This window comes from Carya illinoinensis, chromosome 5 (genome assembly GCF_018687715.1).
Source record: "Carya illinoinensis cultivar Pawnee chromosome 5, C.illinoinensisPawnee_v1, whole genome shotgun sequence".
Lineage (NCBI taxonomy): Eukaryota > Viridiplantae > Streptophyta > Magnoliopsida > Fagales > Juglandaceae > Carya > Carya illinoinensis.
This window is the reverse complement of record NC_056756.1, coordinates 15306356-15378444: the sequence shown is the minus strand read 5'-3', so window position 1 is coordinate 15378444 and position 72089 is coordinate 15306356. Positions and strand designations below refer to the sequence as shown.

The window sequence follows — 72089 nt, the reverse complement described above, 5'->3', positions numbered from 1 at the left end:
CTTTCTTGTTATTTATTATTGTTTTGTATTTAAATTATTCTTTATTTTAAATTAATTTACTTTTGGGCTTTAAAATTATTGTGTTTTTTAATTTTATTATTTTATTTTATTTAATCACTGTGTTTAAATTATTTTATTTAACTTACTATTTTTGAAAATAATTTTCGTTGGATCAGTTTCATAACCCAGGTTGTGAGGGTTGGACCTCACTTCTTTCCTTCCCTTTTTCTTTTTCCCTTTTTCTTTTTTCTCTTCTTTTTCTTCTCTTTTTCTTCTTTCTTTTTTTCTTTTCTTGTTTCTTCCTCCTTATTTCTCCCCAGCAACCGACATCTCTCTCTCCTCTCTTCCCATTCAAATTTTCATCCCGCCGTAGCACCGTCGTCTGCCGGCCATGCTTCTCACCGCCCCTCCCATTCTCTTCCCCTCCAGCCGATAAACAACCACCTCCATTTTCAAACCACCTAGTGCCACTGTTAGCCACCACAAGCTCCTCCAAGCCGTAGCCTCCATTTGCTCTAGCACCCTCATCGCTCCACCTCTAGCCACCATTTCTTCACCACTTCATCACCAGCCTCTTGCTGACCTAACCCACCTATTTCCAACTCCGATCCGTCGCTGAAGCAACCACCACGAGCTAAACTCCGTTTTGGCTTTTTTTGACTTCTACCATCGTTTGTGCTGCCACCCATGGCCAACCACCACTTCCACTAACTTCACCACCACCTCTAAGCCATTTCCTATCAATTTCAAGTCTTAGTTTGTTCCCATTCAAAAGTAGGTATTTTGTGACCCATGGCCACAATGTATTTTGCACCGTTACATTGCTTTTCCGCCACCTTTTGCGGCTCATTGATCCTCCAAAAATTGTTTTATTGCGATGTAAGTATTTTTCAAACTTTCTTTAAGATTTAAAGTAATTACTTTAACAATAATTTGTGATTGGTTATTTGTGCCTAACTGAGTTCAAAGAGTCGAAGGTCGGTTGGATTGGAGAATGAAGTTGTGTATATAATTGTTTGATGTTGAAAATTATTGTTGGTTATTTTTGGTATCTTTTCGTAAGCATTGCATAGTGCATGCATGTTCATGTTTGAAAATGAAAACTAGGTTTTCGTGTAATTGCATGCATGTACATGTGTTGGAAATTGAAAACTAGGTTTTCAAGCGAGAAATGATTTTGGGTATATTTGAACAATTGGATTGATTGGTTTGAGTCAGAAGTACTGTAGAGATGGTGGTAAGCAAGGACGGTGGTAGAGTCCTGACTGTAATTCCCGCCTACGGTGCATGCATAGAGATGGTGGTAAGCAGGGATTGTGGTAGAGTCTCGCCTGCGATTCCAGCCTATAGACAGACTTGTAGGGATGGTGGTAAACAGGGACTGTAGTAGAGTCTTGCCTGTGATTCCCACCTACGATGCACGCATAGGGATGGTGGTAAGCAGGGATGGTGGTAGAATCCCACCTATGATTCCCACCTATAGTGCTCTGATGGTTTGGTTAATGAGCTATTTTCTGGAAAAATTACAAGATTGGATTTTTGGACCAAAATGGAATTTTCGCGTGCATGGAAAATGTAGATTTTTGAACCTCATGCATATGGCATCATGTCCATGCATATTATTGTTGCTTAATGTATTTTTATCTTGAGATTTGTTTGGTTTATTACTTACCTATGGTACCTTCTTTGGTGTAATGTCTATCCTTATGGTGGGTCCTTTTCATAACGATTTTGATAAAAATCGACGAGAATTACAATTCTTTTAAAATTTCTTTTCTATTCATGCCAAGTTACAAAAGACACCATGTCATAAATAAAATTCATTTTCTTAATTAAAAGATTACAGCAGAAAACATTAAATTTCATAATTAAAGTTTCTCGTATAAAACATCTTACTTAGGTCTTCGTGCTCTTTCCCTTAGATTGTGCACGTCCTAACTTGTCATGCTCATCTTGTGCCTGGGAGGATACACATAAAAACTAAAATGAGTCGATGACTCGTAAGCATTACTTCTTACAGTCGAAATATAATAACATAGATTTTCAATCATGCACTTATCATTCCATACATACATATCGTACTTAACATGCATACGTCTTTCTTCTGTTTGAAAACGTTGCGAGGTAGGGTTTTTCTTTTCTTTAGAACATGCTTTCTTCTTTAAAACAGTTCCTCCCGCATTGCTGCCTTTATTTCTTAAAGAGTCTTTTCATGCATTTATTCTTTTACATACATTCATGCATTCATCTTTCCTTACGTTCATGCATTCAGTCCATACATACATACATGCATCTATTCTTAACATGCATCCATTCCTTCTTATCATTTTCATTGGCCATTCCTTCTTATCATTTTCATTGGCCATTGTACACTATTACGCCCCGTGTGCTGTGGTTAGCGGTCTTTTGGACCTCATTCCGCCCATGGCCACGAGTTGGGAATCCATTCTGTCAGGGTGCACCACCAGTACTACTTACCCGGCATTGCAATCTGCCCCATCCAATCCATTCATTTGATACCATTTCCATTCCAGTCTATGTGACCCTTACATATTTTCATACATCATACATTCAATCCATTCATTCCTTTACAGTCCATTCTTTTATTTTAGCCCTTACGGGTTCTTACATTTCTAACAGTTCTTACGGTTCTTCATTTCCTTCGGTTCATAAAAGTTTTATTTAAGAAAAATGGTTTTCTTTCTTTTATTTTGTAAAATTCATTTTAAAAGAAATTTCTTTAAGAGAAAATGGTTTTCTTTCCTTTATTTTAAGAAAAGTTGTTCAGAAAGAATCTATAAAAGTTATTTTAAAAAGAATCATTTTTAGGAAAGAGAGTTATTTTAAAATTTTGTTTTCTTTCTTTTTTTTTTTTTTTGTTCATTTCAGTTTTAGTCCTTACAGTCCTTAACGGTTCTTACTTGTCTTTTAAAGCTTCTTTTCATTTCTTTTTGTAAACATACATACAATACGTACTACTTATAGCATCCATTCATATGCACACACGTACATATTTTGGGTGCGTAAAAAGGGGCTGCCAAGGAGAGCCGTTACGTACTTATACTTGAAAACTTACGTTTCATTTCTTATTCTTTCGTAAAACATGTGTTTGTGAAGAAAAGTTTCATTTTCCTTTTAGAGAAAAGATTTCATTTTCTTCTTTGTTTATATATGGAAAAACTCTAGAAGAGTATGAACGTAATACTTACCTAGACTTCATGCCATACTCAATCCATGCAATCATTTGTGTGCATATCAGATGACAACCTACATGCATACACATAACCTTACGTCATCATCTATCTAATGCATAAGGAACTATTCTAGAAATAGGATTATGTCTCACTTGAAACACTCTCCGTCCATCCCGAGGTACTTACATGCCATTTATTATACTAAAACCTTCTAGGTCTTATTCCTTAAAGTGAACCTTCATGATTCACCTTAGGGTTAAGACATTAAGACCTCTGTCTCGTTCTTCTATTTCCACAATATGACGCATAATTCTGACTATCAGAGTCATGCATCCCAACCTTAGACTACTTACCCATTACTACCTTCATGTATCCTAGTCCATACTAAATCCTCATTTCCATCCAGACAGGCTACATGAATTCAAGCCAATTCTGGGGCTAAAACACCATGTAACCATGCTCAGGACAGATTACCCATTACATATGGTAAACCTGTTTGGTACACGTGTCTCGCCAGAGACACCTGTATCTTACCCCCCTTTTATCACCTAAGAGCAACTTATAATTTCAATGAACGTCCGCTTGTATAAACAAGCTTCATACTCTAATACCAACTTGCTCAGACCCAGTTGATAGGACTCTTCCTACTTCCCAGCACTGTACAAGTTCATCCCAACACTTGATAGGAGAGGACTGCATCCACAAATGCACCTCTGTCACATCACATAGCTCGAGACTAATCCCAAGTCACGTCACTACGCCCATCATTCTTCCGCTGCATGCTCAAATACTTTTCCACTACTTCCTTATACTCTTAGTCATAGTCAACCACAAGGTGACACCCGTCACCCCGAACTACAAGCCATATCACCACTATTTCAGGATACTGTTACACAATTCTCACCACTTAACAAGAGGATTGCATCTAGAAATTCACCTCTGTCACATTATGCAACTCGAGACCATTTCCCGAGTTGCAGCACGATGCCCATCATGCTTCCGCTACAATCTCTGATACCTTTTCACCTCTTCACACATACCTTTAGCCACAAGTCAGTCTCAAGGCAACAACCGTTACCTTGGACTACAGCCACATCACCATTGCTTCGAGACACTATTACACAGTTTCCCAACACTACACCATACACTCCACGTTTCTCCATTATGCCATCTAACCCCTTCGTGACACGCTCTCTAGTGTATCACGACATAGTATAGAGTACACTCATGTGAACTCTCTTCCATCCACACTCCGACTCACATCACTACGATATACGCCTCACGGTGCGTCGTTACACGACATGCAGTATGTGCCATGCGTACCCCCTTTGCTACAACATTTATTATCATGACGCACACCACACGGTGCATCGCCATACAACACAGAGTACACTTCACGCGCACTCCCTTCATTCTACGCCACACGTCACTACAGTGCAAGTCACACGAAGCGTCACTGCACTACCCAGAGTACACTTCAAGCATACTCTCTTCACACGTCATGCCGTATCACAACTACTGCATCCATCTCGCACCTATACTCACAACACAGTTCACACTACTACACAATCAAGCCCAACACTTTACAACTACACTTCACTTCACAACTACGAAGCGAACTCCACAAATACTAACTACACAGTCTACAATCCAACCAATCAACTAATATAAACGTAAATAACTAGAGATAGAGGGTTATACCATCGACGGGATAACCCGTGCGTTCCTCGCTGCTCATCACGATCATGAGTCGGAGGAGTCATACGTGGCGGTAACACCGCATACGGTGGTTGTCCACCACGTAAGGTGGCAGTTTGGGTTTGAGAATAGCTAGGCGTGGTCTTGGAGAGGCTCAAGATGGCCTCGTGGTGGTCAAAGGTGGCGTAGCACTGCGACATCATGCCATGAACAGTGAATCTGAAATGGTAGGAGTTTGCTTGAGGTAGATGAAGGTCATAGAACTTCATGGGAAGCTAGGGAAAGGTAAAGAAAGATGTGGTGGCAAGGTGATGGCCAGGTGGTAGCTCATAGCGGCAGATCGGCCACTAGAAGTGAAATACGTGCCTTGGAGAGTGAGAGCTATGTACAGCTCCGTTGGCCATGAAATTTGTTGGGAAAGGTCATGGTGATAAGAGGAATAAGGTGGTGGTGGTGCACAGTGGTGCAACCGTACGTGTCTGAGTAGAGACCCATCGGAGAAAGAGAGAGAGTTAGGGAGAAAAGAGGACATGGGGAGGAAGCCCATGATGTGAATCCATTGGTGGTGCTTGGTGGCTGTTTCAGCCGTGTATGATGGCTCAAGGAGGAAAAAATTAGTGTAAAACCTACTTGCTTGGAGGGAGAAAGAGAGAGAAGAGGTTGTCAATAAAGCTCACCACCGGTGACATACTGGTCGCAGGTGGCACGAGGATCATGCCAGAGGTGGAGGTGGGGCACCGGCTGGTAGCTTGAACCAAACGGTGGAGGGAAACCAACACACGGGTTGGACGTGCATGAGAGAGAGAGAGAGAGAGAGAGAGAGAGAGAGAGAGAAGGAAAAGAGAGGGGTCTGGGTATTCAATCCCAGTCCTACGCTTCGAGATCCTCAAAATGATTTAACGATGAATTTAAACACTGATTTGAAAACGTGTAAGTATTTTATTAAAATAAAACACTTACATAAAATACTGAGAGGAATTAAGATAGAATATTATTTTATAAACTAAAGTTTATAAAATAATATTCCTTCATCATTATTTAAAATGATAAAATATCGTTAATTTCTCATAAAATAAAATCATTTAAATTAATTTAGAGTTTTCAACGTAAAGTTAAATATCTTAATATTTTAAAACAACTAAAATCTTTAATATAAATAATTATCCACAATTATAATATTTTCAGAACTCATTAAACTATTATAATTGTGTTACTTTAAAAACAAGCATATCTAATAATACTGGAAATATCTCTTATAGATATTTCCATAATATTTAAAATATCCGTAAGTTTTAAAATATCTATCGTATTTTGAAATTCGCTGGATAATTTTCGGAACACGCCATCGAGGTATAGCATAGGATAAGGCTCAGCACGTAGGTCAAAGTTCGACACGTAGATTGGGGCTCATAAATAAAGAAGAAAGAAGGAGCAAATATCACATTTGGTATCGTAGATTTTGGTGCAGTAGAGAAGGTTGAGCCTGAAGATGCAGTTCCGTCGGAGAAGTGATCGGGAGTCACTCTCTTGTGGGTTGTGATTTATTTCTCGATTTTAGTAATTACTTTTAGTTTCTAATATATTTTTACTGGTTATTTATAATATTTTTAGTACGCTTATTTTTAAGCGAGTTTGTACACTTAGCACTTAGCGATGGGATGTGTGACCCATCTTGTCATCATCCCGGAAGCCTCGATTCCAAATGTCCATACTTGGGAGTTAGGGGCGTCACAATAATTTCCTCCCGTGAGTAAGCCATTCAGATTTGGTATGTTTGTTACAAGTTAGACATGCCATTTTCCTCTTAGTACTTTAACCTAACAAGTTTTCGTAAGTGAAAAAATCATTTGTTGTCCATAACACGGCAGCATCCATCTTGAACGACTTGACTGTTGATGAATCAAATGTGACAACCTCATTCTCTCACAAATCTTTCAATTCTGCAATCAATGGCTGTAAGTGTGTGTCTATATTATTTCATGGTGATCTTGGACCTGGAATGAGCAAACTCATCATGAAATATAGATCTTTCATACACTTTCATGATAGTAGATTATACAGCATAAGTACAACTGGCCAAGTACTATGACTAGTACTCATGTTTCCAAATGGATTAAATCCATCTGTTGCCAACCCAAGTTGCACATTATGCAGTTTTTCAGCAAACCATAGGTATTCCTGATCAAATTTCTTCCACACCTGAGAGTCAGCAGGATGTGACAAAATTTCCTCGTTCCTTACTCTGGCTGATGAGTGATATGTCATGTCTATAGCCATTCCACGTGACATATATAATCGTTGTAATCTAAGTATCAATAGAAAGTGGAGTACAACCTTTTGTGGCACATTTTGCTTGTCAGATGTTCATCTTAATTCGTGGCATATAGGACACTCATTCAATTGCTCATTCTCTTGCCAAAATAATATGCAGTCATTCTCACATGCGTGTATTACGTTGTAATCAAATCTGAATCCTCATTTCAACTTTTTTGTTTTATAGAAGTTACAAGGTAAAGTATTGTCTTATGGCAGTACCTTTTTAAACAGCTCGAGTAACATATTGACAGCCTTAATAGATAATTGGCACATTGATTTTATGTGAGGCGGTCTTACAATAAATGACAACTTACTGTGTCTTCTGCATCCTGGATATAGCTTACGCTGTGAATCATTCCATAATCATGCAAAAGTGTTATGGCCCCCATCGTTTAAACTTGATGTGTCCATGTCACCTTCATCCATAAACATTCCCACATCGATGTCACCTAACATTTGCTCCATATCCTCATCGTATTCATTTCCAACAACCTCTGGTTGTACATCTTCGTCGATTTCTTTTTCTTCATGTGGAGTTTCAAATGAAGTTGGATATGGTTTGCCATGCAAGACCCAAGTAGTACAACCCTTGTCAATACCTTTGACAAACAGATGATCTCTCATCGAGTCTATCTTATGAGAACGCAAATTCTTACATTCTCTTCATGGGCATCTAATACGCCCATCACTATCACATGTACCCAATGCGAACTACAAGAATTTCTTAACACCTTCAGTATATACATTGTAATTCTAACCCAATCGATCGCTAACTCGCATTTAACTCTTATCCATGTCAACTATCTTCATTACAAACAGTCACATATGCATCAACAAACAAGCATGTATTATGTATCAATTAAGGAGTATGCCACCTTTCACCGAGTAGTTGGTCTTATGCTGCTTGGTATTGTAAGATCATAGTTGCAAACCTATGATCTATTATCTGTCACGTCCAATAAAATCTCGGCAACATCTCCCCATAGTTCTCCAAATATGCTCGTTTGGTTGTGTGCACCGATGATTAACATGTTGATGCACCATTACCGAAACTGCATATTCGGAGAAGAGGCGATGAAACTACCAAAACCATAATGTTGGACAGTAACAGATATAGTTCGATAGTTTGCGAGAATTAACTTACAATCCCAAACTGTCTGCTCTGAACAATTCAATAGTTATCAATCAAGCATTCATTTGGATTGATAACTCTCGAACGGGTCTAAGGTTTATTTTGATGAACCAACAATGCAAGATATGCTAACTATATCAAACAATAACAACATATGAGTAATACAACAATACAACAAAAACATAATTATTAAGTATAATTTAAATACTTTATATTATTTATTGAAATATTAAGTATTTAAGTATTATTAAGTCTTAACTATTTGTATTTTAATTTAAAGATTTAGTAGTTTTTTAATTTAATTACTTCATTTTATTTATTGAAATATTAAATATTTAAGTATTATTAATTCTTAACTATTTGTATTTTAATTTAAATACTTAGTGGCATTTTAATTTAAATACTTCATTTTACTAATTTAAATATTAACTAGTTAAGTATTATTAAATCTTAACTGTTTGTATTTTAATTTAAACATTTAGTAGTATTTTAATTTAAATACTTCATATTATTTATTGAAATATTAAGTATTTAAGTATTATTAAGTCTTAACTATTTGTATTTTAATTTAAAGATTTAGGGGAATTTTAATTTAAATACTTTATTTTATTAATTTAAATATTAACTATTTAAGTATTATTAATCTTACTGTTTTTATTTTAATTTAAATATTAAGTATTAAGTATTTGTATTTTTATTTAGTTGAAGTATTTTTAAACTATTTTTGAATTATCATTATGGATAGCTATCCTTATATATTCTAATTTCTAATTGTAAATACATTAATGTATAAAGTATAAGTTCAATAACAAATCTGTCTTATGTATTATGCAAGTTTACGTTCAAATGGTGTTAAAGTATGTTCAAACAGAACATAACCGTTTGAACGGCACAATTGACTCGTTCGAACGGGTTTAGTCTAGATTCTAGTCTTCTCCAACAATAGAGAACACCATTAATTATGAACTCAAAGTTGGAAAAACAATATCAAGAACAAACATATTTCCAACATTGCAAAATATCATATTCAAATGAAAATGAGAATATAAAAAGCATACCTGGGTTTTGGGAGATGAAAAGGCAATGAGAGAAAATGAGTTTGCCATGAAGGAGCAAAGGAGCTCCCCAAAAATCAGTAAAAATAACCAATAAATCTAAGAATAATTGAGTAAGATGAAACGTGAAAGATTTGGGGGCTGGATTGAGGGAGAATGGCACTGGACTGATTTTGCCACGAATGAGTGAAGTATTTGCTTCCTTCGTGAGAGACTGAGAGTGGTGTCATGAGAGTGGCATTGTGAGGTTCTGAAGTATTTGCTAAACATTTACCATTCAAACGGTTATTTACTAACCGTTCGAACGTGAAATTCTAAAGCGCCAAACATTTCCCTTCTAAAGTTTCCCATTCGAGCAGTTACATATTCGTATTCGAACGGTAATGCATGGCACATTGATTGGCGAGATGATTTCCGCTCTAGTTCCAGAGGCACCAAAATTATCTATAACTGTTTGAACTCATTAAACCCGTCGTTCAAACTACTAAATGGAGTTCGAACGATTATTATTAACAATTCGAATGTGTTTGGTAAATGTTTAATAATATATTTTTTACACTATACCTTTAAGTAAAAGAACAACATTAATATATATAGACATATATTAGATGATACTATAGTTTAGTAACATAGTCTAATTAGACTATAACTAAAATCTAATATGTTAATACATTATACTATATATAACATATATACATAGTATCATATATAGTGTCATGTATACTATCATATATAGTATCATCTAATTAGACTATAACTAATATACATAGTATCATCTATATTAGACTATAGTATCATATTTATTATAGTATAGTAAAGTAAAATGGAATATATACTATTAACTATATATATCATATAAATAGTACTAAAATATATAGTACTATATAGATATTAATATACCGTTAATATATACTAATTATAGATATTAAATTAGTAATTATATATGAGTTTTGCAACGTACAAATGAATTCGCATATCGATCTACGTACCAATGATGCTGCTTTCATATTTAAAATTCAAATTGACACTATTTTCATTAAAGTTTGACTTTCTGATCAATCGCATTGGATGAGTGCGCAAATTAGTGCACATAATCACTTACAATTAGAATTTTCCATTATGTATATTAATTATAGATATTAATTATTTTAGACTATATTAAATATCACATTTAATATTTACCATATAATAAATAATTATGATATATTAACATATATTAAATAATATAGTATAGTATTTAAATGTTTTGAAATAAATCATTCAAACAGTTATTAATACAGTTCGAACGGTCTTAAACTCACCGTTCGAATGGTTAGTTATAACGTTCGGATAGTATTGCACATAAAAGTTTTTGCAGATAGTCAATTTAACGGACGTCGCCGCGCTTCTACATTTCATTCTCTATTTTCACCATGCATCTTAGCCTTTTAAAGCCTTGGCGCATGAGCAGTACCACATTGAAGCCTCTTCCTCTAAGTACCGGTACGCTCTTTTTCTAACAATTTTACCATTTATATTTTGGTTTTTGTTGGATTATTTGTTTGAATATGGATAGAATGATTTATCCATCAATAGTCACCGTAGATTCACTTTAATTCATTGTAGGAAGGTTTATTTATGAATTTATGTTTTATTTTGTTGAAAAACTTAGATTCTATGGATTTCAATAGCTGAGTCGACTCAGTCTCATCACTAAGTTCGATTCGCATACCTTTCGAACGCTGATGAGTTCATTCGAACAATATGAGCCAAACAGCTTTGCTATCCATTCGAACATTGTTTCATACATTCGAATGGTACAAGGCAAACATGTTTGCATACCGTTCGAACATTGTGTTAGACGTTCGAACGAAAAGAGCCAAATAGGTTTGTATACTGTTCGAACACTTTTTAAGCATTTGAACAGTATAATTAAATTTAGTAATATTAGTGAAGGTTTATTTTTATCCCATATTGTAGTTCTATCAATCTTGATGAGAATGCACATTATATTATAATTAAACTAATATAGAAATTTATCACATTTTGTGAAAAATTAAATTACTGTTAATATTAATCTAATTAATATTAAATAATGTGATATTATTTTTATAAAATTATGTTGTTCACAATGTCTCACTTTATTAAATTGCTATTTATATATAATTTAGTGAATAGTTATTTATTATATTTTATCATTAATGTTGCATATATAATTTTTAATTGTAAATTTCAGGTTGATTATAATGTCTTCTTCTAAGTTGGGACATAAACGATGTAATCCAAGTGAAACTAGTATCACTTCAAGCAAGGAGAGGACTGTTTCACTAGAGCGACAAGTGAATATTTTTGACTTCCAAAGTCTTGTCTAGGAGGGTTATTCCCTACCATCAATATTCAGAGATCGTGGTTAAGGACCTATCATAGATGAGCGGGAGAAAGCATGGCAAACCATCTCTTATATTGACATTGATGCTAAGTTCTATAAAGAGCTCGGAGTTGCCAGCCCAGATGACGAAGGGGCATACAGGATCTCTGTCTGAGGAGTTCCAGTTGTATTTTCACCAGACGAACTCGCTGAACATCTCGATATTCCTATGATGTCAGATGCATATCCGAACCGAACGTGGTGTTTAGAGAGTCTGGTTCTTCAGTTGACGCGAAGACAGTTGAGGACGAGGCATTAGTTTATACAGATGAGCTCGATGCCCTTGCTTATCATGAGGTGAGGGATTTGGTGGTTGGTTCAGATGCTCCTCTGTATGACGGGACGAAGAGCATCAAGCAGACAGATCTATCTTCTTTCTTCAAGATCCTAAATTTGATAATTGCCAGAAATATTGATCATTGGCAGCACAAGACATAGGTTGGCATTCATCGGATAAAATTTATGATATGGGTCGCTCGTAGTATTCCTATCGACCTGGTGGGGGTATATATTTGATAAGATTCGATCAGAGTCCCAGTACATTTTAACGGATATACTACAATTCGGGATCCTAATCACCCTATTTCTGCTATATGCCGATATCGTGCCTGATGCTCCGAAGCATAAACGGGAGCTGATGGAACTAATCAACAGCACCACTCACTCACGCAGCACAGGACACTCAAGATTGTGTCTTCATGGACATGTTCTAGACCCGGTTGATCTTCAAAGAGATGCACAGTTAGGAGATCATGGAGTATCAGCTGGTGAGACATCCACACAGGCTGAGGCATTAGTACACAAAGCTACTTGTGAGGACATGGTCGAGATTGTGCGTACAACGATCAATGGATAGACATCAATGGTGATCAATGCAGTGCATATGGAGGTTCGTACTGCCATGTCTGAGTTACGTATAGAGATTAATGCTAGCATCTCTAAGTTACGTATGGAGTTTAATGCCATGTCTGCGACTCAAGTTACCATCAGTACTCGATTGACACAAATAGAGGAACGCATAGCTGCAGTCGAGGAAGTGTGCAAAGAGTTGGGGTCTTAGTACTTTCTATTATTTATTTATTTATTTATTTATTGGAATGGGCAATATCTCATGTTTTGTCAATTAAGTATTTAATTATGAATTAGTATTATTTCATATTTTCTAAACTAATTATTGATTTATATTATTTCTATTATTTAATTGATAAATTTCTTATAATTACTAGTTAATCTAAATATAATTGTGTAAAAAAATATATATATGATCACCGTTCGAACCCTAAAAAGTACATTCAAACAGTGATTACATAGCATTCGAACAGTGAAATTGTTACGTTCAAATATTAGATCAATATCCCGCTATAATAATTTTACTTAACAAACCAAAATGTACGTTTGAACAATTAAATTTAACCGTTTGAACATTAAAATATTATATTCCAATGATTTTATTATTAGTAACAAAATATTTTGTCACTAGCTATACCATTCGAACGCATTCAAACAATATACATATTCCATCTTTTTTTTTACAAAAATTATAAAATTCATCCCTAAATCTCACTTTGTAAAAAGATTTTCATTTCATTCAAACAAAATAATCATCTCAAAAGCTCTTTTTGGTTGTAGTGCAAAGTTCTAATATATTTTTATTATTATGAGACCTATTTTAACAGTGACGGTTGGATTTTCTGTCGAAAAAGGCACGTGTGCCTTTAGCATTTCTTTTATCAGAAAAATAGTCTGCCGCCTATTCCTTCCCACTCAAATAAACTTTTACGATAAATTTATAATAATAAAAAAAAATATTTTCTTGTAATGTAGATTATTTTTACAACTAAAATAATCAATTATTTATTAGAATAAAAATTTATTCTCATTACAAATGATTATTTTTGTCGCATATGTTATAAGTAAGTATTTTGATATGACAACCAATTGATCTGCTACGTACGTATCCGTACCTCTTGATCGCCATTTTTTTTTTTATTATTTGAAATTTTCAAAACAAGGGAGAACCAGTCGACGACGAAGGATTATTCACTAGATTAAGTATGCTGTTCCAGTAATGATTATTATTCTCCTCAATGTTGCCGCTGCAGGTTTTATCTCCATTTCCATAATCTTGTCTCTGGCCAACAATGAGTTCTTGTCGTCACCGTTGTAGGCCAAGATATCAGTGAACCAGCTTCCACGATATTTAAGGGAGGCGTGTTTTCACCCATAGCCCTAAAGGAATCCGCAAACCATGCACTTTCCGTGGTATACGTCATTTCCTGCGATGACATTGTGTTATCCAATCTTTCTTTGAGTTCTTCTGGCATTTGACAGGCTTCTTTGATAATCCGAACCCCGCATGTAACCGAGCTATTGGCGGCGAAATCAAGTGCTGCGGCCACTTGGTTTTCAGTGAGTGCAACAGTACTTTGGATGGGGAATGCGTTCACCATGAATGTCGGAGATTCGAGGTCGTGATCTCCGGCGACTGGGAATATGCCGGCTCCGGTTGACTTTGACCATAACCCTTGCAGTTGCCATGCTTTGAGCACGTCAAGGCATGGCGGCAGTGCGGATTGAGTGATGTTCTGAGCAGGAGCAGAGGAGATCATGACCTGCTGTTGAATACTAGGGTTGGACACAAGCAGCTTGGACTCCCTTACCAGTCTGGCCTCGGCTTCGAGCCGTGCGTTCTCCCACTGAGCCATGTGTCTTAAATTTGCTGCGTCTTTGGAGTCCCCAATTCCGGTGCCGAGGGCATCCGTTTTGGGCTTGTGCGTCATGGGATCGATGCCCATTTTAGTCAGTCTTTTCTTAAGATGTGTGTTCCAGTAGTTCTTAATCTCGTTGTCGGTTCTCTTGGGCAAGTGAGTTGCAATTGCTGACCATCTGAAAACAAAAATCCTTTAAATTATAGAGAAGAGGTATTTCTTCGTTTTCATGGCAGGTTCAAGAATGATAACGACAAGACAATGATCGTGATAAAGTTGATACTAATCTTGTGCGTTGGGGTGGAATCTTGCACGTATTACAGCAGTTTCCATTTTCGTGTCCTATCTGATTCTCCACTTAATTTATTGGTGAAAAGGTACAGTCAACAATGTGAATGGCGCGGGGTCTTCATGTTCTATGTTCAAATGGCACTCTCATGAACTCGATTAGGAAAAGGCCAGAAAAATGAAACTCTCATGTGTATGTGTATATTTATATGTAAAAATTTTTTGTAAAATTATTTTTACATACTCTTTTACATATTTAATTAATGTAATTGATTATATATTGAAAAAACTTAATACAATCAATCATATTAATATACATAAAATATTTAAAAATAACTGTAACTAAAATTATTCATATAGGGTTTTGCTACGCAACCTCCCAACACTCCAATATCCTACCTTTTTTTTATTTTTTTAATATTTTTTTAATATTTTTTTTTAATTTATTCTTTTTAAATTAATTTAATTATTTTATTTATTATTTATATATTAAATATTTGATAAAAGATAAAATAATAAAAATTAAAAAAAATGTAGAGTATTAGAATATTGAGAGATTGTGAAGATTGTTTCATTCATATATATATATATATATATAGTGTTCAGTATGATCACCCAGAAAAGTTGACATTAGCGAGCCAATCGGAGTTGCGCGCATGTATATTACTTGCGTGCAGTCAATGAGTCTTACTGCAAGAGGACGTGATTAAATAGAAAGAACCGTTGATTGATGTATGTACCTGTTCCCAAGAAGAGCATGAAGCTGAATGATGGTCTTTTCTTCCTGCAAGCTGAACTTTCCTCTTTTGATATCAGGCCTGAGATAATTGGTCCATCTCAGCCTACAGCTCTTCCCACATCTCTGAAGCCCTAAAACCCACCCAAAACGAAGGAACCCAAAAAAAGAAACCATCAATTAGTGGTGTCATATAAATAGGCTATAATCCATGATACATAAATATTCAACAAAAAGCTAGCTTATCGCAAGTATACCAGCCCTTGCGGGCAAAGCTCGCCAGCTTCCATGGCCGTGTTCTTCGATGTAAGCCAAAAGCTTCTGGTCATCCTCAGGGGTCCAGGGCCCTTTCTTCAGCCCCTCCTTCTCGCAGCATCGAGACCTGCCCATTCTTTTATACTCCCCAAGTAAAACAACTTTAGGGCCGTACGTGGGCCTCTGATCCGAGAGAGAGAGAGAGAGAGAGAGAGAGAGAGAGAGAGAACCCGAAGAACCACCGACGGCACGAAGTGTTGGGTATAGGTTGCGGTAATGTAGGAGATAACTAGGTCGATCAGCGACACAATATATAGATGATAAAAAATAAAAAATAAAAAATAAAAAATAAAAAAAAATAAAAATTATAAATTATAATTAAATAAAAGACGACGGTACGGTAGTACGTACCACTTTGCCCAATCTCTCTCTATCATTCACTTTCTTTCTCTCACTCTCTCTCCGAAAACCCTAGCATCCCTCAACGAAACCCATCATGACTCGCTCCCTCACAGTGGACTGATAACTCTTAGGATAGTGCTAGGGCCGGTTAGGAGCTCCCGTTAGGTAAATTTTTTTTTTTATTTTTTTTTTTCATATTATTTTTTTAAAAATTTTGCTAGATACAGTCGGTAAATATAGTTAGTATGCAGTCGGCTGTACAAAATGAATAAAAAAAATTATAAAATTTTTTTTATATTCAGAAGGACCTACATAAATAAAAAAAAGTTAAAAAAATAATTTTTTTTCATGTAGGTCCCGTATTAATTTACTTTTTTCTCCACGACTGCACGCCGACTGTATTTACATACTGCAAAAAGTATTTCTCTTTTTTTAATATTTTTAAATATTTAAAAAAATATAAAAAATTCATAATAATATTAAATAATTTTTATTTAATCACTAAAAAAAATAAAATTGGGAACGGTAGCTTTCAATGGGATCTCCCAACGGGGGATTTAACATTTCTCTAACTCTTATATTTATTTAATTTTAAAAAAAATTATATAATATTTATACATTTCGTAACTATAAATACCATTCTCCAAAATTATATATTCTACCTCAAAAATGTACAAACCATGGTTAAATACGGCCTCAAGACGAACTCCTTTTTTGCCATAATTCCTTCCGCTACAAAAACCCATAATAATTTAATACGACTGTTGAGCTTGCAAATATTTATTTGAACTCACTTTTATTACCGCAAATAACTATCTGCGGAGATTTTTGTTGCCGCAAATATGGATTTGTGGCCAAAAAAATTATTTGGAATCAAAACAGTTGGTTGGAGGTTATAATATGTTACAAAATAAAATAAAAAAATAGTTTTAAAATATAATATATAAAAAAAATACACATCATATATTATATTATAATTCATAAAAAAAATCACATAATTTTCTATAAGGCTTCTAAAAGTCCCTAATATTGCAACATGAGTTTAGTCCAATAGTGATGTTAGGCTGCCATCCAGCAATGACCACTGGCATGCCGCCTGGCACAAATTTTACTTTATATTTTTTTCTTTTTTTTTTCTTTTTTTTAATATATTTATTTTTTTAAAAAATACATTAATATCCTAAAAGTCACTTCATTAATTATCAAGTAAAAAGAATTTAAAAAAATTAAATACATGCAAGTTCAAAATGAAAAGACAAACTCAGACCACGTACTAACATTTTCCTTACTCCAAATAACATTTTCCTTAATCCAAATAGCAATATTACTGATATGCATATGGGAATAATTTAATCCAAAAAGGCAATAATAGCCAAAGCGCGGAAAGATATATATTATATCTTTTGGATATTTTCATTTTTTAGAAGTGACGTCGTTATCGATGACCTACAGCGTATACATTGTGTGGTGGATGTGTAGCTTTCACTAATAATTACTTCTTTAATTATTAAGTAAATAAAAAATTAAAAATATAAAAAAAAAAAAAAAGAAGTAAAAATGTAGTAAAAGGATAGTAAACCTATTATTATTCTTTTCTAATTACAAATAATTTGTATTATGGTATAAAGTTATAAACCATTTGTATATTATAAGACCTATTACAATTATAAAAATAAAACTTATAAACACGGCTTCTTTAGAATGACAAATTGCTAGGGTCATGTATTTTGACATGCATGTTAATAAATTAGCTTATAAACACTTTTTAATACTTGGAAATGCATTTAGCAGCGAACTAATGTCCCCGTAAAGGACTAAAGATGCATCATAATTAAGGACCAGTTTGGGATTGAGGTAAGAATCTTAAAAAGTGCTTAACTAGCTTTAAAAATTCTTTTATAGAAAATTAGCTTGTTTGTGTGTTATATATTAAAACACTTTTTAATATCAATAATTAATATGTTTGAAAGTATTTTAAACATATAGTTACAGAATAATTAATAATTTTTTAATAGTAAAATTTATTAATTAAGCTATAAGATATAAGCCCTAAACCTAGAAGACTTTTTGCAATCAAAATTGCACTATTATAATATTTTAATAGTATTTTATTTAATCTTTAATTTTTATTTAAACTCATCTCATTTTATTTCACTATTCAAACAAAAAAAGAAAGTGACACTTTTCGACAAAAAGGACAAAAATTTGTTTGCTTATTTCTTTTTCTTTTTTTAATAAAAGCATACTGCATTCATTAATAATGAACAATATAAACTGGACCTAAAACATATATTACAAGTCAACTACAACATTAATAGCTTCACAGTATACAACCGTGACTGATATGGTCTAGTCCTTGCTACAAACCTCTATAGACCCATAGTTTGAGAAGCAGCACAATTTTGTCTAAGACAAAGTTAAACAAACCCTATACTCCATCTAAAATGGAGCAAAGGACATACTCTATAAACAAAGTCCAAGAGACAATGTGTTTTTTTAATTTTTTATTTTTCTAAAATAAAAGACAGTACAGACATTAAAAATATATGAAAAAATAAAGAATTACATCTTGAAAAGATATAGATCCGCATTTTCAACCTTGTAAAAAAAAATTACAAACACAGTAACTATGATGGCGCATGAAGAATACGCGCCACCCTAGGAGTATGGTAGTCAATTAGGTCTAAAGTAACCGGTGGCTTGGATCCAAAAAGACCACATGTGGGAGCAAAATAGCACCCCAAGCAGAGGCGCGTGGGATTCACGCGCCAACTTTGAATCGCGTGTGTGGCTCATGCGCCTCTCATTTGATGAAATTTTTTGCCCGTTTGAAGGGTCAATGCCTTGGGAGCCTACGGTAGGGAGCGTGGTGATCACTAAATGCCAAAAAAAGCAAATCGGCCTTCCTCCATATATACTTAGCCTTGAAAATATCAAAAAAGAAAAAGACAAAAAGAAAACTAAAGAGAGGAGGGAGGAGGAAGAGAGGAGCCGAAACTTCTCCTCCCTCTACGCAGTGTCTCTTTTGTATTGGTTTCTAGAAAGAATGAGGAGTCTCTCTATCTAAACCAGGAGGATCAGACATGAAAATGTTTTGCACCAACATAGTTTCCCCGCAAAAATAAGTTTAAGTGCAAAACAAATTGGTCTCGAAAAGTCATATTTTTTGTAGTAGAATGATGTTATCAATAATAATGGTACTGAAGACGTGGGCCCATTTGTTTTCTAGATGCCCAAAAAGATCCTTTGTACTTTGCTTATATCCAAGAGAAAACTTTCGAATCAGATTCGGGGTAAAGTTATAATTTACACCATCCAATAGACAACGGATACGAAAGAGATTCACGTAATTTATCGTGGGTATGAGTTGAGAACACATTTCCCCTTGTTTTTGTCTCTCATCCTTCTAAAGGCTTCAATTGCTCTATCTCATCTCGTGAACTCAACAGGTCTAATCTCTCTCTCTCTCTCTCTCTCTCTCTCACACACACACACACACTTAATAGATCCACTCTCCTCTCCCTTGTGAACTCGTCAATTTCCCTTTTCTCAAAGGTCACGAACTCAATCCTGATTGCCTAAGTTAGTGGTATAGCTTGCCTTTCACCCGAAGGTCTTAAGGTCTATTTTCTATTCTCATTCCTATGATTCTTTACTAAAAAAAACAAATGCAATATTTTTCATCATAAATCCTATTATTTTTGTTCAACAAATTATTTCATTTTCACATTCCTCTTCTTTAGCTGGCCAGATAAAATTATGAAATACTTATATAACAAGATACACTAATTTTATACTGTTGGCAGGCAATGCATGAGGTGATCAATTTCTACAAAGAAAATACTGACATAATAGTAGATATTTAATTTGATTGGTTTTAATATGTATGAAGGAAAGAATGCACCACATATGTGGGTCCATTTCCCTAACCAAAGTTCATGGGATGTATTTAGTGAGATTCTGGAGAAAACTCATCATGTTGTTACCACCCTCGGCAATGGTTTCAAAACCATTGGCGGAGGGCTTGTTAGGGTTAGTGCATTTGGTCACAGGAGAAATATTTTGGAAACTTGTAAAGATCCAAGAAGAGGGGGGCTGAGAATTAGACTGGAGAAGAGAGAGAGTGGGTGGGACGAGAAGTCCAGTGGCGGAGTCAGAAATTTATTATAGGGGGGCCAAATAAAATTAGAACAATATATATAAAATATTTTTTATTTTACTATTATACAATTTTTTTACGATATATAATAATCTGATATGAAGATTTATAATAAAAAAAATATGTTTAATACAACTTATATATTAAAAAAATATTTGATATGTCAAGAACAATATATTATTGAAATAATATAAAGACATTCATACAAATATATTAAATAAAAAAATACAGAATGTCTAAAATTATAACTTACATTTTTTTAAACAAACAAAATCATCAATTATTGAATCTAAATTAAAATTCTTAACTATTTCTCTTTTAATATAGACAATGGAAAGATATTAGAAATACTACTAGTTATAGTTAAATTTTTTTTTATTTATAATAAAAATTATATATTTTATTTTATATGAAATGTGTTTTATTTATTTCATTTTTATATCAGATTAAATTTCATAGAGGGGACAAAATAATCTTTAAATGAAGGATCAATATATGATAAATTAATATTATTTTATTAAATCAAAAAAATTAACATTTATAAATTTTTTTTTTTCAAATTTGTAGGGGGCCATGGCCACTCCCTGCCCCCAACGTGGCTCCGCCACTGGCGAGAACAAGACCTTTGGATTCACAGAGAGAGAGAGAGAGAGAGAGAGGCAAAAGAGAGATTCACGGGTGAGGAAAGATGGGAGAAACTCAGATTTCAAAGGGGAAATGACGTCGATTTGTTCCCTACAACAAATTTTATTTTACATTTGCTAAAGACCATACGTGTCACAAATTAATTGGGTGGTGTAAATATTCTATTGTCACCGCATTAGTCTCCTAGGCGCTCCCTATATCCAAACAAAATTCATGGCTCAGTCATCCAAAATGACTATTTTATCCCTTTTGTTCCATATACCACATGGCGCCAAAAATGTAAAGTACGATTCATACATGTTTTTTTGGTGCTTTGTATACCGAGTTACTAGGCAAAGAGAAGCGTCATGTGTATAACCGTAAAGAACTCTTAAATTGAGATGAATTTATATGATAGATATGTTAGATTTACTTAATTTATAATAAAAATAATTTTATAATTTAACGTATTGCATTAATCTAAATTTGTTTATAAACTTACTTTTATACTCAAATCCTTTTTAGAGCTAAAATATTTTTCCCTATTAAAACTAATTTGACTTCCATTCTATTCGACTTTAAATAACCCGTAAATAGTTTTGGATTCATTTAAAAAATTAAAAAAATTATTTATGAATATAAAATAAAACTCGATAATAAGTCTCAGCTCAATCGACTCTTTTCAAATTAAAATTAAACCAATAGAAATTGATCGGCATACTTCTCGTTCAGACTCTGACTTGTTTACACCTCATGTTTGTTTAGAGTGATATTAATGCCGGTGTTGCATATGACCTTTGGTTAATTTGCATGCTCTATTTGTTTTCCCTGGCTTGTACATTATTATATGTTCATGAGATAATTACACAAAATAAGAAAAGGCTGCTTATTTTATTATATATATATATATATTTAAGAGGCTAAATCTGTTATTAGATCAGAGAATTGTTATATACATAAAAAGATTATATAAAATAAACTTATAAACTTATGTGATTTCATAGAATCCGTTAGATCTACTTTACTATAAAAACTTTATATTAATCTAATGTATTACATTAAACCGTGTCCATTTATATATTTATTTTTATGCATTAATTCCTTTATGTCTAAATATTTATCTGCCTACTCATATATTTTAATTTTTTTATCTATTATTTTTTTATTTTTTTCTAATGTTTAATGAAGTGACTATTAGTGAGTTTTTTTCCTTAATAGTTAAGGATGCTTAAAAAATGCTTAAATAAAAATAGAAGGGAAAAAAAAAACTCATTTATATTAGTGTGCATATTTGATAGACACATTTAGGAACCGTTTGGTTTCAGAGATATCTCAGTTTGTAATGAGAAATACTCCCTTGGGCAAACACTTATTTTAAAATCATTTCTTAATTTAAAACTATGCCATCTCATCTTACTTCCTAATCCAAACACACAATTTTAAAAAACCAACTCATCTCATCTCAACTCAATAATTCACTACTATTTACAAACAATTTTAACTCATCTTACTTCTGAATCCAAACACACAAATCTTTTAAAAATCATCTCATCTTAAATTAATAATTTTATTACTATTTATAAATCATTTCAATTATTTTATCTCAACTTATCTTAGTGTATAACCAAGCTCTTAATAACCCTAGTCGTTCCTTGGACCATGACCTAGAACCGAATCGAGTCGAATTGGAATAGGGTACTCGAGCTCGATTAACATGTTTACTCGCTCAAACTTGGCTCAAACCCAAATAAAACTCGAATATCCTTACTCGAACTCGGTTCGTTAACCATTAATGTTGTTCGAATTCGACTCCAACTCAACTAAATATAAACAAACGACTCCCTCAATTTTTTATTTTGAAATTTCTAAACTTATCTTTTAATTAATAAAAAAATTAAATTTTACAAAAAAAAATTCAAACCATTTAACTATTCAACCAAATAATATTGATTCAAAATTCTTATAGTATAACTTTTTGTATAAAAATAACTTTTATTTATTAATTAAAATAATAATACACAAGATATAAACTAAACTATTTAATACATATAGATAATATAATAAATTAATAGTTGTAGTTGTATGATATATTATTATACAAATTATCCTATACATATTTTAAGAACATATTTGTATTAAATAAGGTAAACTATAAATAAATTAACAATATATGATTAAGTATATAAAATATAATTAACTTATAGTATATATAATACATACATATATAAAAGATATTATGAATTTCAAAACAAGTTCAAATGAATCAAATCAAATTTATACAAATTTTGTTTATAAATTTAAATTGAATCGAAATGAATTTATACAAATTTTACTTATTCAATATTTAAATTTATATTAATATTTATAAATATCTCATTTATTAAATAAATTGAATTCAAATTAAATATATACCAATAAAATTTAAACTGTTACCTACCTGGCCCGTATCGTTCGCTTCGCGCTCCAGACAAGTCACTATTGCGCATTTCATCACAACCAAAGCACCATAAAACTGCAAAAAAACAGAGAAAATTTATTACCTATTAAATTCCTTTAAATATAGTCTAAACCTTTTTGTTCTGCCATTTTCTTTCATCTTTTTTCTGACAAGAAGCTGTCACCGAGTCACATCCTATATCTCCGTCGCTTCAAACTTTAAATAGAAGGTCACGAAAAGATTGAGGAAGAAATTTTTTTCATCCTCATTCGAAAGTATTTTATATATTGTCGCATCATTTTGTTATTATAATTTTTTTATATTTTTATATAAAATATAATAAATAATTTAATTTTTAATAAATTTTAAAATAATAATAATATTAATAATATCTTATTTAATTTTTAATTTTTATTTAAAATCATTCTCTTCTATTTCTCTACTCAAATCTGGTTGAAAAAGAAAATGATACTTTCTGACAAAAAGGACGAAAATTTAGTTGCTTACTGAGCGTACTGATCGGTGAGCATCTTAGACAGAAGCAAATTTTCAATTCTATACAGTATACTGTTCATTTAGCATGATGGAGACTGGATGGATGGGATCACCTATTTCATTAAAGCCCGGCTGCCCCCACCTCTTTAATCCTCCAAGTTCATTCCTGTCAGTCTTTTGTCTCTGCCGTACCCCAGTCCCCCCCCCCCCCCCCCCCCCCCTCTTCCGAGTCTTTATTTCCAATTTCGCTTCTCCTCGGAGATTTCTTAATAAGAATTTTGAATTTTAAAATTAAATATTAAAATATTATATTTTATTATTATTATTATTTTAAAATTTAAAAAAATTAAAAAAAAATTAAATTATTTATTATATTTTATATAAAAATTTAAAAAATTATAATAATAAAATAAAAATTTTATATTTAAAATAAAAAATCTCAATAACCAAACCGATACTAAGATCTGAGAAATTTTTGATGAGAATTTTTACCTTCTAAATACGTGTGAAACACTTCAAATATTCTTAAAATCGTATGAAGCAATATAGGAAATGACGTCTCATCCACCCGATAGTCAGTCAGCATTCCTCAACCTTCCCACATGTCCGTACTTTTCTCTCCCTCTCTCTCGTATATTATAATTTATTCCTCATGTCTTTTTTTAAAACTACTATAAATATAAAAAAATATACAAAATAAATTTACAGAATGACATGAATTCATAAAATCTGTTAAATTTATTTTATAATAAAAATAATTTTATAATATAACCTATCACATAAAAAATAATTCATTTCTAATTTTTATTATAATTATAAATATATTGAATTAAATAAATTTTAGAGTACCCCCCAAAGAAAAAAGAATGCACCTGCAAATTTAAAAAATACTATATAATCAAAAATAGATTTTTACCAATTTTGAGTTCAAAAAATTCTTTAAAAATTATTTGTGGTTTATTATTTTTTAAAGATGTTGGAAATTATTTCTAATAATATTATAATTCTATTTATCACTACAACATATAAATGAAATCAATATTTCATTATTTTTATTAATAAAATCAATTATTGATGGAACCCACATATTTTTCAACTTTCTACTCAAAAATCAACAACTCAATATATTTCATACATTCAAATATATTAAATTTATCTCAATAGAACCCACAAACCTCAATCTCTACTCACGATTATTCAACTATCTTTAACACCCAAATACACTCTAAATCTTACTTGCCCCAATTGATCACTTTCTTATCTTTAATTTAATTTCTTTTTTTTATTTTCTTTGTTTAGAAAATAGAATACATGCATTACGTACCTTTTAATAAATATATATACACAGTGAAACTAAGAACTTTTATAAGATGAACAACTTTTATATTGTATGGCACGTTTATTTAAAATAAAAAGAAAGTAAAAAATTATAAAATATAACTATATATAAAATTATATCTCAATAATTTGCTATATATATATAATTCTAAAAAACACAATTTAATATATGTTTTAAATTTCTGACGATAATGTTTCATGGAATAATATTAATTTATTATTATTTTTATAATAAAATATTTAAAATTTATTTTCTTCATAGAAATTATCAAGTGATCTTTTAAAAGGTCATCTTTAATTCTGGTTTGTAAGCTAATTTATCAAGTTTTATGCAAAATCTAGATATTTTCGTATCATATTAAATATATAATGTTATAATTGAGACTTTAAATATATTTTTTTTTTACTCAATGAAGTCTAGAGGATAAAATCTCATGTAAATTATCAACATAAAATGATTTTTCTTGTATTTTTTTTATTTTGGATTCTATATCAAGAAATCTAATATTGTATAACAAAAAAAACTTAGAGATCTATATTGCTAGGTGAGATTTTTGTCAACATAGACCCACAAGGGCCCTTAAGACCGAGGCCCACCCAAGGGAGTTTTATTGGAGGACAAGATAAGGGAGAAAGCAAGGGGTATAGGACAAGGAAAGGAAGGAAATGAAGTAATATCAGACTTACAGGCAAGAGATGAGAGAAAAGAGATGAAGTAAGGTGATGTGATATAAAGAAGGGAGAAGAAAGATACAAAAAGGGGAAGGACAGAAGACTTAGGGGGACTTTTCGATAGACTATTGACCAGACTTCATATAGGCTTCTCGGGAAGGCGTCTTCAACCTTCAAACATGTTATCCTGCGATAATGTCCAAACTGGAAAGAAATATCTATGAATCTATTGTACAGTAAAGATGAGAGACCCTGAGAAACTGTAAACCAAGCTTATATAGTGGATTCTTCCCTCTCCAAACCCCCATGGACATAGGCCTAGTGTCGAACCACTTAAATCTGTGTGTTTATTTCTCTCTATTTTCCCTTAATTCATATACTGTTCACTACCATGGTCATATGCATGAACTCCGTATAACTGCACCAAACCAGTCAAGGGCCATACAGCCTCACCCAAGCCCAGCATCACTAGGCTCACATATCATCGACTCAGGACCAACCGCCTCCTCAGTGCGCCAGGAGGATCCTTCTCCTTTTCTGACCTGTTGACGAAAATACATGTTAACAGTTGGAGCCGTCTATGGGACCAAGTTACTTCTACACTAGAAAGAGGAAGAGGGACGATTTCCTAGCTTGATGAATAATCTCCAAAGAACAGATGAAGCTCTTTAGAAACAAAACTCTCTAGATAAGTGTTCTAAGTTTTCTCACTTTTATTTTTTATTTTTTTAAAAAGACCACGTGAGCTTTCTCAGTTGAGCGTATTGCACCTTTTATGCTCGCAGTGTACAGATCGGGGAACTGTGCATGGGCATTGTGCACTTAATGGGCGCATGTGGGAACCATGCATGGCATGTACAATGCTCGTGCATGGCTCTTCACGGGTGCACATGGCCCGTGCACCCAAGAAGCCTTGCAATAGCCTGCCGTGAGGTCTAGCGGCCTGCCAGTGGCCACCTCATGGACCGCTAGCAGCCTCTGTCTAGCATGGGGTGCTCCCCCTCCCGCGAGGTCACACCCAGCAGCTAGGTTGCGATGGGTAAAGTGTACGACTGCGCAGTAGGGCATGCAAGAGCTTGCGGCTTCCTACTGCAAGCCTAATCAACCACCGAGGGCAGAGCAGACCGTGTTGTCCCCCATCCACGGAGGCCGTGGGCGGAGCAGATTGTGCGCCCCACCCTTTGCATGCAGGCAACGGTCACACCTATCAACGGCGTGACTGAGGGAGGATGCTCGCGGCCACCATTTGGCCCACTGGCATCGCCTGTCCTTCCCGAAGGCGCTACTGACCACCACCAGGGCCATTGAGTGGCCAAAGGCATTGCACTTGAGCAGGTGACATAGTATGAGGAACGGTGTGGGCTCACAGCTGTGAAACCGTGAGCCCAATGAGAAGGATCAGTGGCCATCACGTGGTCCGTCGGTGCTGTTTGTCCACACCGAGGTGGCCACCATACGCGGAGGCTTTGTGCATCCCAGCAAAAGGGTGCGTCTCGCTATACGACCGAGAGGCTCCTCGACCTAGCCCCACCGAGTTGCAGTAGGGTGGCTGGTGCCTACAAGGTGACCGCCGGCTTTATCTACCCCCACCACGGGGACACTTCCAGACTAGACTGCGGACTACCACCATGAAGGAGCTCGCGAGATGAACCACGGGCAACACAACAAGCATCTGAGAAATCTCCCAGGCAACGCAAAGAAGATCATTGTAAAAAGGCTCGCAGGCAGTACAAGCATGCACGACGATGAGGCCTGAGGGTAATACATCCAGCTCACAGACCATGGCTCAAGAACAAAATGAAGATCGCCATGAGAATAAGCCTATAGGCAACACTAGGCCACCAAGAAGCCTAGCGGAAGTGCGAGTGAGACCATCATGAAGGATGGCAAGCAGCGCGAGTGGAACCGCCGTGAAGGCTTGCGGGCGGCATGAGTGGGATCCTCACGAAGGCTTGCGAGCAGCGTGAGCTAGACCATCACGAAGATTCGCAGGCCATGCGAGTGGTACCGTCATGAAGGCTCACGGGGTAGCACAAGTGAGACCATCACAAAGGCTTGCAGGCAATGCGAGTGGAATTCTCATGAAGGTTCGCAATTAGCGCAAGTGAGAACAAAGACTCGCTAGCAACGTGAGTGGGACCTTCACGAAGGTTCGCAGGTAGCTCGAGTGGTACTGCCATGAAGGCTCGCAAGCAATGCAAGTGAGACCATCACAAAGACTCGCGAGCAGTGCAAGTGGGATCCTCATGAAGGCTCGCTGGCAGCGCGAGTGGAATCCTCACGAAGGCTCGCATGCAGCGCAAGTGATATTACCATAATGACTAGCAGGCAGTGTGAATGAGACCACCACAAAGACTCTGGGGTACTAGTACTGTCGTGAAGGACTTGTCGACTAGAACACTCCCCCACAAGCTTAGTCCCTACTAGATGCAAGCGGGCAGTCGACATCAACCGTCATACTCAAACCAGGGACAACCCCATTTCAGATGAAAACCAAAAAAAAAAAAGTAAAGAGAAATAAGAAAAGGAAGAAGAATGAAAAGAGAAAAAGAAAGAAGAAGATAAACAGAGAAGTAAAGCAAAGCAAGGAGGAAAAGAAATAACGTTCAATAGCAGTCAATTTTAGTCAAGCAAAAAGTCTGCTACAACGACTAAGATACTCTGATTTGTTTTCCTCAAAACTTGTGTAAATTCTGTTTTTGCTAACGTAGTTGCTACTTGTGATGCAGAACTCCACCTATACAGCCTTACTCGGACTCTCCGTTGGAAAATGAACAAAGGCTCCCCTGAGAGAATGAATGAATCTCACCCGAGGTGATGCTCCTCGTGCGAGGATGCTCCCGAGAGCGGGAAAACTCCCCTGAATGAATGAAGAACCTCCCGCAAGGTGACACTCCTTGCGTAAAAAAGCTCCTATAACGGAATGCTCCCTTGAGGGAATGAACGAAAACTCCTCTAAAGGAATAAATGAAAGCTCCTTTGAGAGAATAAACGAACATCGTTCCTCACACGAGAAAGCTCCTGTAAGGGAGTACTCCCTTGAGAGAATGGCGAACCTCCATCGAGGCAATAATCAAGTAAATGTGTGTGTCTATTTCTCTCTATTTTTCCTTCATTCATATACTATTCAATACCATGGCCGTTCACATGGACTTTGTACAACCGCATCGGACCAACGAGGGCCCACACAACCTCACCCAAGCCTAGCACCATTGGGCCCACATATCATCAACCCAGGTCCAGCCGCCGCCTCAGCGCACCTGGGGGATCTTTCTCCCCTTCTGACCTGTTGATGAAAATACACGTTAACACATACTAATAAGTTTATTATTTTTTCTAAACTTAATTTTAATTTAGTTCTGGTGAGGCCACATCTTTGAAAATAAATAATATATAGAAATTATACAAAATTTTGGAACTGTAGGAAAAAAAATTAGAGAAATATATTGAGATTTTAGAAAATTTTAAAGAATATATGGGGAGTATAAATTTTTTTTGGAGGGCCATTTGCTATATTTATAAAATTATAAATAAAATATAAGGTATATTTTGAATTTTTTTAAAACTTTGTGAAGGCAGAGATAAGGTAGTTCCGCCACTGTATATATATATTTATACATTATGCATATATATTTATAACCCTATTAATTAATTCCATTAATTAATCACTATATCTGTGTATGAAATTATGAAACATTAATTCATCATCGATCGTACATTAAGTATTAATAATCGATCTGCTCTACCCAAATTACTTGAAAATCAAATATGCTAGCTGCACTACAAGAAATCTAGGTATTTCTCATGAATTTTTTTTCCAAAATAAACATCCGTGGCAAATAAGTACTTTATGACACTAAACCCATTCGTGGGAAAAAAATATACATTTTGCCACTGAAAACATGTCCACGAGTAATAATTTGTGAAAAATACTTTATGTTAAAAATAATCTAAAGTGAAAAGAGTGAGGAGGCTATGATGATTACTTTGACTTGACTTCCACAATCACTTTGACTGGCCAGTTACAGGGATATTGCCCTCTCCCCCTTTCTCCAGACACCATATTCCCCCACCCCCCAAATCGAAAACCCTCTCTCTCTCTCTCTCTCTCTCTCTCTCTCTCTCTCTCTCTCTCTCTCTCTCTCTCTCTCTCTCTCTCTCTCTCTCTCTCTCTCTCTCTCTCTCAACGGCCCCTACAAACGCCGCGGCACACCCTATACGACGCCACTCATCTCTCTCGTTTTGACTCTCCCTCTCTCAGATCTCTCTCATTTCCATTTTCTTCTCTGTTTCTCTCTCTAGAATAGCACTCTGCCGCCGCCAGCTCCACGGCACATCCCCATTGTTGCCCATAGCTCCTTCGCCTCCTTTTCTCAATTTTCCCTACGCCGATCAACCCGCACTCACCCCCGCCGCCCCTCATTCTCCAGATCGTCCACGGTCCATCAGCCAAGGAACCCTTGCTGCTTCCAGGTATAGAAAGATATATATATATCTATATATATATCTATATATCGTATGATCTATATTTTCCTTTATCTTTCTTTAGTTCTAGTTCTTAAATTTCAGACAAAAATCTTAATGTCAATTAGGTATCTATAAGGCTTGCATTCGAAATACCGTGTAAGATTAGATGTTTTTCTTGATATGTATAATTGGGGGAATATTTTTTACAAATTTAATTGTAGCTAAGAAATTAAAATTACTATTTGTATCGGACACCAATTTAAACTCCTGATAGCAATAATCTTTCTAATCCATAAATCATTCTAATATTGTAAAGTAATACCCAGGTAGCAAATGAACTTGTGACAGAGTTTCTCTGTCGACCTGGTTTGAATGTTAAGTTAATTGGTTTTTAAACTGATATGAAATGAGGTGCAAAGAAATTTCAGACTACCACTTGTGCTAGAGCAGATTTGATAGATAACTTTGGGCTTGAAAGATGTAAAGAGTTCTGTTGGTTGACTTTATTGTCTTGGATTTTATTGTCTTTGATTTTAAAATGAACATATCATGAATTTGTCTATCTATCTGATATATGTTGCTAGGAAGAAATCTGGCCTTGGTAGTGACATTTTTTCTTTGAATGGTATTTGTTTGTGACCTTTAAACTGATAGCCTTGTTTTGTCTGCATTATTCTGGTTCACTGTGCTATATGCATGTATAGATGAATATGACGCATCATGCATGGCAATGTGAATGATAAATGGAAAATATACACTACATTTGAAATAGTTTTCCAAATCAAGATGACCTGGAAAAATCATGATCTTAAAGTTCTATTAACTTTCTATAGTGTCATGCCCCCTGCTTCTACTTGGTAGTAAACTGTAAACAAACACAGACTTGCCATCATGTAAGCCTTTTTTGACATGCTATTTAGTAAAACACTCATCATTGTGCACTTTACTTCTTTTCTCCCTTTCATCTTTGATGCTTGGAAAAATAGATCACCTCCCATATCCTATGATGTTTGTGGGTAGATTAGGATGAATAATCAACTGCATATTCAGGAAAAGAAAACTGGCCCAAGATATGATACAATCTTCTTTAGGGAAAAAAAGTAGATGAAGATGACTAAATTTTCTGGGGAGACCAAGCTTTAAGGATAATCATACGTGATAAAGGCAGCAGAGGTTTGTTATCACTACTCCTACCATGTCTTGGTTCCTACGTCTCCCTCATTCATGCTTTCTATGTAGGTCAGCCCTTCTCATAATGATCCTTTACCAAGTTTACATCCAATATATTATTAGGAAAGCAGCTGTAGGCATTGTAAGAAATTTACACTGTATCATTGAGAATCTCTACTCCATACTGCAAAGTTTACTTCTACTGCAAAAGTTTTGATGGTGTTAAACTAAAAACAGCTGTCATTTCTTTGCATACTTAAAAATTATAAAAAAAAAAATGACATTTCTATGCTTCAGTAGTAATCTTACATCAGATGGAAAATGACAGCTATTTTTTATTGGGCATGCTGGAAAATGAGCATGCTTGATTGTTTCTTGCTATTTATGGAAGGTTATTTCCCATTTTTTTAATACTTGATGGTCCTTTGAAGATGAATGGGCTAACTATCAATGTTTTTATTCACAAGTTAGTTACACATCTCATTTGTCGTGGTAGTCCTCCCTCTGGTCTGTAGTGATGAACCTTGAGTGGTTTAAATTACAGTTTTGCATCTCCATATCTCTCTCCCTCCAAAAAAACATTGCATTGATGTAGGTTTGGCTTATTTTCAAAATTCTCTAAGTATTTTCCTTAGTCTTTAAATAGATGCCAGCTATTAAAATTGCCTTAAGATTTTACTCCGTATGAGCATATTTTGGTCTTGATTTTTATTGCATCTTTATAATTTGCTTCTTGAACTGGTTACTACAACTATCTATTGTGCATTATAAGTCATTGCTATCTTGATAGGCTTAAGTGGAGACAATATTTCAGAGTTTGTGAATCATTTTAGACTTTTGCCTGCTAAAAGTCTTTGGAATAATGTATTTGAATATCTAGCTATGCATATCATGATGATCTCGATACTTACTCATTAATTTATATATGAGATAAATTAGTTTGAGCATCCTTCATAAAAATACATTTTTGTGTTGAAAAAGAAATTATTTTATATCATATATACGTTACAATTGTTTCTTTTCGAGTTATATACATACTCCACTAATTGCATGGATGATTAATTAATATGAAACTTATTATAGGCTAGGAATTAATATTTTGGAAAGTACGTACGCATTAGGATTTTTGTGTATTATTTACAATATTATTTATTTTCTTAGTAATTTTTTTTTTTTGTTGTTGTCATATATATCATTATCAGCTAGCTAGTTATAATATTACTATCTAAAAGCTATTGATTTTGTCTATCCATAACCTGGTATACAATTCTTTTCAATGTGATTGCTTTTGTTAGTAATTTGCCTATCATTTGGAAATCTTGGTTAAGATTTCTGTAGTTAACAACTAATATATAGACTAACGACAAAGCTTGCCAATTTTCATATACATGTTCTCACAAGTAAATAGCTAGCCTTCTTATTAACTACATACGTATGTTGTTTGGTAATAAACTCACTGCACACTTGAAGTACTTGGGCTATTGCTATTAGTTTTAATGGCCAAAATTTACATGAGTTTCTTATTTCTTTTGATCCTACGTAGTGTAGGACATTCTTTGTACTGAACGTGGCATTTTGCCTATTCTTTGAAATATACCTTCTTACTTTTCTAAAAAAAAAGTAAACTCACTGCACACTGAGTGGCATGCGAATTGAACTAACAGATAGTTTACTGCAATCGTTTACAATTCTCTAAGTTCGGATATTCCACACTAAAAGAAAGAGGGTAACATTTCGAGATTGGTTAGATAATTACTCCCCTATGGTATATGTATTTCGCAATATGGAAGCAATAATATTTCCCATATGGTATATGTATTCGAGATTCTTCAATCTACTTTATCTTCTTTATTGAAGTTGTATCATGGTATAGAGAAGTAAACCTAGGTTTTTGCTTCGAAATCAATATAAGATTTGAATTTTCACTACAAGAATGGAAAATTCTTCCTCATGTGTTTCGTCGAATGCAGAAGATTCTAGTTCACATCATCTCCAAAATGGAGATTCTCCTAGTTCAATCTTGGTATCTAATCTTCTCAAATGAGACAATTATAACAGTTGGTGTCGATCAATGGAAATGGCTTTGAAGGCCAAGAATAAAATCAACTTCATCAATGGTGCAATTCCTCAGCCAGTTGAAACAGATTCGACGTATACCAAATGGGATAGATGTAATAGTATGGTTTTATCATGGATTCTTAATTCCGTAGTCAGGGATATTGGAGAAACTATTGTATATGCAAAAACTGCCAAGGATATGTGGGATGAGTTGAAGCATCAATTCTCTCAAGGCAATGAACCACAGATTTTCCAGTTGCAAAATAACTTTCTTCTTTGTCTCAAGATCAAAACTCGTTGAGTGTTTATTATCGAAAATTCAAGTGCTTATGGGATGAACTCATGAACTATAATCAGATGCCTAGTTGTACATGTGCGGCATCTAGAACCTATACTGGTGGGGCTGCTCGTTTGTTTGTAGAATATCAACAATGCCAACATATAATCATATTTCTTATGGGGGTTAAATGAAGATTTTGCTCATGGTAGGGGTCAGATTTTACTACTAGAACCCTTACCATCAATTACTAAACTTTTGTCTTTAATAATTCAAGAAGAGAAACAAAGAGAAGTTGGCTCCATGGGAAGAGTGGGGTTTGAATCTAATGTAGCCTTTATGAACCAAAGAGTTGAAAGATCGAAGGTTAACACTGGAAAACAATAGTACAGAAAGGAAAAGGTATTGTGCACTCACTGTGGCATGACCAATCATGGACAAGTGTTACAAATTACATGGATATCCTCCAAGTTACAAACAAAAAGGGAAGGTTTCATCAACAAACCAAGTTATGGTTCAACCCTCGAGTACACCCTTTGATCAAAATTGCATGCCTTTCTCTCAAGAACAGTATCAACAACTATTGGCACTAATTCAATCACAACCAACTGAATTACCCAAAAACACTCCTCAGGCAGTTAATGTACTATTAACATCCACTATGCCTTCTTTCCCAGGTAAAACAGTTTGTCATTCCACTTTTCCATCCATGAAAAATGAGAATTTCACATCATTCTCTAGCACTTGGATCATAGATACGGGTGTTACAAACCATATTGTTCATTCTATAAATCTTTTCACCACAATCACTCTAGTTCTCAATACATTTGTCAAATTACCAAATGGAGAAAATGTTACAATAACACACCTTGGTTTTGTCAATTTAACAAAAGGTTTAGTTTTGAAAGATGTTTTATGTGTTCCTACTTTTGCATATAACCTTATTTCAGTAACTAAATTTATATACACTACAAGAAATATGACATTTTGCAGCGTTTTTTATTTTGTTGCGATTAAAATCGCTGCAATAGGTAATTTTTTACAGCGAAATTAAACTCGTTGCAATGTTTTCGCATCAATTTACGATTTAAAGCTGGGGCGCATCAACTTTAATTTTTTGCAGCGATTTATTACTTAAGAGCAGCGAAAATATGCTTTGTAATAGGGAAAGTTTTGTTGCAGCGGGATAATCTCGTTGCTATTGTGTCCGGGCGCCAAATCGCAAGAGCACTTTAATTTTCCCCCCCGAAATTATATGCCCACTCTGTTACCGAGTACCCTTCTCTTCCACTTCGACGTTCTTACCATTTCTCAGAATCATCAATGCCCAGGTCACCCACCTTGAGAATCATGGCTTGGATAACCTCCCTCGTCGACTACGTCCCAAACCCTAGATTCTTTCCTCCACTTCATTTTCCTTCCGCGGAAGTTACATTCATCGTTTCCTCCCCATACGAGCTCTGTTTGTGGGTGATTACTATCGGAGTGATTTTCACACCGATTTCTACCTTGAAGTTGAAGTTGACGTTGTCGAGCCCGACTCTTGGGTTACCCCATTCCGTCACCACAGGTATCTTTGCTCTCTCTCTCTCTCTCTCTCTCTCTCTCTCTCTCTCTCTCTCTCTCTCTCCCTCTTCACCCGCGCTCGTTGCTTTACAAATATGGTAGCTTTTTGTTTCTAGACTATTGATAGATGTTTGAATCTAAAATCATCTCCTTTCTTGCTCGATTTATATATATATGTCTGCATTTTGGCTAAGTGTTGATGTGGGTATACGGATGTTCATAATTTTTGGGTGATAGTTTTAATTTGTGTGTCCTCCGATTGACTGATTTTTGCTTGAAATCCCTACTTGGTCTCTTTATCCATCGAGAATGTAACTGATATTGTATACAGAAAAAGCCCCCTTTACCCCCACAACAGACTGCATGTCTATCTCTCAGTGAAATGAAAAAAAGTTATGGCCTTGTTCCATAATATGGCGTTTAAAGAAATGAACCATCAAAATCCCTAAATTCATGTCATAAGTGCTCACCTAGCTGAATTATCATACCAAATGATTTACTCTAATTTATTGGTTAGGCTACCACTAAATGGAAGGTAAATGATAATTATAATATGAAATGAAGACTACTGTCTGTAGTACTGCTAGTATATTGTTTATATAATTAAACAATATACTAGCTAGTAAGTAACATTAGATTTATTGAGAATTAAACAGTGATAAATAACATATGAAGCTAGTATATTGTCATTTATATAATTGGAAATAATTATTGTGTGGGATATACATGATAGAGTGACACCTCATCAATTATGGTTTAGCTCATGTATGTAAAACTATTTATCATACAAGCTTAAGTGAAGAGACTTGAGCACTTTATTTCACTAATCCAAAGAATTGAGATTTATCTGTTTTCATTCCTTAAAAATTATTTATCATACTAAGCCTTTAGTTTCTTAAAATTAAGGGACGCAGTAGGTAAACTTTTCACTACTTATACTTCAATTACCTAAAGTCACTGAAGTAAAAATTCTTCCTGTTTGTATTGCTTGGAACTATGAGGTTTTGCAGAGCACTTTACCTATGAGCATGCAGATAGATTAATATTTTTGGGAGTTGACTTCAAATTATCCATTTATCTATTCTTGAAAATTGCTTGAGTAGATTGTGTAAATAAATATTGTAGATTGTGTAGTTGTTTGTGTCCAGTTGTGTATACTGTGTTGTGGATTTTGTCCAGGTGTTTTGGTGGCCTCTAGTGACAGATAGTGTACTGATATTCTTTTCTTTCTTCTATTTTTTTTTTTGGTCAATGTCTTTCTTTTAATGGTTAATGTATGGCAATGGAATTGCTGAAAATAAGAATCTCAGCTTGTTGGAACAATCTTCTTGAGACTGTCATGACTGGATATTTTCAGAGCTTGCCTTTCAGACGTAATTCATGTACTCTTAGTAAGTGTAGCTACCACACTTCTGTGTTTGACAAGGCTTTTAGCTTACGGTGCCTCAAAGTTTTCTTTATCAATATTTCATTTTAAAGTTAAATACTAAAATAGCCATTGTGGTTTGCCCATTAAATAGATTAATCCCTGAACTTTAATTTTTAACTTTTTACTCCCTAAACTTTTAACTTTGATCAAATCAATCATTCTGTTAATATAGCCACATCGAAGCCAAGTCACCAGCATTTTGGTTGACATGCTGATCCTGTAGCTATTGGTCAATTTGTTTCTTAAAAGCTAGCTTGACTTGGTGAAATTGGTAGCCTCATTATGTTTTGCAAGAGTCTCATGCTTTTTTAATGTTTCTTGTTTCACTGCTTAAATATGTAGTTAGGTGTGTAACCAAGTAGAGGGAAGGTAGAAACATGAAGAATTCATGCTATCTACTGCTTGAAGAGGTGAGATGATTTTCTGCCTTGTCAGCTTTAGTTTCGAGTATTTTGAGATTGTGAAAAGTACTTTAATATCACTCCATTTGGTTGATTGAGATTGCAGTACTTTATAATTGTGCTCCTTTCTTTCCCTTACTTTAGGGAGTCAAGGAATTTCAATTTGGTTAATTTCTCTCCAAGAGTTCGTCCATTATATCTTCACTGGTTTTCTCTTCTGCAATTTTCCTTCATTGACTTATCAATAGGAAAAGTTGTATTTTACTTATAAAAAAAAGGAACAGTTGTATTTTTCTTCCAACAATGTTGATGTAATGTATAGTTTCTTGTCTTTGTTTAACCTAAAGTGATCCTTCTGCTTCCAACTTTCACTTGGATCATGCTGCATCCCTACCATATTTGGTTTAAAAAGGGATCTTGCTTACTTTGTTTGTGATTTATCCAACAGATTGTCCTTATACAACTTTTAATCAATGTAATAACATTCATATATATATATATATATATATATATCTCTCTCTCTTAAATGTTACCATCTTACAAATATGCATAATATATACTTCACACAAGCATAATCGAAGTACCAATAGAAGGCACAAACCAGAAGCACAAGAGATCTAGAAAGATCTACACAACTCTGTGTCAAATTCCTATTGTGAATTCTCTTACTGTTTTCTTAAGTTCTACTAAGAATTTCTTCATTTCTTCTTACACAGCACTCCACCATTTAATCCCCTCATATGCTCATGATTAAACCTGTTCAGTAGCTAGATAATTGATCCCAAATAGAAGCAAAGTAGAAAATAATTTCATTCTGCAGCAGAGGAAATAAATCAGCAATAAATCAGTAAATTTAATACCTAAATCACTTAAAATTTCAGCCTTTTGTTTTTCAGTAGCTATATGTTGTTTCAAAAGGCCACTGTTTTCCATTCATAGTAATCATACCCAAATATATATATATACCCAAATATAGTATCAAAACTTCTTCCAATTGCTGGTTCATTTTTCTGTATGTTTCTTGTTCAAAGAGTGTTTTTCTGAACTCCTTTTTTTATTAGAACAAAAGATCCATTGAATCACTCATATGATCTTACTCCAATCACCCTCAACATGTGGGGTGATTGGAGTAAGATCATATGTTGGTTATATTAATAGTTTTACTGATCAGGATGCAATCTTTCTTTTTGGCCTTGAGAAGAACAGGGAGGATGCAATATTAGAACTCACCAGTGTTCCCTGTGATATATGACTACAAAAGGTATGAATCTTTAATGTTTATGAAATTATAAATATTCTTGTCTCTTTTACCTGCAATCATTTAGTTATTGTTATTTATTTACCCTTCTATCAATTTACTCTATTTTGTGTCAAGTTATTGGAGCTTTATTTGATTGGAAGATGTTGAGTTCATATTGTTCCTTTTACTGAGAGTACTGGCAAGTATTATGCAATTGTTTTTGAGTTTTGATTTTTGTTTGGCATGGAAGTAAGACGTTTTTCTTATGAAATTTATTTTTGGGATTGTATTTTGGTGTCAAGAAGTTTGGATTGAGGGAAAAAAGTCTAAGAGAATTTTCAAAACTCTCTATTTCCAAATAGATTTTATTTCTGCTTGGTGTTTAGTGTCTCATTTCTTTCTTTTTTCTTCCCCTGAAAATTCTATTCTTAATGCAAAATTCTATTCTTGATGCAGAACTGTTTTGTCTTTACCCCCAATTATCAATGGTGCACATTCAGCAATCACTCTTAAGACGAAGAATGTGTTCATTGAATGCACTGCTACTGATCTGACAAAAGCAAAGATAGTTTTAAACACAATGGTAATCAAGAAGTTCCCAGTTGTTTCAGATTGTAATTCTGATTTATAGCTGATGATTGAAAGGTTTTTATCTGTTCTCTTAGGTGACGACCTTCTCAGAATATTGTGAAAGAAAGTTTGAAATTGAGCCAGTTGAGGTGATATATTCTGATGGGAAGTCGGTTGTTTATCCTGATTTATCTTTCTACAATATGGAAGTTCCTTTATCTTATATTGAAGTTTCTGCTTGCCTATGTACTGAACATATTTCTACTTGTTGTATATCAATTATGTACTGAACATATGATTCATGTAAGAGCTCCATTTGACTTGTAAGGAATAGACAATTGTTAGTTGAAACAGTGTGCAAGTGGATTTGTATGAATGTATGAATATCTTGCAGATTATATGTAAGTGTAAAAAAACTACTACAGTTTCAGTAGTATTTTTTTTTTTTATTTTGTAATTGAGTATTTCCAGCGTTTAAAACTCGCTGCAAATAGTACCAAACTCGCTGTAAAAAGTAACAAAAGCAGCGCTAAAATGATATGTTGCTTTTGAGGTACATCAATTGCAGCGGCTATAGATCAATTCCAGCGATTTTAAGTGTTGCAAAAAGTTACAAAAGCAACGAACCAACTGTAGCGCTGCTGTTGTTGGCTGGCTATTGCAGCGTTTTTTAATGATATAGCAAGGATAAATTTCGCTGCAATTGATCTATTGCAGCGCCAAAGCAATCAGATGGAGTGGCCTTTTGCAGCGTGATATTATTGCCTTTGCAGCGGTTTAAGAACGCTGCAAAAGAGAGCTTTTGCAGCGTTTCTCCAATAACGTTGCTATTGATCAAAAATATCACTTTTATACTGTCGAACATGCAAGGAGGGTAATAACGCTGCAATTGATCAATTACAGCGTTTTTTCAGTGTATTTGCAACGATTTTAAGTGCTGCAAAAGGGCTAATTTCTTGTAGTGATATGATCAGAACTGTTGTTTCATTTTTTTGCTTGACATGTGCTATATACAGGGCCTTATCCCATGGAAGATGATTGGGAAGGTTAGAAAGATAGCTGGTCTTTACTTTCTGCAACAACCATCAATCAGTACAACTGCTTCCATTTTTCCATCTAGTGTAAATTCCATATATAATTCTGCTTATCACTTGTGGCACAATAGACTAGGTCATCCCTCATCTTCGAGGTTGTTGTTCCTTTCCAAGTCAATACCAAATTTTAATTTCAATAAATCTGTACACGAACATCATTGTACAATCTGTCCATTGGCAAAACAAAAGCAATTATCATTTCTAGTTCACTCTTACAAGCCTAGTTTAAATTTTCATTTAATTCTTGTGATATATGGGGTCCTTTTTCAGTACCTACTCATGATGGTTTCAAGTTTTTCCTTACGATTGTTGATGATCATTCTTGATCAACTTGGGTTTACCTAATGAAATCTAAGTCTGAAGTTAAACATATTCTTGTAGCATTTTACAATCTGGTTAATATACAGTTTCATCAGAAAATAAAATGCATAAGAACAAATAATGGTTTAGAATTTCAAATGAGAGATTTTTTTCACTCCAAAGGAATTATACACTAAACTTCTTGTGTTGAGACTCCTTAAGAGAATTCAATAGCTGAGAGAAAACATTAACATCTTTTAAATGTGGCAAGAGTTTTAAAATTTTAATTAAATGTTCTTTTAAATTTTTGGGGAGAATGTGTTTTGACAGCAACTCACATCATTAATCATATATCCTCCCATATTTTTGACAATAAATCACCACAACAGATTCTTTATGGTGATACACCTTCTTATAATCAGTTTAAGGTGTTTAGTTGTCTATGTTATGCTTCTACCTTAAGCAATAACAGATCAAAATTTTCTCCTAGAGCTAGGAAGTAGGCATTTGTTAGTTATCCTTTGGAACAAAAGGATACAAGTTGTATGATTTGACATCTCACAATTATTTTTGTTTCTCGAGATGTAATCTTTCATGAGCATGTATTTCCTTTTCAGATTATAAACTCTTCTGGAGATATATCTTCTTAACAGTCTTGCATACCATCTGAGTTGGTGTTACCTAAGTCCATTTCAGACCATATATCACAATCATCAAATTTTTCAGATGACTTGTCCAGTAATTCCAATCCTATCTTAGATTCGATTACACCTAACTTGTCCAATAATTTCAATCCTGTCTCAGATTCTTCACCTTCTTCAAACCAAATTCCTCCATTACAAGATGTAAATCATTTTCCTCCTCTTAGAAGGTCTACTAGACAAAACAAAGCTCCCGACTATTTGCAAAAGTATCATTGCAATTTAGCCTCTTCAGCAGCTTCTACTTCTACCACATCATCTCTTGGATGCTCTGATAAAACTTTAAGTAGCAGATACAACATTTCTGAATTTTTATCATATGAACATTTGTCTTCTTCTCATAAAGCTTTAAGCATCTCTGTTTCATCTAAAATATAACCTAATTTCTACCACCAAGCTGTCAAGCATTCTCATTGGAGAGATGCTATGTCCATTGAATTAGCTGCCTTAGAATCAAATGATACATGGACTCTCACTGAACCACCACCAGATAAAAATCCTATCGGTTGTAAGTGGGTTTATAAAACTAAGTTTAATGCTGATAGCTCAATTGAGAGATATAAGGCAAGATTAGTTGCCTACTCAAAGGGAAGGGCTTGACTACGTGGAAACCTTTTACCCAGTTGCAAAAATGGTGAATGAGGCGTTTGTTATCCCTAGCAGCAATTCATAGTTGGCACCTAGTGCATTTGGATGAGAATAATGTATTTTTTTTTATGGTGATTTGGATGAAACAGTTCACATGAGACCTCCACCTGGGTACCTTAGAAAGGGGTACACTTAAGTTTGTAAGCTACAGAAGTCTTTATATGGATTAAAACAAGCATTTAGACAGTGGAATTCAAAGTTCACTGTTGCCTTGGTTGAATTGGGTTTTGTCCAATCTAAATTTGACTACTCATTGTTTACAAAGAAAACAACTAATTATTTTGTGGCTCTTTTGGTGTATGTGGATGACATTCTCCTGGCCAGTGGTGATCTCTCTGTTGTTCAGCACATCAAGCAGTCTTTGTGTACTTTCTTTAAACTAAAGGATTAGGTCCTGTTAAGTATTTCCTAGGAATGGAAATAGCTTGATCTAGAAAGGGCATTTCTATATGCCAAAAAAAATATGCACTAGAGTTGATAGCTGATGTTGGTCTATTGGCTTCTAAGCCAATGAATTTTCCTATGGATTCTCATTGCAGACTTTCTAAGCCTGATGAAAAATTACTTGAAGGCACAACTGCCTATAGAAGGCTTATAGGCATGTTATTATATCTTACTCATACCAGGCCAGACATTATCTACTCGGTCCATTATTTGAGTCAGTTTTTAGAATCATCTTGTGTTCCTCATATGCAAGCAGCTCTCAGAATAGTTAGATATGTCAAGATGGCAGCAGGTCAAGGCATTTTCTTTCAAGCTTCATCTAGAGTTCATTTGAAAGCATTTGCTGATTCGGATTGGGCAAGTTGTCCTGATACAAGAACGTCTATCTCTGGCTATTGTATTTTCCTTGGTGATTCATTAATTTCTTGGAAATCCAAGAAGCAAACCACTGTCTCTAGGTCATCTACAGAAGCTGAATACAGATCCATGGCATATGCAGTTTGTGAATTAACTTGGTTAAGGTCATTGCTCACTAATTTTCATTAGCCTTATTCTAAACCTTCCTTGTTATTTTGTGACAACCAAGTAGCACTTTATATTGCAGCCAATCCCATTTACCATGAGAGAATAAAACATATTGAATTAGATTGTCACATTATTAGAGAGAAAATACAAACTGGACTGCTCAGAACACTGCATGTCTCATCTTCTCATCAACTTGCAAATTTGTTAACCAAGTCTCTCGGTTCCAATGTTTTTCATTCTCTATTATGCAAGATGAATGTTCACAACATATATCATCCCGCTTGAGGGGGGCTATTGTAAATAATAGTTGATTTTACCTTCTAGTCATTACTAAATACTTTAGTTTATTTTTGTTTAGTTAACTCCGTTTTAGTCTTTTTATTGTCAGTTAGTTAAAACTCAATTGTATAAATAGAAGAGCAATTTATATAATTCAGTAAGTAGAATAATAACAGAAATATTCATTTTGCCTTCTTCAATCTGTTTTATTCTCTTGATTGAAGTTATATCATAGGAGAATGTGATACTTCATATTTTAGTGTATTATATTTTAGAGTTAACTAGCTAGGTAGGCAAGAAGTAATGGCGGCAATGAATTCGTTTCACAAATTAATGCTAACGTTCAGCATCACCAACCACACACACTTCTAGGTTGTTTTTAACTAGTTTTGCCCCCTCTCACGTGGTGAAATCAGTGCATGCATGCATTTACTAATTCATTTCTATAGGACCCGTTGCTTCCACTCAAAATAAATACACTTGATCGACTAATTAAATTGTGATCAGCTGCATGCCATACGTAAAAAGAGGACTGTTTTATTAATAAAGTAAATATTCATCCAAGCAAACTGTCACTGCTTGACATATATATATATATATATATATATATATAAAAGAATGTTTTAATAATAAAAATATCTCGTAAAAGTAAGTAAAAAAATTGACTGTTTTAATAATATCATACATTAGATTGTATAATTATTTTTATCATAAATGTAGATGGATTGTATGATATAAAATTATATCATTTTATAAATTTATTTTTATAAAATTTTTGTGATGGTAACACATTTTTAACTAAGAAATATTTTTATCTTTTTTATTTTTCGCAGAAGAATAAATTGATTAATTTAGTCGATCATGGTTAAAAAGAAAATTATCATCAGCTTGAAGCTGCCATCATCTTAATTTCTGATGAGTAGCAGAGCTGGAAATTAGATGAGAAGAAATTTAAAAGAAAGTGATGAAATGCAATAAAGATCATCGAAATATATAGCTAGTATCTGACCCACTAGTACTAAATTTGCTAGGGCTCTAGGTGATGGTCCTTCTCGATCAATGATCCATTGCAAGAACGTATCAGAGCAAGCAATCATAAACCTGAATGGCTGCATTTATGCCTAGCTCGAATGTGTACCCAAGAAAGGAAAAGTGAATCTGAAGGAGATAAGAGTAAATAGAATCTTCAGCTAAAAATATATCGATCTCTCATGAAATTCATGGCACGAGATAAGCGTGATATATAACATCGTCATGATGATTAATGTATTTTCCTTTTCTTTTCTTTTAAGATCTTAGAATATATATACCGTATCCAAACTGACAGTAAGAACCGATTTAGATAATGAGTTAATTTGAAATAAAAATTTAAAATATTATTTTTTAATATTATTATTATTTTAAAATTTAAAAAAATTAAATTATATATTATATTTTATGTTAAAAATTAAAAAATTATAATAATTAAATAAAATAAATTGAATTGAATTAAGTTAGCTAATCAAACACAGTCTAAGACAATTTAAGATGAATGCAAGGCTGGTCGGCAGCTGCCAAAACACTCGATGATCCAGAACATCTTACCTGGAGCTGGGCCTTCCAGATTTAGCTTCGGCCTGGTAATTATTTATAAATTTGCCGGTAATTAATACAGGGAAAACATTTTCTTTGTTACGGTTGAAAATGATTGGACTAGTATAGTATAGTCTAAATCAATTTCTTTTTCCAACTTTCCATACGGGCGGCCGGCCGATTTGGGCTCCTGGAACATCCCTTTCAATGCATCCAGGACCGACTATATATACACTCCAAGACTATACATACATACATATACATATACATATATATATATAATCTACATGCAGCTAGCAGATTTGATTTTCAAGTAATTTGGTAGAGCAGATCGATTATTAATACTTAATGTACGATCAATGATGAATTAATGTTTCATAATTTCATATATAGATATAGTGATTAATTAATGGAATTAATTATAGGGTTATAACTATATATGCATAATGTGTGTATATATATAATTATCTGACATAGACTTTAGCCAATTAATTAGTTATCGTATATATAGTAGGTCGTGATCAGTTTATCATTAAAATAAAAGGGTACGTAATGCATTTAATAAAAAAAAAAAAAAAGGAAGAGGAAGAGGAGAGAAGGGAAGAAAAAATTAAATTAAATTAAATTAAAGATAAGAAAGTGAGGCGGGGCAAGTAAGATTTAAGCCAACAGAGTTAAAAGAAGGCAGAAATTGGAAATAAAGACGGGGATCAGGGATACAGGGAACGTGGGGTACTGCACAGAAAAAAGACTCAGAATGAAATTGGAGGAGGCGACGCCATGGCCCATCGATCCAGTCTCGGCCATCAAGTCACCGATCAGTACGCTCAGTAAGCAAATAAATTTTAGTCCTTTTTGTCAGAAAGTGTCATTTTCTTTTTCAATCAGGCTTGAAGAGATAAATAAAAAAGGATGATTTTAAATAAAAATTAAAGATTAAAAAAGATATTATTAAAATATTATTATTTTAAAATTAAAAAATAAATTATTTATTATATTTATATAAAAATATAAAAAAATTATTATAATAAAATGAAACGATAATATATAAAAGGGAAAATCTTTAAACCGGTGGCTCCTATTAGTGGTGTTTATCGGAAACCAATAAACACATGACACGTAGGAGCAATTGGTTGTCAGAAATGAACCCGCTGAAGCCGCGCTGCAGGGGATCACTCTCACCGGTCTTGGTCTCTCTTCCCCCCATCCGTGTTTCGCGAGCTTCTCTCTTCCCCCCATCCGTGTTTCGCGAGCTTCTCTCACCAGTCTTGATCTCTCTTCCATCTGTGTTCACGCGACGACCCCCAGTCGGTGCTGCTCGGTCGGCCTCTCTCTTCCGAGTATTCCAGCGACCTCATCTCGATCGGGTTTCGGCTTGCCGGCGAGTTTCGGCGACCCAAATCGCTGCTGCGGCTGCTGTCCAGTGGTCGTCGACTCCCCTTCACGCAGACTCCCACTCCCACTCTCACTCCCACTCCCACTCCCACTCCCACTCCGGGTTTGTTATTTTCTGGTTTTAGGAATCTGGTTTTAGGATTTTTTAGGTCCTAATGCGTAATGTTCCAGTAATAACAAAGTGTTCCATAATTTGTTCCAGGATATTTTTCAAGGACTTCGAACAGCTCTAAACGACGAAACGACGAAGTAACAGTGAAAACCATGGTAAAAATTTGACTATGTTAATCTGTTTGTGTGTATTCTGTTTTCAATGAATGTTGAATAAAAATTTGGAAAAATGCAATATATAAATGCTATAGCAGTATTAAATCATGGTAAAATTTGATTTTCATTCCAAGTGCATTCCAAGTTTAAGATGATACTTTGTATGTATTTTGTTTGAACCGTATCATGTTCATTATTCGTATGGCCTTGTTTGAACCATGTTGATGATTGAAATAATAGTATATAGTTATAAAATATTGATTACAGCTTGTGGTTTTTTTAGTGACTGGTTTTTTGTTTGGTTACATTGTTTTATGTTGGGATGAAGAATTTTGGGTGGAGTTCGGATAGTGATGATGTTGAGATACTAACGAGTAGAAATTTTCCTACTGAGGAAGAAACTGTGGAAGAGCAATATAATGTGAATTTGGAAGATGGAGATGGAGATGGAGATAATGTGGAAGATGGAGAAAACGGAGAAGATGGAGATGGAGTCAATTTAATTTCCACTTCTAGTAGTGGACTTTTTGAACCATTCATTGGGAAGGAGTTTGATGAAGTTGAGGACGCCCAAGCATTTTATAAAGCGTATGCAAGAAAGAAAGGTTTTGCAATGAGGACTAACCATACGCAATTATCAAGAGGGGAAAAAAAATTAATTGGAGTACACTATGTTTGTACAAGAGAAGGATTTAGGCGTGAAAGTCTCAAACAAAAAGAAAGAAAAAATCCGGAACTTGCTGAAACAAAGATTGGGTGTAAGGCTACGATGTGTATAAAAAAGAATGGTGAAAGGTGGATAGTATATAAGTTCGTGCCTGAACACAACCATGAGCTACTCACACCGAGGTCTACTAGCTTACTCCGTGGCCATAGAGGAGTTACACGTGTGCAAAAAAACCTCATTCTCACTCTGAATGAATCTGGTGTACCGACGAGAAAGATAATGTCAGTATTGAGTAAAGAAGCAGGTGGTGATTTTAAAATTGGTTGTATTGGAAAGGATGTCGAAAATTATTTGGGAAATAAAAGAAGAAAATTCTTTGAAGAGGGAGATGCACAAAGGTTGTATGCCTACTTTCTTGAACGACAGTGTAAAGAAGCTGGGTTTGTCTACTCTATGCAGGTTGATGAAAATGGGAGTATGGGCAGTTGCTTTTGGGCAGATGCAAGATCAAGGTCTGCATATCAATACTTCGGAGATGTTGTCACTTTTGATGCGACGTACCTAACAAATGTTTATAAGATGCCATTTGTGCCATTCTCAGGAGTTAATCATCATCACCAAACCATAATGTTTGGTTGTGCGTTGTTAGTCAATGAGACAGCTGAATCCTATATATGGTTACTGAGAACATGGCAGGAAGCTATGCTTGGGCGTGCCCCTTCAACCATAATTACTGATGACGACAAAGCCATGGCCAAGGCTATTGCAGTGGTACTCCCAAATACAAATCACCGGCTGTGCTTGTGGCATATTTTACAAAAATTCCCAGAACATTTGGCGCATGTCTATAACAAATATCCAGACTTTCAAAAAGAGTTCCATCATTGTATCCATGATACTATTACACCTGAAGAGTTTGAGGATGAATGGGTTTCAATACTGGTGAAGTATGGTCTAGCATGTAATGATTGGATGCAAAATCTTTACAATCGACGGGAGAAGTGGGTTCCGGCTTACTTGCGAACCACATTTTGTGCAGGTATGTCAACCACACAAAGGAGTGAGAGTATGAACAAATTTTTCAAGGATTATGTGCGATCGAGCACAATGGTGAGTGACTTCGTTCATCAGTACGAGAAAGCCTTAAGTGCACGGTACTTTAAGGAGAAAGAGAAGGATGTGAGAACGAAATCGTCTAACCCGGTTTTGAGAACATGTTGGAAAATTGAAGAAGAGGCGGCCAAAGTGTATACAAGGAAGTCTTTCAATATATTTCAAGAAGAGCTATTCAATTGTCAACGGTACAAAATGACAAAAGTTCAGCAAGATGAAGAATCCAAGATGTATGAGGTGGCACCTAACGGTAAAGATGGTCGGATTTATTATGTGACTTTGGACAGTAGAGGTGGCACCCAGGCAATATGTACCTGTCATAAGTTTGAGTTTCTTGGAATTCTTTGTAGGCATATCTTATGTGTCTTTATGAAGAAATCAAACATAGATATGTTGCCACATCACTATGTTCTAGAGCGATGGACCATCAATGCTAAGAGCAGAGCTATCCTTGAAATCCCAAATTCCGAGGGCCCTTTTCCAACACAAGAAGATCCAATATTGCGAAAAAGCCATTTGATGATGCAGTTTTACGATATTGCCGAACTTGGCTCACAATCAAGGTTTAAAATGAACCACTTATCTCTTGCCTTGGATAAGGTACACAAGGAATTGCTTTCGATGGAAGATATTGGAGAACAAAATTTAGAAGCTGGAGATATGTCACGTGTAGATTCCCCTATGATAAGATCACAAGTAATATCAAATTTTTCTGGAATTTTACTAGATCCTCAACGGGTGCCGACGAAAGGAAGACCAAAATCTATGAGATCAAAGAACCCGAGAGAGACTCAATCAGTGAAGAAACGGCGATGTGGCATTTGCAAGGTTGAGGGCCATACGAGGAACAACTGCCCTTCGTTGGGGTATGGTACTTTTCTTCCCATTTTTTTCTAGTCTTTCAATCTATGACCAATATGTTTATAATTTTTTTTAACTTTCATGTAGGGATATTGGAAATATAAATGATAACATATCACAAAGGGTGGATCTTGAATAAGAAACATCATGTTAAGTAAGTATCCAACCTAACATCCCCGATTTTTTTTTATAGTATTTATTGACTTTTCTTTAACATATCCGGCTTATTGTTTTTTTTTTTACATTTTGAGGTATGCAACTCATTTTTTCTTGCCAAATGTCACAGGAAACAAGGCTATGGAGATGAATGAAGGCATGGCATTTAATACATGAAAGATGTTTGTTTGTTGGTCGAGAATTTTGGTTATTTGGTTGTGTTATTTGGTTGTGACATATGTATTTTGACACTTGCAACCTAGTATTTATGGACATAGAAGCTGCCATTCGGAAAAAAGTTACTTAAACTTCAATATTTCGGTTTGACTATTGAATGTCTACTCCCAGAACTATTGTAATTTGATACCAATACCACATGGAGCGCCTAATCATATATATATATATATATATAAATATAAGTTTGATTTTTACATAATTGATTACATTAGAAATGCACAAAGGCTGAATAAAGTTGGCCTACTAACCATGTGATACATGATTATCGTTCACATAAAAAACAATTACAGCACATAGAACAACAATACAAAACCATGAAAGATATAAAACTTTTAATGTTCCATTGTACTTCTTTTCCATAGCGCTAAATTTTGCCGCTTCAGCTGTTACACGTTCTTGATTGATCCTGTCGTTCCTTCTTTGAGCTAACTCTAATGTGATTTTGCAACAATAGTTTTGTTCCATTTCAAGATCAACCCATTGAAAAAATCCGCATTGTTTGTTGAACTTATAATTTGGACAATTGAAAAACCGTCTGCCAAAACTAGTATCTTTGGCAGAAATCCTTAACTTTGCTGGAATCCCACAATGGCAAAATGGTCTTTCCAAACTAACACCACTTTCGTCGTCAAACTGCATTGCCAACATGCATTAATTAATATTTCAGAGTTAACTGCATTGATATACAAATTTTAGGATACCCACAAAAAATAAATGAATTTCAAGATCAGTGTTTCCTTAGAACACTTACCTTCATCGAATGTTACTTAAACACTAGCAGTCTACCCTTTGATGATGCAGTCTTGAATAATTCAACAAAATCCTCTGTTCACCAGTCTTCCATCAAGTGCCAGACAAAACATTAATCTTCAGGACCCCAACAATTATCACGAGCCCAAACAATTACCAACAAAGATTCAGGACCCCAAACCATTCCAAAAACATTAATCTTCAGGACCCCAAACCATTCCAAAAACATTAATCTTCAGGACCCCAACAATTATCACGAGCCCAAACAATTACCAACAAAGATTCAGGCAGGACCCCAAACCATTCCAAAAACATTAATCTTCTCATCTACCCATCAAAACACAGCAAATATTTCAGAGTTTGAACACAATATAAGAAAAGAGTTTGAACACAGCAAAAAAACAGGCAAATTATTAAATTGAACATGCTGGAAAGATTAGACTCCTTTCCCTCTTCTAAAGATTTGAGATAATCCATTCTTTTGGATCAAACCAATGCCAAGTGGGTGTGTCAAATCCCGAATTTTTTAACTCTTTTCAGAGCAATTTCCTTACACTTTTTGTTTTTTTACAAAATTCTACGTATCTATCTAAGGTATATATCAACAGATCTATTACTAAATTCTACAATTTCAGAGTTTGAACACAGCAAAAAACAGGCAAATGAGGCAAGTAATATCAACTAATAATTTTATACAACAATATCACGGAAATGATAAATCCAGAATTCGAAGAGGGAAACAATACCTCTGTTTTGAGACCAGTACTTCACAACAAATACGTCCATGAAGAAATCAAAATTTTTTACCTTTTCCCTTCGGAGGAGTGACTCGAGTGGGGGAGGGTTACAACATGGGTTTCAATCGGCTGAGGTATGGTTAGGGTTTTATGGAGGAGTTGAGTGAGTGAGGGTTAGGGTTTTATGGAGGGGTCAGGTTTGATGGAGGACTCGGTCGATCTAGGGTTTCGGTTTCTGGGATGCGAGATAGAGAGGAGGGGGAGACGGCGTGTGGTTGGGTTTCGTGTGGTTGGGTTTCGGCGTGCAGGAGAGGGAGGGAGGGGGAGACGGCGTGTGGTTGGGTTTCGGCGTGCAGGAGAGGGAGGGAGGGGGAGGGGGAGACGGCGTGTGGTTGGGTTTCGGCATGCAGGAGAGGGAGGGAGGGGGAGGGGGAGACGGCGTGTGGTTGGGAAGGAGAGGGATGGAGAGCACCGAGCCGACCGAGTAGCACGAGACCGAGTACCACCGATTGGGGTCGCCGACCGAGTAGCACCGATTTGGGGTCGTCGCTGGAATACAGATGGGTGAGAGAAGCTCGCGAAACAAGGATGGGGGGTGAGAGAAACAGCTGACACAGGGTACGGGTGAACACAGATGGGGCAAGGTGAGAGTGATCCCCTGCAGCGCGGCTTCATTTCTGACAACCAATTTCGCCTACGTGTCAGCTGTTTATTGGTTTCCGATAAACACCACTTATAGGTGCCACCGGCCCGAAGCGTCTGCCTATATAAAATACTTTGAATGAGGATAAAAAAAATTCTTCCTCAACCTTTTCGTGACCTTCCGTTTTGAAATTCAAAGCTATAGATTATAGATATATAGGATGCGAGTATGTGACAGCTTTTTGTCAGAAAAAAAATGTAAGAAATAATTTTGTTATATATAAGTAAAGTTGTATATTAATTTATATATTAATATTAATTTTTTTATATTTTAAATTTAAATTAATATTATTTTTAATAAAATTTATTTTTTGATTAATTATATTAAATTGATGCATAGATTAATATATAATTATATTTATAATTAAATTTTTAAAAAGGCAGAACAAAAGGTCGAGACTATTTTAAAGGTATTTAATCAGGTAATAAATTTTCTCTGCTTTTTGCAGTTTTATGGTGCTTTGGTTGTGATAAAATGCGCGTAACTAATTGTCTGGAGCGCCAAGCGAACGACACGGGCCAGGTAGGGCTGCAAATGAATAGTTCGAGTTCATTTGGTATAATTCGGTTCATAATAAATGTGATATTTATAATTCTAATATAGATTCAAATATTAGACGTATAAAATTTATATAAATTCAATTTGATGCGGTTTAGATGTATAAATACAACTCGTAGAAATTCAACTTGACTCATTTGAAATCGTATTAAAGTTTGTAATATGTTTTATATATGTATGTATTATATATATTACATGTTAGCTGTATTTTATATACTTAATTATATATTATCAATTTATTTATAATTTATCTTATTTAATATAGATATGTTATGTTTTTAAAATATGTATATACCTTATAGAGGGTGAAAGTTGGGTAGTTTCTCTCCTTCCTAATTAGAGGGTGGAGAATAATTGTGTTATTTTTTTCGCAGACGAGTCGAGATGAATACTTCTGTTTAATAGAGTCTCGCATCTCAGTATGATGTCATCATTAGAGAGCTTAGAAGTTTTAGACATAGTTTGGCATAATGAAAGTTGTGTGCGGGGGAGCGTACAACCGATGATAGTTGGCTTGTAATCGGAGCTTGTTATCCGTAATTATTGATCACAGCTGTAATTTCCTTCATTCATTAATAAATTGAGGTCTATTTTAAAAAAAATGTATAGGATAATTAGTATAATTATATATCATACAACTACAAGTATTGATTTAGTATATATCTATATTACCTACTGACAATTTTTTTTTTAAATTCAAATTATGTTCTGTATTATTAAAAAAAAATACGTTTGAAGCCTCAGACGTACTTTTAATTAGCTTATTTGATGTTATAAAGTGTTTTAATATATAACACACAAACAAGCTAATTTTTCTATAAAAGAATTTTTAAAACTAGTTAAGCACTTTTTAAGATTCCTATCTCAATCCCAAACTAGTCCTTAATTCTGATGCATCTTTAGTCTTTTACAGGGATGTTAGTTTGCTGCTAAATGCATTTCCAAGTATTAAAAAGTGTTGATAAGTTAATTTATTAACATGCATGTCAAAATACATGACCCTAGCAATTTGTCATTCTAAAGAAGCGGTGTTTATAAATTTTATTTTTATAATTATAAAAGGTCTTATAATATACAAATGGTTTATAACTTTATACCATATATACAAATTACTTGTAATTAGAAAAGAATAATGATAGGTGTACTATCTTCCTACTATCTTTTTACTACTCTTTTTATATTTATAATTTTTTTTAATTATTTTTTATTTATTTAATAGTTAAGAAAGGGACTATTAGTAAAATTATATATTATTTTAATTTTTTCTTAATGATTAATAATGTTAAAAATATACTTAAAAAAATAATAAAAAAATAAAAATTTCGAATACACTGAAATAATAAATGATTGATAAAAAAAGTACTAAGTATATCAATTCCGGAGAATTTTGGGTCCAAGAAGCGTGTATTTGATGGTGTGACAATGATGGGCAGACATCTGAGCTTTTGGGTGTGAAAGTTACACATCCATGACACAATATATACGTCGTAGGTATCGATATGCATGTCAGTAATATTGCTATTTGCCAAAAAAAGAAAAAAGCCAAAAGAGATAATATATATCTTTCCGGGTTATAGTTCACTACAAGAGATATGATTTTTTGAGACAAAAAATTTTGTTTCAAAAAATGGAAATTTCGTCCCTAAAAGTTTTGGGAGACGAAAAAATTTCGTCTCTATTTTGTCTCAAAAAGGCTGTCTCAGAAAGTTTTCGGAGACGAAAATTGATTTTCGTCTCTGAAAAGTATTTTTAGGGACGAAATTGGGCGGAACCGGTCGAAACCGTTCGAACGGGAAATTTTTTCTGAGACAAAAAAATGTCGTCTCAGAATCAAGTTCGAACGGGAATATTTTTGTTCGAACAACATGAAATGTTAATTCGAACCAATAACCATATCTGACCAAGTCCGTTCGAACAAAAAAGTTCGTAAGCGACTTTAGTTCGAAGAAAAATATTAACTGTTCGAACAAATAATCTATTTACAGAAATCTTCTGTTCGAACGGACTTTTAGAAATGAATTTATTCGAATGAGTATTTATTTGTTCGAACGAACGCAAGGATTGTATTTCCCGGTAAGTTCGAATGGGTATATTTTTGTTCGAATGGGAATTTATTGGTTCGAATGGATATGTTTTTGTTCGAATGTATGCAGAAATGGTAATTTACCATTCAAACGGCATTGATCAAACAAAATGAAATTGATACTAATACAAATTGTAATCTATATACATCAATTATTCAAATGTTTACAAACATCGTAAATATTAAAGGCTATTAAAAAAAAACAAATGAATTATGATTGTGGTGGTGGTGGTGGTATAGGGTTTTGAGACATCATTAATTGAAATTGTTCAAACATTTTTTGGTTATTTAATTGTAGCCTCTCTTCTAATCTTGCTTCTAAATCTGCTGCTTGATCTAATCGGGTCAACAACTCTTTTTCCTTCGATCTCAATCGTTCTATCTCAAGTGCAACTTCCTCTAATTTTTTAGTGTTGTCGTCATTCGATCTAGCTTTAGAAGATGATGAAGATGTTGAGGATGGCTTCACGCAACGTCCTAAGCCCCTCAAATATCCAGAACGTGATCCAAGAACTTGAGAAAAGATTTGAGCATCGTTGACAGATGATTCATCAGATGGATCCGCAACAGTGTCTTTAAGAGATATCATCTTGTCCTGGAAAAAGAAAAATATTAAAATTAGTATATGTAACAAAAATATGTTTAGACAATGAAATTAAATAAACTTAAACTTACATAATTTGCCTCTGCCTCAGGATTGCTCCAAACACCATCACGATTTTTATGTGCTTTAGCATACAATTGGGTCAGATCATAATCAGTAGGATTTTCTTCTTGCTGCAAAATGAAAATTAATATCATAATTTATACGAAAAAAGTGTATATATTAAGATTTATTGGAGACAATAAGAACTAACCATTTTTTTTGACAAGCGATGAAAAAATCGAGAACCCGCGTGATGGTGTATCGTTAAATTTGATCTATTTGTTTTGTTCACTGTACTCCGTTTCTAAAAAAAAGAATTATAATTTTTATTTAATACATCTATTATATATTATTAAAAAAAAATAGTAGCGAAATTATCTGATAAGCAGGATCTTCAAACAGATCACAAACTTTCTCCCATTCGTTTGGTGGCATTGCTTGGAATGGATTTTGACGCGCCTCTGTCGTAGTACTGAACTTCTGGTAGTGTGCATGGCATCGACCTTTGTACCTCCGAAATGCATTCGACATGAGTTCTTCAATCGTTAGTCGATTCTCCCGCCGACCAAAATTTAATTCAAACTCGTCCTTCAAAGAATTATAAACAATTAGTATAATTTCAAACATTCGCATTTAAATAAAAATGTTATACAAAGTAACTTATTACCAGACAACGATTTTTGATGTGGTCTTTCACATCTTGGGGAACTTTAGCCCAGGATGATGTAGCCATCGGTGCATACGTGCGAGTAAGTGTACCAACATAAGAAGCAAGCCAAGCTGCCGAATCCCCAGAGCCACCGGTGTGATCATCAGATATATGAACTTTAATTTTACCCACTTTCCTTACCTTTTCTATGCAGACACCCCTCGTAATGCCTCTAACTCGGCGCTGGTTTACAACAGCTATATATACAAATGGCTTAGAATATATTTTAATTAAATTAATCGTATTTGAAAGATATACATTGAAAAAATACCTTGTTCTGGTTCTGGTGACGGTGGCCCACCATTGTTGGCAGGTGAAGCACACGGGGATTCGCTAAGTGGTGGGGATGGCTCACGTGTTCTTTTGCGTTTAGGAGGCATATCTGTTTGAAATTATAATAAATTATTATTCGAACAAAATACATGAAATATTTTTATAAGAATTTTACCTACACGCATATCTGTTTGAAAATCATTCGGTATCAGTATTGCTGGACCAATCGCTCTCATCCTCAGTAGACACTTCAGTTGATTCATGTTCTTCCGACATGTCACCTTCAATTACTTCGGGTTGAACATCTTCTCTGCGCAATGGGACCATGTCATAATGGCTTAGATCAACAAATAGATTGATGCCTGATTCATTTTCTTGATATGCTTCTTCATCGTCTGGACTATCAACTTCTTCATGTGGTTTGTCTACCTCTGGAATATAATCATACACATTTCTTGGCGCAAATTTCTCGACTATTCTCCATGGATTTCCGAACTCCGGATCATCTAAATAAAAAACTTGATTTGCTTGGCATACGAGAACAAATGGGTCGTCCTCATACCATTTGCGAGATGTATTGACACTTACAAAATATTCATCCTTACGCACTCCCAATCTAGGATTCGAGACATCCCACCAATTACATTTAAATAACCAGACCATATATCCCCCCACATACTTTAATGCTATGATATTCTCCACAATTCCGTAAAAATCAATATTTTCATCCCCATGGCTTCCTTCGACAACAACCCCACAATTTTGAGTTTTCCTATATCGTTCTCTGTCTGCTGTGTGAAATCTATATCCACGCACCAAACATCCTGAATATTGGATAGCCCGCTTAGACGGACCACATGCCAAAGCATATACTTCTGGTGAGATTTCACTTGAATGTTCATTATATTTCGATGCAACCTACATAAATAAATTTTATTCTACTTATATCAATATCATATATAAATATGATGACACCTACAAATTAAATAAAGTTTAAAATACTTTCAAGCATAATTTTTTCCCGAATAATACCGTATGTTCAAACCATGAGGCAAATTCTTCTTCATGCGTCTTTTCTACGTCAGTCACACCATTCGTGCGAAGTAGTTGTATATGTTCGCTGCATATGTTAATGTGAGTTATTAATTTGTATAAATATATACTATATTATTAGAAATGCACTTAATACTACTACCAAATTAGATGATCATCACGAACCTCAAATACTGTTCAATTTCTTCACAATTATTTAAGACATACCATCGAGCTCTTTCAAACTCTCGCCCACATAGGTCATAGCCCCCTTGTGCACCTATAGGTCGTACTTTCTGGGAAAACACGGTAAATACTGACGAAACTCCCATTTGTCCACCTTCATAATTTCGATCCGGTCTCGTAAATCTAGTATCAACCCCACGAAAATACATTGAACAAAATGTATGCCACTCATTATGAATATATGACTCTGCGATCGATCCTTCCGGACGAGCCTTATTCCCCACAGATCGCTTAAGTTTTCCCAAAAACCGTTCAATAGGATACATCCATCTATACTGAACGGGGCCAGCAACTAAAACCTCACGAGGGAGATGCACAGCCAAATGAACCATTACATCAAAGAATGAAGGCGGGTACAAACTTTCCAATTTACACAATATCAATGCAATGTCAGCTTCCATTTTTAATAAGGCATCAACTTTCAACGTTCTACTGCAAATATTTCTGAAAAATCGCCCTAATTCTGTGATAGCTGTACGAACATCTGGAGTAATCTTTCCGCGCACACCAACTGGCAACAATCGCTGTAAAAATATATGGCAGTCGTGACTTTTTAGACCAGTTATCTTCCAATCATGAGGTCGGACACATCTTGACATGTTCGAAGCATAACCATCGGGTAATTTGATTGTCATAAACCAATCACAGAATTTCTTTCTCTCATCACTTGAAAGTGTATACCATCCAATGGGCATATAAGCTGATGACCTAGTATCTTGCAAATGCAACTCTGATCTGATTCCCAACTCTTTCAAATCTTTACGAGAGTTGACTGTATCTTTTGTTTTTCCTTGTATTGACATCAGGGTACCCAAAATATTCTCACATATATTTTTTTCAATGTGCATTACGTCTAGATTGTGATGCAGTGTTAAGGTAGACCAGTATGGCAACTAAAAAAAAAAATACTTTTTTTGGTCCAATTCAATTCCACTGCTTGTCTTTTCCTCTTTCGGCATCTTGCATTCTTTCCAAATCTGTTGTCTGGGACATCTGCCAATTGAGTGAGAATATCACTGCCAGAATACTCTGGCGGTGATGACCTACGATCAACCGTTCCATCAAACATTACCCTATTGTTTCGCCATCTATGATCATGAGGTAGATATCGACGGTGTCCCATGAAACATAATTTCCGGCCATTCGCTAACCACTGAGACTGTGTATCTTTGTTACAAACAGGACAAGCCATTTTTCCCTTTGTGCTCCACCCAGACAAGTTCCCGTATGCCGGAAAATCATTAATTGTCCAAAGTACTGCAGCATGCATTTTGAATTCACGCGAAGAGGCCACATCATATGTATTGACACCCTGTTCCCACAACTCTTTCAACTCTTCCATCATTGGTTGCAAATATACATCTATTTCATTTCCTGGTGACCTTGGCCCTGGAATCAATAGAGTCATCATAAAATAAGGATCCTTCATACACTTCCATGGTGGCAAATTATAAGGCATTACTATGACAGGCCAAGTGCTATGAGAAGTGCTCATGTTGCCAAATGGATTAAACCCATCAGTTGCTAAACCAAGACGTACATTGCGAGGTTCTTCAGCAAACCATGGATACTCGTCATCAAATTTCTTCCATTGTAAGGAATCTGCAGGATGAGTGAGAAATTGATCATTTTGAACTCTTTCTGTGTGATGCCAAGTCATATCTTTCGCAGTCATCCGGGAAGTAAATAATCTTTGAAGTCGAGGAATAAGCGGAAAATGTCTTAGCACTTTCTGGGGTACATTACGCTTATCTGATGTCCATCTTGACTCAAGACACACCAGACATGATTCACATTCTGCATATTGCTTCCAGAAGAGAACACAATCATTCTTACATGCATGGATGATATTATAATCAAATCCTAACCCTCGCTTCAATTTCTTCGCTTCATAAAAATTTCGAGGTACTACGTTATCCTCTGGCAGAGCCTCTTTAAATAATTCAAGCAGCATATCGATAGCCTTTGTAGAAATACGACAAATAGACTTTATATGGAGCAACCTGACAGTGAATGACAACTTGCTATGACGGGTGCACCCTTCGTACAATTCTCGTTGTGCATCCTCCCACAATGATCCAAAGTCTTCATTTCCCCCAAATGACTGGGTAGATGTTCCTTCTCCAACCCTGGCACCAAATATGCCTGCGCCAAGATCTCCTAACATTTCAGTCATATCTTCTCCATTATCATAACCATCATCAGAAATATCAACATTTATGTCCTCCGTGTCGATCTCGTTACATTCATCCATCTGGTTGGTGTGACTGCCAAATCTAACTCCTTGGGGAAATGGTTCTCCATGTAAAACCCAATGTGAATATTTACCATCAATTCCATTTACGAATAAATGATCCTCCACAGCCGTCATATTATAAGAACTAAGGTTTTTGCACTTCTTACATGGGCATCTTATAAATCCTCGACTATCAACACTCCCACAAGCAAATTCTAAGAAAGACTTCACCCCTTGTGCATATTGCTTATAGTCTCGACCAAGTCTATCTCCCAACAACATCCAACTTTTGTCCATCTATAAAAGAAAACCATAATCATGGGATAAACACTATCATTCAACTATTACAATACATGTGTTTAATTACCTTGTACTTTTAAGGTAGTTGGTCCTATCCCATTCGAGAGATTATCATCTATATCGCATATATACTCAGTCTAGAACTCGTATGTTAGTAAAAATTTCGGCAGCATTTCCCTACAATTCTCCAAGTATGCTAGTCACGATAAGCCGTCGACCCTATTCAGGAGCCGAGAAGCTTATGAACTACATACTCGAAGAATGTAGAAAAATGCTAAACCAAAATTTAAATTGACTAACACAGGAGTTATAACTAAGTATATATGCCATATAGATGATAGAATCCCAAACTGTCCACTTTGGACAATTCAAGAGTTATACCCAAATATTCTTTAAGAGAATATTTGGCCACAACTCTCGAACGGGTCTAAGGTTTAACTACATGTAAAATAACTACAAAATCCAAACACTCAGTAGTAAACATAACAAGCATACATCACATGGGAAGATTACATTACAAGTATACATGATGGGCCATTAAAGATTTTGAAATATTTAATACTTGAGTACTTACTTATGTTCAAATATTTAATTATAATTTTTTAATTAAATATCTTATTATTATATTTGGAGTATTAAGCTATTTAATCAGTGTACTTAGATATAATTAATTATACATTATGTATTAATAATCTTATTACTTGAGTACTTAAATATCTTCACATATTTAATTATAATTTTTTAATTAAATATCTTATTATTATATTTGGAGTATTAAGCTATTTAATTAGTGTACTTAGATATAATTAATTATACATTATGTATTAATAATCTTATTACTTGAGTACTTAAATATCTTCACATATTTAATTATAATTTTTTAATTAAATATCTTATTATTATATTTGGAGTATTAAGCTATTTAATTAGTGTACTTAGATATAATTAATTATACATTATGTATTAATAATCTTATTACTTGAGTACTTAAATATCTTCACATATTTAATTATAATTTTTTAATTAAATATCTTATTATTATATTTGGAGTATTAAGCTATTTAATTAGTGTACTTAGATATAATTAATTATACATTATGTATTAATAATCTTATTACTTGAGTACTTAAATATCTTCACATATTTAATTATAATTTTTTAATTAAATATCTTATTATTATATTTGGAGTATTAAGCTATTTAATTAGTGTACTTAGATATAATTAATTATACATTATGTATTAATAATCTTATTACTTGAGTACTTAAATATCTTCACATATTTAATTATAATTTTTTAATTAAATATCTTATTATTATATTTGGAGTATTAAGCTATTTAATCAGTGTACTTAGATATAATTAATTATACATTATGTATTAATAATCTTATTACTTGAGTACTTAAATATCTTCACATATTTAATTATAATTTTTTAATTAAATATCTTATTATTATATTTGGAGTATTAAGCTATTTAATTAGTGTACTTAGATATAATTAATTATACATTATGTATTAATAATCTTATTACTTGAGTACTTAAATATCTTCACATATTTAATTATAATTTTTTAATTAAATATCTTATTATTATATTTGGAGTATTAAGCTATTTAATTAGTGTACTTAGATATAATTAATTATACATTATGTATTAATAATCTTATTACTTGAGTACTTACTTATGTTCAAATATTTAATTATAATTTTTTAATTAAATATCTTATTATTATATTTGGAGTATTAAGCTATTTAATCAGTGTACTTAGATATAATTAATTATACATTATGTATTAATAATCTTATTACTTGAGTACTTAAATATCTTCACATATTTAATTATAATTTTTTAATTAAATATCTTATTATTATATTTGGAGTATTAAGCTATTTAATTAGTGTACTTAGATATAATTAATTATACATTATGTATTAATAATCTTATTACTTGAGTACTTACTTATGTTCAAATATTTAATTATAATTTTTTAATTAAATATCTTATTATTATATTTGGAGTATTAAGCTATTTAATCAGTGTACTTAGATATAATTAATTATACATTATGTATTAATAATCTTATTACTTGAGTACTTAAATATCTTCACATATTTAATTATAATTTTTTAATTAAATATCTTATTATTATATTTGGAGTATTAAGCTATTTAATTAGTGTACTTAGATATAATTAATTATACATTATGTATTAATAATCTTATTACTTGAGTACTTAAATATCTTCACATATTTAATTATAATTTTTTAATTAAATATCTTATTATTATATTTGGAGTATTAAGCTATTTAATTAGTGTACTTAGATATAATTAATTATACATTATGTATTAATAATCTTATTACTTGAGTACTTAAATATCTTCACATATTTAATTATAATTTTTTAATTAAATATCTTATTATTATATTTGGAGTATTAAGCTATTTAATTAGTGTACTTAGATATAATTAATTATACATTATGTATTAATAATCTTATTACTTGAGTACTTAAATATCTTCACATATTTAATTATAATTTTTTAATTAAATATCTTATTATTATATTTGGAGTATTAAGCTATTTAATTAGTGTACTTAGATATAATTAATTATACATTATGTATTAATAATCTTATTACTTGAGTACTTACTTATGTTCAAATATTTAATTATAATTTTTTAATTAAATATCTTATTATTATATTTGGAGTATTAAGCTATTTAATCAGTGTACTTAGATATAATTAATTATACATTATGTATTAATAATCTTATTACTTGAGTACTTAAATATCTTCACATATTTAATTATAATTTTTTAATTAAATATCTTATTATTATATTTGGAGTATTAAGCTATTTAATTAGTGTACTTAGATATAATTAATTATACATTATGTATTAATAATCTTATTACTTGAGTACTTAAATATCTTCACATATTTAATTATAATTTTTTAATTAAATATCTTATTATTATATTTGGAGTATTAAGCTATTTAATTAGTGTACTTAGATATAATTAATTATACATTATGTATTAATAATCTTATTACTTGAGTACTTACTTATGTTCAAATATTTAATTATAATTTTTTAATTAAATATCTTATTATTATATTTGGAGTATTAAGCTATTTAATCAGTGTACTTAGATATAATTAATTATACATTATGTATTAATAATCTTATTACTTGAGTACTTAAATATCTTCACATATTTAATTATAATTTTTAATTAAATATCTTATTATTATATTTGGAGTATTATGCTATTTAATTAGTGTACTTAGATATAATTAATTATACATTATGTATTAATAATCTTATTACTTGAGTACTTAAATATCTTCACATATTTAATTATAATTTTTTAATTAAATATCTTATTATTATATTTGGAGTATTAAACTATTTAATTATCACTGCAAATAATAAGTATTTAATTCTGTGATACTGTTCGAACAAACACTCTATAAGTTCGAATGGAACGCTGGTCGAGTTTTATTCCGTTCGAACAAATAAAAATTAATTCGAACGGTATTCAGAGCGTTCGAATTAAACCAACCCAGAAACCAGTCACGAAACAGAGCACAAAACTGATAAACAAAACACAATTTCTGCATTCATGATGCCATATTTCAATACAACAAACTCAAAACTATATGAATATATCTAAATATGATTATTAAACAACTTAGAAAACTAATAAAACTTACCTCTTGTACTAGCAATTCAAACTTTAGTCAATCCACAATACCTATATATTTACATAAAACACATTAAACTGTTGTTCTATCCCAACAAATAAATGCAAAAACTCTATAGATATTTGTAAACGAAAATCGGAATGAAAAATACAAAAAAACACAACTTACCTCTTGTCCTTCTCCTTTCTCTCTCAAGAATCTCTTCTCTCTCAACGCTTTCAAGCTCTCTCTCTCCACAACACTCTCTCACAGCCTCTGCCACGCTCTCTCTCCTTTTCTCAATCTTCAATCCGAGTGAAAATGAAGTGAAATGATCGGATTAATAATATGTGCATTTCAGTTCGAACTAACTTTTAATCAGTTCGAACGCGAAAATCCAAATACCGCTAATTTTTCCCACAATTTTTTCCCGTTCGAATTAATATTTTTCCAGTTCGAACAGAAAAAGGAATATTCTCCAGCATATACTGATAACTTGGCGCGAATTTTCCCTCCAAACAAAAAAATATTCGTTCGAACATAAATTATCTCTATTCGAACTAACTGCATATTAGTTCGAACAGATAATTAGATAAATATATAACTATACACATAATACACCCAATATTATTATGTGTATATGTAAAAATTATATAGACTATATAATACTAAGTGTCACTAATATCATAATACTAAGTTTCTTATCAATCTATAATATTATGTATTTAAAATAGTATAATATTTTATTTACAATCACTAATAGTGTTATACTTATAAGTTAGTATCACTATAAGTATAATACTAAGTATCACTAATAGTATAATACTAAGTGATATTAAAGTATAGATACCATCAAAATATGAAAACTAATAATACTGTAATACTTTATAATATAGTCCAAGTACTTGGTTTATTATTAATATACAAACTAAATATATTAGAAATATGTTTTTTATACATATAATTAATGCAATGTTTTACTATATACTTACTATATTTACTTTATAATGCAATGCTTTAGACAATACTATTTTATACTCATCTAATCCATAATATATATACTATTACATATATATATACTAGATACTTACAATATATATAAGTAACTAGTATAAAACTCTATACTATTGATATATAGTTATCTAATATATATTATTATATATACTTGGAACTAAATTTTTTATTAGTACTAGTATACTCTGTATTATATACTATTATTACTAATACTTCTCAATTGTTTTACCTCTTGTACTTATATATATATATATATATTTATGAACTATTATATAATTCATTCGAACTTATACCCTACTAATTCGAACTTATACCCTTTTAGTTCGAACTAATTATTCTTCCATTCGAACGAAATCACGTTATTTAAGCCGCGAACCAGTTTCCTTTCCGGATCATTTCGTTCCTCCTCTCATTCGAACTCTTTGATTCCTCCGCCGTTAGCAGCCACAACGCCGCCACCAACTCCGACCAACTCCTCAAATCTCCTAGAACAAGAGGTATGGGTTAAAGGTGCTTTATTTTCATTAGTTTTTTAGTTAGTTTTGGGGGGTTCGGATTTTGAATCAATCCGGCCCCATTTTGTTGTTTTGGGGGCAAATGACACAATTATAATCGGTAGAAATGATAGGGATTTACTCCTAAATCATTTCTACCGATTAAAATATTGGATTCCTTCATAAAAATGAATGTGTCGGTTCGGTTATGAGTCGACTCAGCCATGTCTGTTTGGCTCAGGTCCGTTCGAATGAATATAAATTCCATTCGAATTGAATTCAAGTCCATTCGAATTAAATTTATGTTCATTCGAATGGGATATAATTTTATTCGAATGGATTTTAGGCTAATTCGAATGGCAGTATCTGAGGTCATTCGAATTAATTTTATGTTCATTCGAATGAATTTAAATTTCATTCGAATGAATATAATTTAATTCGAATGGAATTAAAGGCCATTCGAATAAGCAGTTGTCAACCATGATAGCACAACATCATCATTCCTCTAATTAAATTTAATTAGATCACATATATCTTTTATACATCAACAGTATACTAATGGCAAGCAGCAGCGGAAGAAAACGTTCCAGACCCCAGAAGTAGAAAGTACCTCCGCATCTCCTTCTCAGCCGGCCGTCAGGCCTATACTAGTTGAGCGGGAGATCATTCTAGGTGACTTCCGTGACCTCACTTGGGAGGGGCGGAGCATACATGACATCATCACCGATCGTGGATGGACCCCGATCTGTCGACAGAGTGGCACAGCATATCCTGAGATGGTCGGTGAGTTTTACCGTGCCATGGGTGAGCAGCCTGGTGATGCTCTATGCTATAACTTAGTGGTCCGGGGAGTGAGTATTATATTCTCTCCCCGCGTTATTGCTGAGTTTCTAGATTTGCGACGAGAGCCCGGTGCCTATCCTGCAACAGCAGCAACGAGAGCAGCTGCGAGATCAACGACTGCACCATCTGGAGAGGACACAACAGTCGCATCCTCATCGCCACTGCCGGATGTACAGACCGCAGAGCTGGATGCTAGCTCGGATGATAGCGAGAGCGGTGATGAGGTACCTGATGATGGTCTCACAGACGATCAGGTTCGTGACCTAGTGCGAGACCCTGAGGCTCCTCCATATGATGGCAGTAAAGTGATCCGACAGGCCGACTGTATAGCATTTTTCAGAATGCTTAATTTGATTGTTGTGTATAACATTGATCCGAAAAAACACAAGACTGATTTTGGGATCGAGCGGGCCAGATTTTTGTTACGGTTAGCACAGGGAGAGCCGATTGATCTGGCATTATATTTCTTCCTCCGCATTCGCACAGAGTCACGCTATTCGGGTGGAGGTAGTCTACCATTTGCGCTTTTGATATCTAACCTCTTACTCCATTCAGGGGTTACAGTGACTTTGACTGAGCGGAGGTCGCCACAGATGGGGCCCGTTAACAAGATCACATTCAGTAAGAGCAAGGGTCACTTGTCGAAAACTCGTCCAGTCCTACAGGATCAGCCTCTGCCTACTTATCCAGCTTCTACTGCTGCTGCCCCTATTGAGAGACACCCTGCTGGGGCTACTCCAGATGAGGTACGAGCTATATTGGCGGACCACCGCGACATTTTATTGAGGGACTTCATTCAGCCCATGATGGAGAAGCTTAAGGACCTAGAAGGACGCTTGCAAACTTTACAGGAGGATTTTGATTTATATAATAAATAAATATTGTTAGTAATTTTTTTACTTTTTTATGTTGTATAGAACGTCTAACTCATTTTGGAATGTAATTATTAATGCAGTATAGTTTTTATTTTTAGTGTTTGCTAGCCTAGTCTTTATTGTTAATAACACATTTCTTCTCATTATACTTAGTGTTCACGATAATTGAAAAAATGACACTATCTTTAAATTAATATTTAGTTAACTAAAATATTTTTAAATTAATTACATAAAATTAATTATTTATGAATTTGTAAATATTTTAATTCATTGTAAATCATAATATATAATATATAGAACTTTTTATTTACTTTGGAAATGATAAAAAAATTAATAGAAAAAATATGTATTCTTACAATTTTAACAATATATCTTTTCAATTAAATAATACCGTTCGAACACGTTAATACTAATTCGAACAAATAATATTGCATTCGAATTAATTAATTTTCTGTTCGAATTAAATTTAATTAGTTCGAACGGTATAGATTTTTGGAGACGACCTAATTCGTCTCAGAATCTCAAGTTCGAACTAATTTGTTTTAGTTCGAACGGATTTATAAGGTTTTCCATGTTCTGAGACGAAATTAAAATTTCGTCTCAGAAAAGTACTTTTAGGGATGAAATTAATTTCGTGCCTAAGAAATTTCGTCCCTAAAAATTAAATTTCTTGTAGTGGTTATTATTGTCTGTCTGGAGTAAATTCCCATGTGCATGTCAGTAATATTGCTATTTGGATTTAAGAAAATGCTATTTGAAGTAACGAAAATTATATTAATATGTCGTTGGAGTTTGTCTTTTCATGATTTTGAGCTAGCATGTATTTAAGTTTTTTTAAATTCTTTTTTCTTGGTGATTAAGAAAAGTGATTTTTAGTATATTGATATATTTTTTTAATTTTTTTAAATTTAAATATATTAAAAAATATGGAAAAAAAAAGAAGTTAAATTTGTGTCAGGCAACACACTAGCATCACGCTTGGACTAAACTCATGTACGTAGCAATATTAGGGGCTTTAAGAAACCTTATACACAATTATGCGATGGTTTTATGGATTATAATATAATATAAAATGTGTATTTTTTATATATATTATATTTTAAAACTTATTTTTTATTATTTTGTAACATATTATAACTTCCGACCAACTTTTCTGAGTACAAATAATTTTTCTTGCCATAAATAAGTATTTGCGGCAACAAAAATATCTGCAAATAGGTATTTGCGGTAACAAAAATGGGTCAAATAAGTATTTGCAAGCTCGACAGTCGTATTAATTATGGATTTTTGTGGCGAAAAGAACTATCGCAAAAATGAAGTATGTCGTTTTTTTTTTTTTGAATAAATGAAGTATGTCTTTTGAGGCCATATTTAACTATAATTTGTACCTTTTTTAAGTAGGAAATATAATTTTAAAAAATGATATTTATAATCTTTATTGTTATAGATTAAATTTAGTCCACATGCACAATCTTAATTGTTTTAATTTTTTTAAATTATTATACAAAATATAATAAATAATTTAATTTTTTTTAATTCATAAAATAATAATAATATTAAAAAATATTATTCTAATAATATTTTATTTAACTTTCAATTAAAATTATTTCTTTTTATTTCACGGCCTATAACTACGTAACTAACAGTAAAGCTCGTGGTACGTACCGTCGTCTTTTATTTAATTATAATTTATAATTTTTTTTTTTTTTTTTTATCATCTATATATTGTGTCGCGCTACCTAGTTATTCTACATCACCGCATCCTATTCCCAACACCTGGTGCCGTCGGTGCTTCCACGGGTTCTCTCTCCCTCCCCAAGCAAACCCTCTCTCTCTCTCTCTCTCTCTCTCATATCAGAGGCCTACGTACGGCCCTACAGTTGTTTTACTTGGGGAGTATCAAAGAATGGGCAGGTCTCAATACTGCGAGAAGAAGGGGCTGAAGAAAGGGCCCTGGACCCCTGAGGAAGACCAGAAGCTTTTGGCTTACATCGAAGCACACGGCCATGGAAGCTGGCGAGCTTTGCCCGCAAAGGCTGGTATACTTGCGATAGAGGACCCTAGCTAGCTAGCTTTTTGGTGAATATTTATGTATCATGGATTATAGCCTATTTATATGACACCACTAATTGATGGTTTCTTTTTTTGGGTTCCTTCGTTTTGGGTGGGTTTTAGGGCTTCAGAGATGTGGGAAGAGCTGTAGGCTGAGATGGACCAATTATCTCAGACCTGATATCAAAAGAGGAAAGTTCAGCTTGCAGGAAGAAAAGACCATCATTCAGCTTCATGCTCTTCTTGGGAACAGGTTCATACATTAATCAACGGTTCTTTCTATTTAATCACGTCCTCTTGTAGTACTACTCATTCACTGCATGCAAGTAATATATATGCGCGCAACGCCGATTGGCTCACTAATGTCAACTTTTCTGGGTGATCTTACTGAGTTTTATATATATATATATATATATGACTAATTTTACGTGCAATTATTTTTGTGTAACTTCTTTTGTGTAACTTCTGTACATTTTGTCCATTTGATTGATTGTATTAATTTTTTTTAATATATAATTAATTATATAATTAAAATATATAAAAAATTATGTAAAAAATAACTGCACTTCAAATTTATATATATATACACACACCCACCTGAGAGTGCCATAGAACACGAGGACCCTGCGCCATTCACATTGTTGACTGTACCTTTTCGCCAATAAATCAAGTGGAGAATGAGATAGAACACGAAAATCGAAACTGCTGTAATACGTGCAAGATTCCACCCCAACGCACAAGATTAGCATCAACATTATCAGGATCTTTGCCTTGTCGTTATCATTCTTGAATCTGCCATGAAAACGAGCAAAATGCCCCTTCTCTATAATTTAGAGGATTTTTGTTTTCAGATGGTCCGCAATTGCAACTCAGTTGCCCAAGAGAACCGACAACGAGATTAAGAACTACTGGAACACACATCTTAAGAAAAGACTAACTAAAATGGGCATCGATCCCATGACCCACAAGCCCAAAACGGATGCCCTCGGCTCCGGAAGTGGGGACTCCAAAGACGCAGCAAATTTAAGCCACATGGCTCAGTGGGAGAACGCACGGCTCGAAGCCGAGGCCAGACTGGTAAGGGAGTCGAAGCTGCTTGTGGCCAACCCTATTCAACAGCAGGTCATGATCTCCTCTGCTCCTGGTCAGAACATCAACAAAACCCTCACTCAACTCGCACTGCCGCCATGCCTTGACGTGCTCAAAGCATGGCAACTCATGCAAGGGTTATGGTCAAAGTCGACCGGAGCCGGCATATTCCCAGTCGGCGGAGACGACCTCGAATCTCCGACATTCACGTTGAGCTTCTCGGTGAACGCATTCCCCATCCAAAGTACTGTTGCACTCACCGAAAACCAAGTGGCCGCAGCAGTTGATTTCGCCGCCAATAGCTCGGTTACATGCGGGGTTGGGATTATCAAAGACAGACAAATGCCAGAAGAACTCAAAGAAAGATGGGATAACACAATGTCATTGCAGGAAATGACGTATACCACGGAAAGTCCATGGTTGGCGGATTCCTTTAGGTCTATGAGTGAGAACACGCCTCTCTCAAATATCGTGGAAGGTTTCACTGATATCTTGGCCTATCACAGTGACGACAAGAACTCATTGTTGGCCGGAGACAACATTATGGAAAATGGAGATAAAACCTGCAGCGGCAACTTTGAGGAGAATAATAATCATTACTGGAACAGCATACTCAATCTAGTGAATAATCCTTCGTCGTCGACTGGTTCTCCTTTGTTTTGAAAATTTCAAAAAAAAAAAAAAAAATTGGCGATCGAGACGTATACGTCTTGCGTACGTACCAGATTAATTAGTTGTTATATCAAACATGCTTACTTATAGCATATGCGACGAAAATAATCATTTGTAATGAGAATAAATTTTTATTCTAATAAATAATTGATTATTTAATTTCGTTGTAAATATAATCTGATTACAAATACATTTCTTAAGAATATTAGTTGTTACTGCTCAATTTATGATCACCACCCGTATTCAAAATAATTACTTTTCATTCGATCATAAAAAAAATTACTTTTCAGTTATTAATTTGTTCTAAATCATGATCTTAGTATATTATTCATTTCAATGTACTTGAAGGTCGTACGTACGTTATTCGGGAATATTAGTTGTTAAAAAAACTAGCTAGTTAGGATATGATAGAGGAGTTTCTATTTATATATAAAAGAAGAGCGGTGCTACCCTACTACTTGAGTATCTATATATAAAATAAATTTTTCTCTGAGTGTTTAAGTTGAGCGGTAAGGAATGAGCCGAAAACGTGTTATCTTCTTATATTTTGCTTCCCCTACTAAAGATTGTGGGAAAGAGGCTGTGGAAGTCTTCGGCAACCGGTCCATACTAGCAAAATGCAACACACATCACTTTACTGTGACTTCCAATTGTAGTCTTACAGTCCATTTTCAGTTTATATCAAAACCGCTTCAAGTAGCTTAATTCCCTTTGTGAGAAATGAGTGGGGGTCAAATTATTATGTTGTATCATGTCTCTCTTTTCTCTATTATGTTGTATTTGTTAGTTTGTGATGAATGTTATGCTTCCAACCTATTAACTATTGTATCATGTAACCATTAAATATATGTATAATAATATGATATGCTTTGTTAAGGGAAAAAAAAAAAATCAATGGGGAAGGGAGAAATTGGCACTTGGGATCAAAAGTAGGGGTAAATATATAAATGCTTGTCATGCCTCATTCAGACATGCTCACAAGCTGTATCAAGAGTAGTGATAGCCTTTAGTCACAGAATTATATAAATAGCCGAGAAGCCAAGTTGCTGCCCCTCTTTACTCAGAGAGAGAGAGAGAGAGAGAGAGAGAGAGAGAGAGAGCCTCTGATTGGAATATATACAGAGAATTCTTAAGGTCTGAAGAGTTAAGACCTATAAACGTCCACTGCTATATGTGGCATCTCATGATCCTAAATTGCCCATGACAGTTTCTCTTCCTTTCCCATAAAAGATACTCGATCTTTCCTTTTCACCCAGGAGTTGTGTAGAGAATGATTAGAAGTTAAAAGCTGATAGAAGTTAAGAAATAACTAGAGAATATTGTAGATCCATATAAAAGAAATGCTGTGCCTTTTTCGACGGAAAATCCCGTACGTGTTAAGCACGTACGTCACCGTTAAAATAGGTCTCACAATAATAAAAATATATTAGAACTTTGATTGTTTTTGTAATTGTAATATTGGCCTCTTTTAATAAATGATATACAGAAGTACGCGCGGTAACACGTACTGCACTAGCTGGGATTAATATTGCATGCAAGCAGTAAATTAACTCTTAAAAATAAAAATAAAAACGTCATGCAAGCACGCGCTTGGAAAATCGATCCCGACCGATATTGAAACGTCAGGGTTGAACTGCAAATTATTACTTTGATCAACAGAGGATGCAAGAAATTAAACAGCATGCATGCATGCAGTACTATACGGCCTGCTACTTTAATCACACTAC

At 33.9% G+C, this 72089-nt stretch overlaps 4 protein-coding genes and 1 long non-coding RNA gene across 5 annotated transcripts; 3 read left to right on the top strand and 2 right to left on the bottom strand.

Annotated features, from left to right (window-relative positions):
* Positions 1-13674: 13674 nt before the first annotated feature.
* LOC122311437 (transcription factor MYB106-like) lies at positions 13675-16056 on the bottom strand. The gene is made up of 3 exons (XM_043125987.1): positions 15792-16056; positions 15539-15668; positions 13675-14688 (listed from the first exon to the last, which is right to left on the bottom strand). Exons 1-3 carry the CDS (start codon positions 15922-15924, stop codon positions 13908-13910), a joined length of 1044 nt encoding a protein of 347 aa, XP_042981921.1. The 5' UTR covers positions 15925-16056; the 3' UTR covers positions 13675-13907.
* Positions 16057-35185: 19129 nt separating this feature from the next.
* Positions 35186-39109, top strand: LOC122311610. The gene is made up of 4 exons (XR_006242820.1): positions 35186-35458; positions 37226-37293; positions 38486-38545; positions 38981-39109. It is a non-coding gene; the product is annotated as an uncharacterized LOC122311610 (long non-coding RNA).
* Positions 39110-42347: 3238 nt separating this feature from the next.
* LOC122310123 (protein FAR1-RELATED SEQUENCE 5-like) lies at positions 42348-49118 on the top strand. The gene is made up of 3 exons (XM_043124006.1): positions 42348-42779; positions 46648-48965; positions 49048-49118. The coding sequence occupies exons 1-3, from the start codon at positions 42348-42350 to the stop codon at positions 49097-49099; spliced, it is 2802 nt and encodes a 933-aa protein (XP_042979940.1). The 3' UTR covers positions 49100-49118.
* Positions 49119-49591: 473 nt separating this feature from the next.
* LOC122308784 lies at positions 49592-51200 on the bottom strand. Its single transcript, XM_043121997.1, has 2 exons — positions 50105-51200; positions 49592-49986 (listed from the first exon to the last, which is right to left on the bottom strand). Exons 1-2 carry the CDS (start codon positions 50108-50110, stop codon positions 49597-49599), a joined length of 396 nt encoding a protein of 131 aa, XP_042977931.1. The 5' UTR covers positions 50111-51200; the 3' UTR covers positions 49592-49596.
* Positions 51201-68455: 17255 nt separating this feature from the next.
* LOC122311582 (transcription factor MYB106-like) lies at positions 68456-70456 on the top strand. The gene is made up of 3 exons (XM_043126181.1): positions 68456-68588; positions 68725-68854; positions 69453-70456. The coding sequence occupies exons 1-3, from the start codon at positions 68456-68458 to the stop codon at positions 70351-70353; spliced, it is 1164 nt and encodes a 387-aa protein (XP_042982115.1). The 3' UTR covers positions 70354-70456.
* The last annotated feature ends 1633 nt before the right edge of the window (positions 70457-72089 follow it).

What these genes read in the sequence shown, in the direction of transcription:
- LOC122310123 (XM_043124006.1), top strand. Translation starts at nt 42,348, where the DNA reads ATGAATTTTCCTATGGATTCTCATTGCAGACTTTCTAAGCCTGATGAA. An exon ending in ACAGATCCATGGCATATGCA is followed by an intron (nt 42,780 to 46,647) that starts GTTTGTGAATTA and finishes GTTGGGATGAAG; the next exon opens with AATTTTGGGTGGAGTTCGGA. An exon ending in AACAACTGCCCTTCGTTGGG is followed by an intron (nt 48,966 to 49,047) that starts GTATGGTACTTT and finishes ACTTTCATGTAG; the next exon opens with GGATATTGGAAATATAAATG.
- LOC122311582 (XM_043126181.1), top strand. Translation starts at nt 68,456, where the DNA reads ATGGGCAGGTCTCAATACTGCGAGAAGAAGGGGCTGAAGAAAGGGCCC. An exon ending in AGCTTTGCCCGCAAAGGCTG is followed by an intron (nt 68,589 to 68,724) that starts GTATACTTGCGA and finishes GGTGGGTTTTAG; the next exon opens with GGCTTCAGAGATGTGGGAAG. An exon ending in CATGCTCTTCTTGGGAACAG is followed by an intron (nt 68,855 to 69,452) that starts GTTCATACATTA and finishes TTTTGTTTTCAG; the next exon opens with ATGGTCCGCAATTGCAACTC.
- LOC122311437 (XM_043125987.1), bottom strand. Translation starts at nt 15,924, where the DNA reads ATGGGCAGGTCTCGATGCTGCGAGAAGGAGGGGCTGAAGAAAGGGCCC. An exon ending in AGCTTTGCCCGCAAGGGCTG is followed by an intron (nt 15,669 to 15,791) that starts GTATACTTGCGA and finishes GGTGGGTTTTAG; the next exon opens with GGCTTCAGAGATGTGGGAAG. An exon ending in CATGCTCTTCTTGGGAACAG is followed by an intron (nt 14,689 to 15,538) that starts GTACATACATCA and finishes TTTTGTTTTCAG; the next exon opens with ATGGTCAGCAATTGCAACTC.